The sequence below is a fragment of the Chenopodium quinoa genome, unplaced genomic scaffold (assembly GCF_001683475.1).
Source record: "Chenopodium quinoa cultivar QQ74 unplaced genomic scaffold, ASM168347v1, whole genome shotgun sequence".
Classification (NCBI taxonomy): Eukaryota; Viridiplantae; Streptophyta; class Magnoliopsida; order Caryophyllales; family Amaranthaceae; genus Chenopodium; species Chenopodium quinoa.
The window spans coordinates 256,086-328,174 of record NW_018743136.1 but is presented as its reverse complement, the minus strand read 5'-3'; the positions used below and the strand labels follow the sequence as shown (position 1 = coordinate 328,174).

Below are 72,089 nucleotides of genomic sequence, written 5' to 3'. Positions count from 1 at the left end.
AGGCACGAAAAGAGGAAAATAAGTTATGGTTTAGGGAAATGGGCTAGGAATTGGTTTTTTTAGAAATGTATTGGGATTGAATATGAATTTAAGCACTCCAAAAATTAAATACTCAACCCGACCAATAATGGCGATGAAAGGTTGTTCATCATCGAGTTTGGTTTTGGGGAGACATTTTTAGGTGTCTACACTCCCCGGCCCCCATCTTCGAAGCCAAAGCTGCGGCGGCCTCGGTTGCCACTCCCTGGGCTGCTTCGGCCTAGGCAGCGGCTGACTGGGTAGCAGCAGCCTCGGCAGCGACTGCCAGGGCTGCTGCAGCCTCAACGGGGGATGCCTGGAAAGTTCCGGCCTCGGCGGCGGCTGCCTGGGTTGTTCCGGCCTCGAATTAAGCTGCACTTTTTTTTGGGATTGTTTTAAGCCATTAATTTTTTTTTTCTTAACTCACTCGGTCGTTGAAGTTTCAGATTTCGCATAAAAGCTAAACTTCAAAGAGAAGGAGGGTGGAGAAGCCTAAAAGCATTGATCAACCTAACAAGAAGCTGAGTGAACAACGGTCCAAGAGTGAACAAGCGTCGAAGTTGCACTCTTCGAGAGCTTCACCCATGCAACCTACTCCACTTATTGAAGACATTGTTCTTCAATCGCTCTCTGTTAATTTGACCTTTCTTCACAATCGTGCTTGTCATTTGGTCGATCCCATTGAAGTTACACTTCCTAAGGCAATGTTCCATTATGATGAGGATGCAGTTGCATGGATTAACAAAGAAGATGTGAAGGAATTTCTACGTGGTGCAAAGCTTAAAATTTCCCTCATTCAAACATTCATGAGGTACTTCAATGCCCACATAATCTCTTATTTTTTCAAGTTATTCAAATTTGTGGTGATTATCCTTCATTTGATTAATTATTCAATATTCATGCACGCAGAGCACTACAGGAGCGCTTAACTGTAACTGATTCTCCTTGTAAAGTTGGGTGGCTATGCCCCGAGCAGTTATCCACTCCTAAAATCATAGGCAAACCCCGTGATGTGTTATATTATGTTGAACAGAGTATCAGGGAATTAGTGCGTGCGGGAGACAAGTTCATATTCGCCCCATGTTATAGAGAGTATGTCTAACCATGTCAAATTCAATCGTATGGCCTCATTATATGTTGACTCCTAAATATTAATTTTTTTGTCTATTGTGAACTTACGTAGGGAGCATTGGAGCCTCATGGTGATTTGTAATCAATAACACAATCTATCACCTTGATTCAGCTCGATCATCGAAGATGCGACTCATGAAGTCTATATTGCAAAAGTAAATATATATAGCTACCTAGTGATGGTTATTGCTAACTAATTTAGTAGTCAGACAACTAATCAAATTTGAATGTACTTTACTACAGTGTTATGAAGAAGCTACATTGTCGTGCTCCTCAAGGTCCAACATGGAAGTCATTGGTGTGCCTCAGTCGTATGCAACCAAAAATATCACAACTAAGCTAACTGCAAATAAACGTAGTTAGGGAAGTCGAGTTCGAATCCACAGGGAAAAAGGGACTAATAACTGGAAACCTAAGTGGAAATACTCTAGGACGGTAGTAACCTAAGTAACGAGGGGGGTTTTCACGAGCAATGATGATAAATGAACTAAGTAAGAACAACGAACGTAATGAATAGGTAATCAATGAGAAGAACGGTCTTGGTTATGCGAAATCCACTAATGAACATACAAATTGATCATAGAAGTCTCCTCAATCAAGCTCTATTGAACACCTTGTTGTAGAATTCCTAGATTCTAAATTCTCATAAATAGTTAGAAATAGCAAAGCGCTCCTTTCTAACCCTTTCCAATGCACAATTCAAGACAAGCGCTCTAAATTATCCACAAGAAGAAAATAAACGGAGAAATCAACAAGGATTGAATAAATTAACACAAGCGGTCTAATTTCTTCAATAATATTATTCCCTCTTCAAGTTATCAACCAAAAGCATGCATCAATAACCTAAAGTTGCTACTTTGGAAAGATTAATTAGATGCAAGCGAATCCAATAATTCTAACCTAGCAATTGATTAAAGCAAATCATGAAATTAATTCAAGGAACAATATATATTCAATAGATATTAAGAGAAGAAAGATCTCACAATTCGTAGCTAAAAGCTTCAATCTTTAACCAAGAATCCGGAAGATTAAGCTTCCATGGATTCTAATTCCAAAACAAAGAATTCTGAAAATTCCAAGAAAACCCTAGAAAGCTTTTTTTTCTCAAAACTTAATTCTCCTTTTCTAACTTCAAACTTAATTAAAACTAAGCTATTTATATGTTTCTATATTTTAATAACATAACACAATAATAATAATAAAACAATATCCAAAACACGAGCCAAAACAAAGCCAAATTGCTGAAAATTAACCAAAACAGCCCGAATTTCTGCCAGAGCCGCTGCCAGCTGCTCTGGACCCGCTGGCAGCTGCTCTGGCAGCCCCTCACTCTGGTATACCCGCTGCCAGCGGCTCTGGCCAGCTGCCAGCGGCCCTGGCAGCGGTTCCTGCTGTTTTTGCCTTCTTTCCTTGCTTCTTCTTCTTGCTTTGCTTCACCTTTTCCTCAAGCTTTCTTCCTTGCTCTTCCATGCTCCATCACAACTCTCAAATCACGAGCCAAGGTCCATCCTTCTTACATAACTCTTCATTGGTTCCCGAGCTCACTCACTCAGTTATACTCATAAATCCCGCCTTTTGCACATAAGTGAGATCACAGCCCAAAACTCACAAAAGCTAACAAAAGTACATATAAAGCATCAAAACACACCCTAAAATGCTTCTCTCAACCCATGATAAGAAGGCTTATCAAATTCCCCCATGCTTGAACCTTTACTCGCCCTCGAGTAAACTTAGAGAATAAAACACATCCTCCTCACTAAGGTTCAAAACAGAAGATGGTGGAATCAAACTAGCTCTATGCACTCAAACTCAACAAAACATCCTAGTACTTATCAACCAATCACAATCACACTCCCCCATACTTCACACTTTGAATCTCCCTTTTCTCTTATTTATCAATTCATCCCCAAAATCAACTTGGAACGATAAACGCATAGCCATGAGTATGAATATTCTCAACCGCCTAAAGAAATGAAATTTTTGATAAAATTGGGCAAACAAAAACTCAACTTAACCAAAAATCTCATAAAAACACTTCCACATTCAAGAGTGAAAACAAACAACTCATGCTCTCAAATTCCTAAGATGATCAACAAATTCCCCCAAAATCTCAACTATCTCCCAAAATCACTAAGATGAAACCTACCCCGACACCTCCTTATATCTCCTCCCCTTATGACACCGACTCCGGCAAATAGATGCGAAATTTCCTTGAAGAATCAAATTCATGAACATTTCTCTCTTTTTTCTCTCATTTTGCCTAGGAGCCCTTTCGGGTTTTCATCCTAGCCTCTCATCTTTTTCCAAATCTCACTACCTCACCCGCTCATTAGCCACTTTTTTGCTTAGGTCGCCCTTTCGGGTTTTCAACCTAACCGGGCCCCCATTTTTGCCTAAGCCGCCTTTTCAGGTTTTCGACTTAGAGGGCTTCTTTTTCTTTTTCTTTTCTCTTTTTTTTTTCAATTTTTCTTCTTTGTTTTTTTTTCTTTTTTTTCATTGAAACATAATTGAAATAGCTATACAAAACCATTAAATTAGGATAACTATACAAATTTCAAAAATATGCAAGAATTGCTTCCCCCCCTACTTGAATGAGACATTGTCCTCAATGCAAGAACAACAACAATAAAAACAAAAGTAAGGGAAAGGGAAGAAATAAGTACCACCTTAATGGGAAGGATTCCCGAAGTTGGAAGATACGGCATTATCAAGGATTTCAAAACTCTCGAGAAGAAAAATGAACTATGGGGACCCCAAGTGTTGCCCATGGGAAGATTATTCTAACCAAATGCATTTCTAATTACCGCATAAGGCATGACATAGTTCTTATTGTTAAAATTGAAAGAAATTCTTGACATCCCTTAGTCAAAGTGGAAAGGAATTCATCTATACCTCACATAAGTAGGTGCGCTCGTGCTCCATCACTTCGTCCAAACCAACCACTTGCAATGCCTCCAAATCGACGACTTTTGTGCATTGCACCATTCTTTTGGGCTGTTGAAGTTGAACCCATGTAGTCTTTTCTTTTGTAGTTAGACGAATGCCCATGAAGTCATTTGCTTGGGGAAAAGAGGGTGATACACCCTCCCTTGAAGTATCCCCTTGTTGTCTACCCCCTTGCAACCCTCGTAGGTGAAGAGGTTGCCTTCACTTGTTATGTCTTCCCATTGCACAAGAACGAATTGCACAAATCTCACCTCCTCTTTCAAAATACAATGAGCAACCCACCAAACCTCCAAACACCAAGGTTCACACAATTCCTCAAATTTCAAGTTTAGAATTTAGAAATTGAAACAATGTTAAGGTTTAATTGGACTTGAAATTGAGGGAAAAGAGGTTAGACGAGGGGTTTTTAAATTTCTGAATTTTGGATTGAAAATGGGGCAAATGGGTTGTTTTGGATAAAGAATACTTGCTAAGGGATAGAGGGAAGTGATTAATTGGGGTTTTGGATAAAGACTAGAATGAATTGGATTGTAGGATTGAAGAAAAAGGGGTTTAAAAGGGCAAAAATTCAGGTATGCAGGGAATGCCGCTGGTAGCGGCTTGGGGCCCGCTGCCAGCGTCTTAAGAAGGAATTTAGGGTGAATGTTGCTGGAAGACCCGCTGGCAGCGGCTGCTGCAAAAAAAATATTTTTTTATTTTTTTTTTTTTCTTTTTTTTTTCCTGAAGGACACCCGCTGGCAGCGGCACCAGACCCGCTGCCAGCGGCTGGGGCAGAACTTTGGGATTTTTTGGCTGCTTGGAGAGCCGCTGGTAGCGGCTACAGAGCAGCTGCCAACCCGCTACCAGCGGCTCCTGCAGGGGCTGCCTCCCAAAGCCTGTTTTTACCTGTTTTGCTCTATTTTTGCTCACAATACGTACTCCCAAAGCATCCTCCTACATAAATCCACCAAAAGCACTGGGTACATCAAAACAAAAACAATAAAAACTAAAATAAATGAAAACGGGGAAGAGTTTTCGGGTTGCCTCCCGATTAGCGCCTTTGTTTTACGTCGTTGGCTCGACACAACTCATGAAACTTCGTTAATCAATTGATGGCTCGTAGAGATCGATGTTCTCCAAATTCTCGACCTTGAACCCTTCGTAGTATGGTTTGAGCCTTTTTCCATTCACTTTGAACATGTTGTTGGTCTCTAAACTCCGAATTTCTACCGCTCCATGCGGATAGACCTTGTCAACTTGAATTGGACCCTTCCAACGGGAGCTCATCTTGTCATGCCACACCTTATTCTTTGCTTTGTGGTATACCTGGGATAATTTATTGCCCGGAAATGATGACGGGGTGGGTGTTGCCCCTAGTGGTATAGGTGGAAGCTTGGACTGTTCATTCAATTCCGCCACCTTCACCTGCACATTAGTAGGTATAGAAGAATCCAAGCAATCACCAGACACAACATTAGTAATAGGTGTGAGGAGCTCATCCCCATGATCAATGTTAGAAACATCATGCAATATTGGATCGACAACATTTATAGAATATAAAGAATGAGTATCAACATGATACTTTATGGTATCATAAATGTTATACACAATTGCTTTCCCATCAACCTCCATAGTCAAAGAACCGGTAGACACATCGATTTTTGTCTTAGCAGTCTTTAAGAAAGGTCTTCCTAACAGGATAGGGGCTGCTTGTTTGTCATGTTCCATGTCAAGGACGTAAAAGTCAGCAGGAAAGATCAATCCATCAACCTTAACAAGTACATCTTCTACTACCCCCTTAGGATATACATTGGACCTATCAGCTAACTGAATTACTACCCCAGTTTCATGCAAAGGCCCAAGTTCTAAAGATTTAAACAGGGAGTAGGGAATGACATTGATTGATGCACCTAGGTCCAACATGGCTCGGTGTAATGTGGTGTCTCCTATTGTAACAGGAATAGTAAACATACCAGGATCACCACATTTTTCTGGGAGTTTCTTTTGGAAAACTGCAGAAACATGAGCACTCACCTTCACTTTTTCTTTTCCTCCCAACCTGTGCTTTCTCTTGATCGTACACAGTTCCTTCATAAACTTAGCAAAACGAGGAACACTTTTAATCACATTCAAGAGGGGCATATTTACCTCACATTTGCTGAAAGTCTCATAAATATCCTTGTCTTTCTCATACCTTCGAGTATCTTGCAAGGCTTCTGGGAAAGGTGGCACAGGCTCATAAGAGGTAAAGGTTGGAGGATTCGCCTTAGTTTCTTGTTCTACTTCCTCCTCCTCAACTCCAATCAAGTCTTTAGCCTTCTTAGGTGCAACTACAGTTTCTTGCAACTTTTTGCCACTTCTCAATGTTATTGCATTAACTTGTTGCTTAGGGTTCAGCTCCGTTTGGGATGGAAGCTTTCCAGAGTCCTTAGCTTCAAGTCGGCTTACTGCACTTGAGATTTGACTGACTTGATTCTCCAGGTTTTGAATACTTGATCTGGTTTCTTGTTGAAACTGCATCATATTCTGCTGCATGGTAGAAACATTAGAAGTTAGTGATCTAATCATTTCTTCAGTTGACATATTACCTGAATTAGAGCTTTGGCCTTGAGGTGTTAGGAACGGTGCCCTATATTGCTGAAACTGTTGTTGACCTTGAGCATGCTGATGTTGTTGGTTTCCTTGGGAATTCCCATATCTCAAATTTGGATGATCTCTCCATCCTGGGTTGTAGGTATTTGAAAAGGGATCATATCTTCTTTGCGGACCTTGCCCTTGAAAACCTAAGGCGTTGGCCTGCTCATTCTGCTCCTCTTGTAATTGAGGACATGTATCAGTGGGATGTCCCATGGAGGTGCATAAACCACAAGCATTCAGTTGCTGTGGATTCCTTGAGTTCACCATGAACTCACGCATCATAGAAGTCAAATCAGCTACTTGACTCTCTAACTCAGTTGTATTCGAATTTGCTAAATTCACCCGGCGCGTGGGAGTTCTCTGACTGAATTGCCTAGAATTTTCTGCTAGCTCTGCAATCAACCTAGTTGCATCTCCTGGAGTCTTATTCACTAGCCCTCCACCACTTGCTGCATTCACCATCCTCAAGTCATCATCAGTTAGACCTCCATAGAAGTATAGGATGAGGTCTTGATCGGAATACCCATGGTAAGGACAGCTAGCACACAATCTCTTAAATCTCTCCCAATACTCATACAAGGATTCATCTTCCTTCTGATCCACATTGCTGATAGCTTTCTTAAGGCTTGCAGAAATAGTGGCTGGGTAGTACTTCTCAAGGAAACACTTCTTTAAATCTGCCCAAGTTGTTATGCTACCTGGGGGAAGATAGTAAAACCAATCCTTTGCTGCATCTTTGAGAGAAAAAGGAAATGCTCTCAACTGAATTTGTTCATCAGTCATCCCAATCGGTTTCATGCTAGTGCAAACCACATGAAATTCTGCCAGATGTTTATTCGGATCTTCGCCTTTCATGCCATGGAATGCCGGCAATAGATGAATTAGACCGGATTTGATCTCAACATTAGTACCTTCCTCCAACTGCTGGTATGCAATGCACAACGGTTGTTGGTTCAAGTTAGGGGCTGTAAGTTCTCTTAGAGTTCGATTGTCAGCCATCTCCTCTTCTTCTTGAATATTGAAGGAGTACGTTGATTCACTAGGGGTTGTTTTTGCCTCTTTTCGCAACCTGGAAATATTCCTTTCAATTTCTGGATCAAACTGCAAAACTTCTTTGTTAGCAGAACGGGTACTTATCATACCCTAGCGAACAAACAAAGAAAGATAGCTAAGAACAGTCCTAAAATAAATTCTACTAAGATAAACAATTAAAAAGTAACGCCTTAATTCCCCGGCAACGGCGCCAAAATTTGGTGTGCCTCAGTCGTATGCAACCAAAAATATCACAACTAAGCTAACTGCAAATAAACGTAGTTAGGGAAGTCGAGTTCGAATCCACAGGGAAAAAGGGACTAATAACTGGAAACCTAAGTGGAAATACTCTAGGACGGTAGTAACCTAAGTAACGAGGGGGGTTTTCACGAGCAATGATGATAAATGAACTAAGTAAGAACAACGAACGTAATGAATAGGTAATCAATGAGAAGAACGGTCTTTGTTATGCGAAATCCACTAATGAACATACAAATTGATCATAGAAGTCTCCTCAATCAAGCTCTATTGAACACCTTGTTGTAGAATTCCTAGATTCTAAATTCTCATAAATAGTTAGAAATAGCAAAGCGCTCCTTTCTAACCCTTTCCAATGCACAATTCAAGACAAGCGCTCTAAATTATCCACAAGAAGAAAATAAACGGAGAAATCAACAAGGATTGAATAAATTAACACAAGCGGTCTAATTTCTTCAATAATATTATTCCCTCTTCAAGTTATCAACCAAAAGCATGCATCAATAACCTAAAGTTGCTACTTTGGAAAGATTAATTAGATGCAAGCGAATCCAATAATTCTAACCTAGCAATTGATTAAAGCAAATCATGAAATTAATTCAAGGAACAATATATATTCAATAGATATTAAGAGAAGAAAGATCTCACAATTCGTAGCTAAAAGCTTCAATCTTTAACCAAGAATCCGGAAGATTAAGCTTCCATGGATTCTAATTCCAAAACAAAGAATTCTGAAAATTCCAAGAAAACCCTAGAAAGCTTTTTTTTCTCAAAACTTAATTCTCCTTTTCTAACTTCAAACTTAATTAAAACTAAGCTATTTATATGTTTCTATATTTTAATAACATAACACAATAATAATAATAAAACAATATCCAAAACACGAGCCAAAACAAAGCCAAATTGCTGAAAATTAACCAAAACAGCCCGAATTTCTGCCAGAGCCGCTGCCAGCTGCTCTGGACCCGCTGGCAGCTGCTCTGGCAGCCCCTCACTCTGGTATACCCGCTGCCAGCGGCTCTGGCCAGCTGCCAGCGGCCCTGGCAGCGGTTCCTGCTGTTTTTGCCTTCTTTCCTTGCTTCTTCTTCTTGCTTTGCTTCACCTTTTCCTCAAGCTTTCTTCCTTGCTCTTCCATGCTCCATCACAACTCTCAAATCACGAGCCAAGGTCCATCCTTCTTACATAACTCTTCATTGGTTCCCGAGCTCACTCACTCAGTTATACTCATAAATCCCGCCTTTTGCACATAAGTGAGATCACAGCCCAAAACTCACAAAAGCTAACAAAAGTACATATAAAGCATCAAAACACACCCTAAAATGCTTCTCTCAACCCATGATAAGAAGGCTTATCAGTCATCGATGGTAATTTACACGATATTGTGATTATCTTAAAAATCTGTTAGTAAATATTTGCTAATTTGCTTTGCATGTTTCACTGATGTGATTTGTTCGTCATATGCTAGTACGCACAACAAGAAAATGGACTAAATTGTGCTTTGTATGCGATGATATTCATGCTTGACATAGTGACTCATTTTGCGGACAGTCAATACCTTGATAAGGTAAGTCCTAAAACTTAATAAAATGCTCTTTTGATATTATTTCAAGCCTTAGACATCTAAAAGTAGAAAACATTGACATGTTATGAGTAAGAAATAGTTCATTTGATAAGAAAGGTAGAAAATGGGCTAAATAGAAGTCATATACGCCATATTTGGGCCATTTTTTGTTAATATGCTCTTTTGATGTGATTTCTAACCTTATACACCTAAAACTAGATGATATTGACATGTTATGAGAAAGAAATAGTTCATTTGATAAGAAAGGTTGGAAATGGGCTAAATAGAACTCATATAATCCATATTTGGGCCATTTTTTTTTTATTAATTTGCTCTTTTGATGTGATTTGTAACCTTATACACCTAAAACTAGGTAACATTGACATGTTATGAGAAAGAAATATTTCATTTGATAAGAAATGTAGGAAATGGACAAAGTACAAGTCATATAGGCCATATTTAGGCCATTTTGAGTAAAATACGTCTTAAACCTTAATAAAATGTTCTTTAATTCAATTTTAAGCCTTAGAATCCTAAAACTAGGTAACATTGACATGATATGAGAAAGAAATAGTTCATTTGATAAGAAAGGTAGAAAATGGGCTAAATAGAAGTCATATAGGCCATATTTGGGCCATTTTTTGTTAATATGCTCTTTTGATGTGATTTCTAACCTTATACACCTAAAACTAGATAATATTCACATGTTATGAGAAAGAAATAGATCATTTGAAAAGAAATTTAGAAAATGGGCTAAATAGAAGTCATGCATGTAGGCCATATTGGGGCAATTTTGGTAAATTGCTCTTTTGATTCAATTGTTTAGCCTATTTAATTAATTCTAACATAATTTTTCTGTATTTTAAGTTTTGCAAGGTACAAAAGGATGGCCCGTTGACAATCAAGGAACTTAATGAAGTTCGAGACATGTTGGCGTCTTTTATCACCTTTAACATGTAAATGTCACTTTTATTGTGAATTTATGTTTTGTTAACTTTTTAATTATATTATTATTCACTAATTACTTATTATCCTTTGTAATTGGGAATATTTATATCTATATATATATAACAATTTTTATTTATTTTATTGCATTTGGGAATATTTATATCTATATATGAATTATTATTTTTAATATTATTTGTATCTTATTATAACTATTAATAATATTAATATTAATATTATTATTATTGGTAATTATAATAATAATAATATTAATTTTGTTTGTTAATATTATTGCTGGAATTACAGGCCTGAAAACAGATTATTATTACTGAAATTACAGGGTTTTTTTTTTTATATATTATTGCAAAAAAAAGGAAAAAAAAATAATACAGTAAGCCAAAAATGATTTACCACCAAAATAATTTACGCGAGCATTTATTATTGGCACCGGTTAACCGATGGCCAAAAATATTAACCGGTGCCAAAACCTCTTTATACCACCGGTTTTGAACCGGTGGCAAATGTGGGAGGAATTGGCACCCCCCACATTTTCACCGGTTCGAACCGGTGGCATAACCGGGGTTTGAACCGGTGCCTTTCAACATTATTCTACTAGTGCATCAAGACTAAAGGCCAAGAATAGTAGAGGAAGGTAAGAGCGCTTGCCACTAAGAACTTTTTCATTTCTATGAGCTGCCCTACCTATACCGACACCAAAAGAGCAAGCTACGTTAGTATTGGTTCACTTGCTTTATTTGAATAGGAAAGATAGCTGAAACTAGCTGTTAGATTCTCGATAATCCCTTTATCCGGGCATCATTCCCTTTTAGATTAAACTGTCGAATCTGCCTTTGCATTGTTGGAGTAGCTTTGTGATTCTCTAAGTAAAATTGGAAGCTTGATGGGAGTGTACCCCTATATGCTGATGCTGCTTGCACATCTGAACAAAGTAAAGTCTCCTTTGCTAGGCCTTTAATCGAGATGGATGTTACTATGCCTTTGCCTGATCATATTTGGGTTGAAGATGTTCAAGGTAATGTGTTCAAGCATGATGTCCTTTATGATTGGAAGCCGAGTTACTGTCAGATTTGTAATATGCCTGGACATGACTGCAACAAAGTTGCTCCAACAGTTAGGAATCCACCTAAAGAAAAAGCTGTGCCTAAAACCAAAAAACGTGTGGGTTCCTAAACAGCATGTTGTAGTGACAAATGCTATTGTTTAACTCCACATTCAAAACATAGTCAAGCTAGGTTGGTTAAAAGAAATGTGTAAACATAACACCGTGATACCTCTAAGAAGTTACCTTAGTGATCTACGAAGATCAACCCAATGATCGATCACCACTTGGATTGTATGTGCATCCACTAAGTACTTTGGACTCTACAAACATATTTGGACCCTTATTTTTTAAAAGATTCATGTTGGCATCATGTGGAAATTTGCTAGGCATAAATAAAAAAAGGGGAAAAAAATTCTTGAAGAGTTACTTTTCGTATATAGAGAAATCGATATTTGATTCTACAAACAAATGCCAAGAATAAATCAAATTTTAATCAAGTAAGAACACATAGGTGCAAATTAAAACAAATAAAGTAATTTATTTGACAGTGAACGATTGAAAAAACCCTCTTAATTTAATTAAGGATGTTTCTACATTGGTCATCATTAAAATGACCATGAATAATATTCTTAAATCCTATTGGTTAATTTTTCTTTTTTTAATACATGGTGTAGGGAATATCTCAAACATTATCCAAAACTTGAACCCCACTATGATCATACATTTAAGCATGGTGGTGTCCAAAGCGAAGGAAGCTAGAGTAAAAAGAGTCGCCAACAGGTTTTAGAAACTTGTAAACCGTTCACAGGGTGAAGGTTACACCCCTTAACGATCCATGAGATTTTTAACTCCAATAGGTCTGGAACCAAGACTGGAAGTTCTAGGATGAAGGTAAAATCCAATCTAAAAGAGAAAGAACATGCCCAAAAAATAGGCCTCTACTTTATTCTTCTCGTATTCATGTGCGCTTTCTGACTAACATGCAATCAATAGGTTTACCCTAAACCTGTTTAATCTATGTTGGTTATATAATAATGCACAAATAAAACTATTATTGGTGATCACTTGAATTATAATCATATTAACCCTAAACAAGATTATTAATTATTTTATTAAGCGTGATTACAAGTACAAATTCCCTTTAAACATGCATAAAAGGTGTGATCTAGCAATAACAATAAATAATATATCAAGCAACATAATAATCATAATAATAATAATAATCATAATAATCATAATCAAAATAATCATGTTCATGTTAAAAATAAAACATAATAATAGCAAGATCCTAGGCATGATACTAACAAGATTAATAACAAATCCTAGCATGTCATTAAGCAATAAAAATCAAAGCTTTAGCCCTAACATGATACTAACATGATATAAGGAAAGAAAATAGGAAGCATCATAACAATCATACTTGATATTAGAAATTTTAGTTATTACCCTAAACATGATACTAGGAAGATCAAAACACCCTAACATGATACTAGGAATCAATAAAATAATATAAGCATGATTTCTATATCAAAATATCAATAAAGTAATTAAATTACTTACTTGGATGCCTCGTATCTCTTTCTAATAACAAAATACACACGTTAGTAACTTCAAGGAAAATATAAAACAAACAATTAAATTAAATAATTGAAATAGAAATTTGGGACAAAACCCTCAGAAATATCAAACCATTCACGTCTAGGGCGAAGGCAACTTCGAACTTGGCTAGGTGTGTCTAGTGCTAATGTATGAGGAATTGTATTTGTAAAATTCTAGGCTTAGAAAGAGAGAGAGAAAGAATAAGCTTTAGCTTAGAGAGAGAGAAGAATTAGAGAATTCTGGTTAAGAGTTGATGATTGAAAACGGAGGTCTAGGGACCCTATTTATAATAAAATAGTCCGGAATCAATAAAAACGGATCAAAGTTTGAAAAGGAATAAAACACGCCTCTGTTGCCAACAACAGGACCGGTCGCCAGACGACAAACCTGTCGTCCGGCGCTGCAAGACAGTTTTTGAGGATTTTGTTTTTATCATATCTTTTGATCAAGAAGTCCAAATAAGTCATATAATGTGTCGTTGGAAAGCTCTTGAAGTCTATTTTCCAAACCAATCAGAATCAGATTAAAATATTTAATAGATAAAAAGATATGACCAAAATAGTGGAAGGGTGTCTGTAGGGAATAATTTCAAGCCTTTAAAATCCCACTAGCTTGAACCCCACTGTGATCATACACTAAAGTACGGTGGCATCCAAAAGGGAAGAAGATAGAGCAAAAGAGTCTCCAACAAGTTTTTAAGGAACTTGTAAACCGTTCACGAGGTGAAGGTTACACCCCTTAACGATCCAAGAGATCGTCAACTCCATAAGGTCATGAACCAAATAAGGGTTCGGGGATGAAGGTACAAATCCAACCTAAAAGAGATTGAACCTGCCCTAATAATAGGCCTCTACTTTATTCTGCTCGTATTCATGTGCGCTTTTTGACTAACATGCAATCAATAGGATTAACCCTAAACCTGTTTAATCTATGTTGGTTGAATTTAATGCACAAATAAACTATTATTGGCGATCACTTGAATTTATAATCACAATTAACCCTAAACAAGATTATTAAATATCTTATTAAGCGTGATTGCAAGTACCAATTCCCTTTAAACATGCAATAAAAGGTGATCAAACAATAAAAAATAAAATAATCAAGCAACATAATAAATAAAAATCATTAATAATAATAATAATTATAAATATTAGGAAGAGTATAGGAAGCATCATACTTTTAATATTAAAGATACCCTAGACATGATACTAGGAATCAAAATAACAATCTAAGCATGATATCTACATCATAAATCAATTAATCTTTAAAGTACTTACTTGGATGCCTCGTACCTCTTTCTAATTACAAAATACACGCGTTAGTAACTTCAAGGAAAATAATAATCAAAACAATTAAATTAAATAATTGAAATAGAGATTTGGGACCAAACCCTCAGAAATTAAAACCTTTCACGTCTAGGGCGAAGGCAACTACGAATATGGCTAGGTGTTTCTAGATCTAATGAATGCGGAATTTTGTATGAAAACGCAAGGTAAGAAAAGAATGCTAAAGAATTAATGTTATTGAAAATTGATGAATGAAAGATGATGAATGAAAAGAATTAATGAATCGTCCTTGATGAATAACTTTTGTGAATGAAGAGAGTTGATTATTGGTGAAGATAGTTGGTGAAAACTTAAGAATAAAGAGAATTCGTGAACGATAGATGTAGATGATTATTGAAAACAGAGTTTTTGATACGATATTTATAGAGAAAATCATCCAAAAAAGATAATTTATCAAAACAGAGTCTGAAGACCACAAAACAACCTTGGCGCCAGCCCTGGCTCATTGGCGCCAGGACCAATGGCTAGCGCAAGGCCAATGGCTGGCGTCTGGCGCCAATCCTGGTTCCAGGCGCCAAGGCCTGGGGTTGGACGCCAAATTGGATTTCAACGCGTTTTCGAAAATCTGATAAATTTCCCGTACTGGAAGATAAAATAATATAATTTCAGTCGAAAATGCTATTTGATCTAATTAAAACTCTGAAGAGTCCTAATTGAATTAAGAATGATAAACCTTCTAGAATGTTCTAGAAGACTAAAACCATTCCTAATTACATTAGGAATGATAAATCATATTAGGCCCTCCCCTAGATCATTGGGCCGTACTTAAAGCTCAAACCGGGCCTAGTTTAGTAAATTAGCCATAACTTCCTCAATATTCATCGGAATTGGGCTTATAATATATCGTTGGAAAGGTCTTTGCAAGCCCCATCCAACTACACCACTATTGGACCCATATCATGGACCAACCAAACTGGATTGACTGTTTTCTTAAAATAAAGTTTTCAAAAACAGAGAGAAGAGAAAAGAAAAGAAATAAAAACTTTCCGCAACACTAGACCTTTCCACACTTTCGTTTCATTCGTTTATGATTCGACGTGAAATGTACTCATCAGTGGGTTTGGTTTTGGGGAGACACGAATGGGTGTCTACAGTGTCAGTTTTGGATAGAGTTTCGTATCTCATTCATATCTTTTTCGTTATAACTCGGAATTAATATTATAATATATCATTGGAAAGATAATTTCAAGATCTATTAAGAGGTACGATATATTCCATTTTGTACAAAACAAAGATTCTCAAAAGGAGTAGTTTTATTCAATTTCAAACTCTTTGAAACATAATTATCAATCCTAACTCCATTAGGATTTAAGAGAACCTTCTAGTGTATTCTAGAAGACTATAATCAATCCTAATAGCTTTAGGAATGATAATTAATAATAGACCATCCTCTAGATCATTGGGCCGTATATAAGAACCAAACCGGGCTCAGTTTAGTATTTTGGCCATAACTTCCTCATTATTCATCGGAATTGGGCTTATAATATATCGTTGGAAAGCTCTTTTCAAGCCCATCCAACTACACTATTATTGGACCCTTATCATGGACCAAACTAAACTTGAATTCCGTTTTTCATATATAGGGTAAGAAAAGAAATGTTTTCAAAAACAGAAAGAAGAGATATTTTAATAAAAACATCCTCATCACTAGACTTTTCACACTTTCACCTCGTTCGATAATCAAATGACATGAAAGGTATTCATCATTGGGTTTGATTTTGGGGAGACACAAATGGGTGTCTACACATGGTCAAACCACTTTTTATTTTTCTATTTTTAATTCTTTTTCTTTTTTCCGAATAATAATTTCTAATTTTTTTTAACTTTTTAATGAAACTGAAAAATAAGATTAAATTAAGAAAATTAAATTCAAATTATTATTCTTCAACGTTTTTTAAGGTTCTTCATCCACGCATGAAACTAACCACCAATTCATGATCTTTGTCCCTTGAATTCACTCACAAATAAACGGAGAATCAATATATATATGCCTAGATCACACATAATCAACAATCTTTTTTGTTTTAAAAAATCGGGGTTTGTGCGAATCAAAATTGTTTCTTAATCCTGGAATAATACATCTTAATTAGACAATCTCAATCAATGGATGCGAAATCGGTGATTATATGTAACCAAAAATCTTAAATTTTCATTTTTTTTTTATAATCTAGGTTTGTCAGGAAAATTTGGGAAAAATTCATGAAATATTTTCTTCAAAACCCTGTTTCATAAACAAAACGAGGATAAAATTTTAAATCTTGTTTTTGTAATAGGTGTTCACCAATATACTAACAGGACATTACCCGTTACAAACAGTTTTATTATTTATTCGTCTACGACCATAAAAAGTTTTGTAATTATATTGAATGCTATGATTATGACTTTTGTGATTATATTTATGTTCTCATCAAATAATTATCATTAGATTATCAATGCGAATTATGATGAAGACTTTAACATGCTTATTATCTCAAAAGATTATGACCATATACATCATATGTCATTACATTATGAAACGATATATGCTAAGTTTATGTCATGAAGTATTTATTTAGAAATGTCAAATGTGATTCAACTAATTAGATATCGAGTGAACAACGGTCTATGAATTATTCATTTAATCTGACACTAGCGTGATTTTTGAGAATTTTAAAAATAAGACTAATATTATTTTCCAAAAGAATAGCTAACCAACCAACCATCAATCTATCTATCTATATATATTATATTAAAACAAGGTACACTAGTTCCATGGCTGACATGTGTCCCTGTTTTAGTTTAGTTTAGGTTTTTTTTTTTTTAGTTAAAAAATATTTCGGTGTATATTTGTCAAATATCTTATTCATATATATTATCGCAAATTATAAAATATTTCTCATAACTATAAATCCTATAAAATCTTATTTTACTAAAGGAGTTCTATATAGTCTTGGTCAACTCTAAATATGTATAAATTTTTTGTCAAATAAATATAATATTTTTAACAAAAATTTATAGAGTGAAAAGCATTACTTTGTTTTTATAAAGAATCTCTATGAGCAATTTATATGATTTGATTTATGTAAATGATTTAATTTGTATATAATATTGATTTTTTTTTTTCCGTTTTTTCAAATAAATATTTGATAATGAGGAATATTTACAAGCTTGAAAAAGGAAGGTCTGATATATTATTTGGAAAATAACAAAGTCTTTATTATTTTCTCTATTACAAGATTTACCACATTTTTTTCCCCAAATATCTCTCATTTTATTAAAACAATACTTTTGAAGATTTTTTTTATTAAAACAATACTTTTGAAGATTTTTTTTATTAAAAAAATACACAACTTGCCGCTTAGCTTTCATGGAAGAATGTCATATTAAACACTATGTCTCCTAATTTTTAAAGAAAATGACGTGAAAATAATTTGCTTGCTTACATCATCCTCATAATCAAAGCATATGCATTATCCCATCCTTTTTTTCTTGCACAAAAAAAAAAATTAAATAGTGAAAACTATTTTATTACTTGAACTAAGCAATAGCAGAGCAATATCAAGACATTAATCATGCACTCTAAGCTACCATCACTAGCTAATCTTACTTTGTTTTAGATATTATTTTGGTGGTAATTTATTTTCTAATTCCATTGCATGTTCATATTTAAGCAATAATCTAATTTGAACGTTGTAGGGAATATTTCAAGCATTATCCCAAACTTGAGCCCCACTGTGATCATACACTTAAGCATGGTGGCGTCCAAAGGGAAGGAAGCTAGATCAAAAGAGTCGCCAACAAGTTTTAGGAACTTGTAAACCGTTCACATGGTGAAGGTTACACCCCTTAACGATCCAGGAGATCGTTAACTCCAATAGGTCTGGAACCATGACTGGAAGTTCTGGAATGAAGGTACAAATCCAACCTAAAAGAGATTAAACTTGCCCTAATAATAGGCCCTCCACTTTATTCTTCTTGTATTCATGTACGCTTTCTGACTAACATACAATCAATAGGTTTACCCTAAACCTACTTATCTATGTTGGTTGAATATTAATGCACAACAAAACTATTATTGGCGATCACTTGAATTATAATCATATTAACCCTAAACAAGATTATTAATTATCTTATTAAGCGTGATTACAAGTACAAATTCCCTTTAAACATGCGTAAAAGGTGTGATCAAGCAATAACAATAATAATATATCAAGCAACATAATAATCATCATAATAATTATAAAAATAATCATCATCAAAATAATAATAATCATAATAACAATAATAATTATAATAACAATAATAATCATAATAACAATAATAATCATGTTAAATCATAATAATAGCAAGATCCTAGCTAGGCATGATACTAACAAGATTAATAACAAACTCTAGCATGTCACTAAAACATAAAAATAAAAGCTTTAACCCTAACATGATATTAGGAAAAAAATAGGAAGCATCATAATAACATACTTGATGTTAGAAATATTAATTAACCCTAAACATGATACTAGGAAGCAACAAAACATCCTAACATGATACTAGGAATCAAAATAACAATCTAGGCATGACTTCTATACCAATATCAATTAAAAAATTAAAATACTTACTTGGATGTCTCGTACCTCTTTCTAACAACAAAATACACACGTTAGTGACTTCAAGAAAAATAATAAAATTAAACAATTAAATTAAATAATTGAAATAGAGATTTTGGACTAAACCCTCAGAAATATCAAACCTTTCACGTTTAGGGCGAAGGCAACTTCGAACTTGGCTAGGTGTGTCTAGTGCTAATGTATGAGGAATTGTGTTTGTAAAAGGCTAGGCTAGAAAGAGGGAGAGAGAGAGAATAAGCTTTAGCTTAGAGAGAGAAAAAAATTAGAGAATTCTGGTTATTGAAAACCGGAGGTCCAAGGATCCTATTTATAAGAAAATAGTCCGGAATCGATAGAAAAGAATCAGAGTTCGAAAAGGAATAAAACACTCTCCTGTCGCCAACGACAGGGCTCGTCGCCAGGCCATGAACTCGTTGCCAGGCGCTGCACTGCAGCGCCAAGCGACGAACCTGTCATTTGGCGATGCAGAAGGTTTTCAACGTGGAATCGACTTCTTGATAAAATCGAGTCGTAAAATCCGTGTTAGGGATAAAATCATATTTTCATATAAAACACTTCTTTTATTCCAAATAAAACTCATATACATAATTATCAATCCTAATCCTATTAGGATTTAAGAGAACCTTCTAGAAGATTCTAGAAGACTATAATCAATCCTTATAGCTTTAGGAATGATAATTTATAACAGGCCCTCCTCTAGATCATTGGAACGCATATAAGAACCAAATCGGGTCCAGTTTAGTATTTTGGCCATAACTTCCTCATTATTCATCAGAATTAGGCTTATAATATATCGTTGAAAATATCTTTTCGAACCTTATCCAACTAAACCATTATTGGACCCTTGTCATGGACCAAACTAAACTGGAATGACTATTTTCATAAAATAGAGCAGGTTTTCGAAAACAGAAAGATTTTTATAAAAACTAACCACAACATTAGACTTTTCACACTTTCACTTCATTCGATTATGATTCGACGCAAAAGGTATTCATCATTGGGTTTAGTTTTGGGGAGACACAAATGGGTGCTACGTACTTTAATTTGGTCTGATCTATCTAATAATAATGACTATACAAGGTGATATGCTTTATGCGCGTAGTACTTGAGAATTTCGTATGTTGTTTAACTTTATCAAAGATGTCTTAGCTTAGTGGTTGTATGATATTATCATAGTTTTGAATTCCCTCATTCCCGGTTGTAATTTGTGTAGTCATAGTGGCTTATAAAAAAAAGTTCTATAATATTATTTTTTCCCCTATCAATCTTTATTTTAAAAAGAAAATTAATAAATAAATTACGTAATAAGTCACAATATGCATATTGCACGATTTTTTTAAGTAAATGAGCTCTCCACTTTATACCATGTGTTGCAAATTTTAGGAGGTTGGACGAAATAATTTAGTTTTAAGGAATTTTTTATATTAGGAATGAAGTTTAATAAAATATTAAGAAGTTCAATAAATTAAATAGAGAAATATTTGGAAAAAAGTGGTAAATCTTGTAATAGAGGAAATAACGAAGACTTTATTATTTTCCATATGATATATTATACCATTCTTTTTTTTAAACTTGCAAAATATTCGAATTCATTTTTTGATGTGTGCTCATGGAAACACGTTAGAAAAATCATTTTTTTAAATATTTTTTTTAATTTTTTTTTTTATTTATATAAGATATAATAATGAGAAAAAGATCTCAAAATTTTTACTAAATTAGAATTTCTTTTCTTAGTACTCCCTCCGTTTTTAAATACTTGATCCACTTTTCTTTTTCGACCGTTTTTAAATACTTGTTCTATTTCCTTATTTGGAAAGTTTTACAATATTTAATTAATTTCTCTCACCAAGTGGATCCAACAATATTTATTCCATATTATCTCCACTACTTTTGGTTTTTTACAATATTTTATTTTTCCACCAACCCCACTACCTCTAATCCTCCTTATTTTATTACTTTCTCCAATTTCTCCTTAAACTCTGCGCATGGAGAAGTGGAGCAAGTATTTAAAAAAGGAGGGAGTATTTGATTACCCATAACTGATAGTTTGTAAAGTTTACTAATATACATATTTGTGATGTTTATACAATTTATTTGACAGTAAAATATTTAAATTTATTATTTACATACGACACGTTTCCTTTTTGAAAAAAAATGCATAATTAAATTATGTTGTCAAATAATTTCTATTATTTTTATTCGTTTAGTTATAAGGCCACACATGCTTTAACATAGATTGTTTAAGTATGTATTTGATGTAAATGTTAATTGTCAAATATATGAATTTTCATTAAACAATAATCGATCACAAAGTCGATATATATATTAATAATAAAATTAAAGTCCATAGTTATATTGTAGTATTTTTTATTATATTTTTACTATTAAGTAATTTTTTGTTGTTTAGATACCCAGGCCACGAGGACATGTGATGAAAATTGATCATCGAATCCCCTAAAAATAGGAGAGAAACTTTGACTAACTAAGCTGTTTTTTTAAGGGTACTAATAACTATTATTTTGTGTTAATGTATTATTTTTTTTATATATAAAAAATTGAAAGGTTTTGAAAAAATATATTTTTAATTCAAAGTTATTGATCAAATAAGGACTAAGGAGGTGATGAGACATTGCATGTATTATAAGTACTCTCTCCGTGTTTTAATAAGTTTTATAGTTTGACCAAACACGCATGTTGAGACACGACTTTTACCATTAATTTATCTAATTATATATTAGTAAAATTATAGAAAAATTGATATTAAGAAAGTATACATTATAACGAATCCAATAATGTATTATACAATTAACATTTGTTTTTTTATATACTAGTAAATTAATCGAGTCAAAACCATTATGTGCATAGTGAAAAAAGTCAAAATGTTACACTTATTAAAAACATGGAGGGAGTAGATATAAATATCTTAGAAATAACTTGCAGGGGAAAGGATTATACAAGCATAATAGGTGATAGGCGGGTGATTGTGTATTAATTGGGTATGATACCTTGGTGAATTAGGACAAAACTATTGTAATAGATGTTAGGTTAAACACACATTTTCATATGTGACTGACCACACAGGGTGGCCATGGTTTTTTGGTCAGGGGCTACTCGGTCGATCAGGGGCTACTCGGTCAATTAGACATAACTTGGTTAGGGGTTATTTAGCCCATTAGGTGTAACTTGGTCAGAGGCTACTCGGTCACTCAAGGATTAATCGATCGGTCGATTAGGGGTTACCGAGTTGGTCAAGGGCTATTCGATTGGTCAGGGGTTATTTTAGTGTGTGTCAGCTTGTCGCACGATGTGGCTGGTTGATGAGTGTCATTTATGACACTCATTTAGCTTTTTTTAGGATGATTTTTCATTACTTTTACATCTTTTTTATATCCTTTTCCTTAGTTTTACTTGTAATTTCTCCTTTTTGCATTTTCTCTAGTAACATATACTAAAAGACACACCATCAATGACATGTGTCATCTTCTGGTGTGTCTTTAGTTATTTTTCTTTTTTATTTAAAAAAATCTACAAGTATTATTTAAGGTTACAAATTATTTACAAAAATAATATTATGTTTCATACATATTCCATATTAGTAATTATTATATTTAAAATAAACAGATTTCACAAATCTTTCTAAAAAAATAAGCAACTATAAACCATAAATTATAGGAAAATTTGTCAAAAATAAGTCAACCTTTGTTTGATTAGCTCAAAATAAGTCCATCTTTTGATTAAAAAGAAATAAGCCAATCTTTATACAATATCTTCCCAAAAATGAGTCATAACTTATTAATTTAAGAGGTAACCGGTTGCTTAGGTTAAATATGCCACATGTAATAATATGATTGGCTCCTTTCAATATTTTAATTAAATTAAAAATTTTAATTATTTTTGTTAATTTTTCTTAAGAAAATTTCCATCCCCAACGGAGAACATTCCTCCCACTCCCTCGGTGCCGGCCACCGCCGATCATTCCCCACCCAACACCGATCCTTTCTCTCTCTCCACTCCCACTGTTGTCATTGCTCCTCCTCTCTTTTTTTTTGGAATTTCTGGTGGAGGCTTTTTCGGATAGGTGTAGACATCCATTTGTGTCTCCCAAAAACCAAACCTGGAAATGATACCTTTCACGTTGAATCATAATCGAATGAAGTGAAAGTGTGGAAAGTCTAGTGTTGCGGATAGTTTTAATTTCTTTTCTTTTCTCTCTGTTTTTGAAAACCTATTTTAAGAAAACAGCCAATCCAGTTTGGTTGGTCCATGATATGGGTCCAATAGTAGTGTATTTGGATAGGGTTTGAAAAGAGCTTTCCAACGATATATTATAAGCCCAATTCCGATGAATAATGAGGAAGTTATGGCCAAATTACTAAACTGGGCCCGGTTTAAACCTTATATGCGGCCCAATGATCTAGAGGAGGGCCTAATATGGATTTATCATTCTTAATGCAATTAGGAATGGTTTTAGTCTTCTAGATTCTTCTAGAAGGTTCTTTTCATTCCTAATTCAATTAGCATTGATAAATTGACTTTTGTTGACTTTTTAGAGTTTTAATCAGAATAAAAGAGTGTTTTTGAGGAAAATACGATTTTATCCTCCTGTACGGTTAAATTTTATCTGCTTTTAGAAAACGCGTCAAAAACTTGATTAGCGCCTAACGCCAGCATTAGCGTCTGGCGCTAACTCCGTTTTTTCACGTCAGAACTCTGGTTCGATTTTCTATCTTTTTGACTGATTTTCTCTATAAATAGCCTCCTAAAAACTCCGTTTTGAATCACCAATTCTCATCTACAATTATCAATTCCTTAGTTCTCTAATTCTTTTCTCTCTCTTTTCTAAACCACCCTTTTTACAAAATTCCGCATTCACAAGACCTAGATACACCTAGCATAATTCGAATTTGCCTTCGCCCTAGACGTGAAAGGTTTTAATTTCTGAGGGTTTGGTCCCAAATCTCTTTTTCAATTATTTAATTTAATTGTTTTGTTTATTATTTTCCTTGAAGTTACTAACACGTGTATTTTGTTATTAGAAAGAGATACGAGGCATCCAAGTAAGTGCTTTTAATTGATTTATTGATATTATGATATAGAAATCATGTTTAGGTTGTTATTATGATTCCTAGCGTCATGTTAGGGTATTTTGATCTTCCTAGTATCATGTTTAGGGTAATAACTAAAAAATCCTAATATCAAGTATGATTAAAAGTATGATGCTTCCTATTTTCTTTCCTAATGTTCATGTTAGTATCATGTTAGGGTTTAATATTTGATTTTTATTGCTTAGTGACATGCTAGGGTTTGTTATTAATCTTGTTAGTATCATGCCTATGGTCTTGCTATTATTACACTTTAACATAATTATGATTATTATTATTATCATTATGATTACCATTATTATTTATGATCATTATTATTATGTTGCTTGATATTTTATTGTTATTGCTTGATCACGCCTTTTATGCATGTTTAAAGGGAATTTGGTACTTGTAATCACGCTTAATAAGATAATTAATAATCTTGTTTAGGGTTAATTTGATTATAATTCAAGTGATCGCCAATAATAGTTTTGTTTGTACATTAAATTCAACCAACATAAATACACAGGTTTAGGATTAATCCTATTGATTGCATGTTAGTCAGAAAGCGCACATGAATACAATCAGAATAAAGTAGAGGCCTATTAGTAGGACATGTTCAATCTCTTTTAGGTTGGATTTGTACCTTCATCCCCGAACTACAAGTCTTGGTTCCAGACCTATTGGAGTTGACGATCTCCTCGATCGTTAAGGGGTGTAACCTTCACCTCGTGAACGGTTTACAAGTTCCTAAAACTTGTTGGCGACTCTTTTGCTCTATCTTTTTTCCCTTTGGACGCCACCATACTTAAGTGTATCTTAACAATGGGGTTCAAGCTAGGGGTAATGCTTGAAATATTCCCTACAGTTTTTTGGCGACTCCACTGGGGAGGATTTCTATTTTAATTCCTGAAATTTATTTCGGCAATGATTTAGAATGAGTGGATGAGATTCAAAAAGTCCTAAGTATTTCATGTGCGTAATTTTGATTAACATTATTGTCATATGCATAAAAAGATCTCATTGGAAAGACCATATGTAATGAGTTAAAACATAGGATTTTTACACGTAGGAAATTTAAGGAATATCTTTCACAACTAGGATCGAAAAAATGTTGTGCGAAACTGGAAAATTTTATCGAGCACAGAAAGCTGCTGAGGCATGTAGGAACTAGCGTCAGCGAACAAAGATTAGCGCCAACGTTTTGACGTTAGCACCAGACGACAACTTCTGTCGCCAGGCGCTAAAGCCAAAAAGTGGCGTTGGCCTCTGTTTGCTGGCGCCAAGTTCTTCCAATACCAAGCCAGAAATATGCGTTCTAATTTCGACCAGTTTTAGCACTGTTTGCTCGATCCTACTTCCTGATTGAGTTTTTCTCACTTTTCTGAAACCCATATGTGTTCTACATGTGGACATAACCCTCTAGAAATTCATGCTCCATCTACCTGATTGAACGCTCTGAGCAACAAAAGGTACATTTGAGAATGTTGAATTCACCAAACCATGGAAGCGAGTTTTTCTAAACTCGCGGTGTCCCATCCACTCGCGCCAACCCTTCACGGTTAGGCTTCCGCGCGGTGCATCCGGACAATTAACCATGGACTCTCTATTGACTAACCCATATCTCGAACTAGAGCCATGGTTAAGTTGCAAACTCATTGCATCATGATGTGTCTACTTGATTAATTGCGCATTATTGGCTGGGCATTCCCTATGTATTTTTCCTAACCGTTTGTTTGACTTGTGTTAAGATTAAATAAATTAATTCATGACTAAAAGAACTTTGCCTAATTAATTAATTAATTAATTAATTTGAGTAAATAAAGTATATTTTTTAATCAGAATTGACTTAGTACGACTTTAGGCATACCCCTGTAGAGTAATAATACTGAAAACAGTTTCAGATCGACGCTTCAGCAATGGCGCCAAAATTTGAACTGTAGCGCCACTCTGTGGAGTGTAGCGCCTGGCGACAATCCTGTTGTCCGGCGCTACACTGCAAAGAGAGGCGCCAGTACTGTCGTTTTAACGATAGTTTGGTTTATTGCTCGAGTCATCACCTTGTGTCTAATTAAACAGTTTGCTAATCAATTCGGTTAATTTTTACTAGTAATTATATCTTGCTAAGTCATTAATTGAGTCTAGGCACTAAGTCCCATGGTCTTACACAAAATTCAAAGCATGTCACTTACACTCACCACATAAAGCACACACTAATACACACTTTTGACCATGTCTAAGGGAGTCTTGTATGCGCATTTTTTTTTTGTCATTTTTTTTAGGGGGTAAGTCGGATATTAATCCTTCAATTAAATCAACTTGTTTAAACCCTATACTTAGTTGCCGAAAATATATACCTTATTTTTGCCAAAAATATGCACCTATTTTTTTTTTTTTTTTACTTTTCCTCTTGTAAACCGTAAAGTCAAGGTCAATTTGAGTCAAATAATTAAAAGAAAAAATGGTTTAATTTAAAGCGCGTGGTCAAGAAAGGAAGGGCGTTTAATCAAAGACAATCTTTTTGTACAAGTCCAACTTTTCGACAAATCCATCGCTCGTAAGAGGAAAGCTAGGACAATAATGGCAACTCAAGAAGAAGTCAATGAGCTCAGGAGCCAACTAGTTACCGTGACTGAGGCGTTAAAGGTTCTAACCCTCAAGATTGATGATCCTATGAAGCAACAACAAATGGAGCTCATGAAAGAGAGCTTGAGCAAGCTATCTAGTGACTACAAATTCCAAGGCATTAGTTCACAAGGGGTCTCGATGGACAAGGAACTTCTTCCGCATAAGTTCAATACCACTGACATCCCTAAATTCAAGGCAACAGATAATCCTTACCTTCACTTAAGGGCCTTTGAAATGATAATGAACATTAAGGGGATTGATAAGAAAGTCTTTCATTCCTTGTTTTCTTTATCTCTTGAAAACATTTGCCAGCAATGGTTCTTCTCCCTTAACAAAGATAAAACCTTTACTTGGGATGCTATTGTAAACTCTTTTATTAATAGATATAAGTGTAATATTCAAGTTGAAACCGATTATAGACAGCTCGAGGTGCTAAGACAAAAAGAGAATGAAGGATTTACTTCTTTCTTCAATAAGTGGAGGGAAACTTCCGCTAAAATGATTGAGGTGCCCACCGAAAAAGAGTTTGTGAGAATGTTTATCAAGAACTTACAAGAAAAGTTTTCAAAGCACTTAAAATATCAACACAACTTGAATACTTTCAAGGCCGTTTATGACATCGAAATCGAGATTGAAGACGACCTCGCAAAGCAAAAAGCTACTAACAATAGTAACCACGGTGGCTGGAAAGGAAAGAAGAACGACAATCCTTCTTCTTCCGAAAACGCCCACTCTAGTAACAATGTTATTACCTTTGATCTCAGTGAAGTTTTAGCCATGGATAACCAAGGATATAAGAAGCAACTAAGGAAAGACTTAACCCCCATTGGGATGAGCTACGATACTGCCTTCGATCGACTCCATGCTAAAGGACTCATTACTCCCAATGGACCTATTCAAGATCCCGCACCTGAAAAGAGATTTCCTAACTGGATCCCCAATGCACATAGCAAGTATCACCAAGGTAGGGGTCATCTTACCGAGAACTGTTGGAAGCTTAAAGAAGCTATCCAAGACTTAATCGACAATAACAAGCTACCATTGCCCCCTGTCAGTAAGAAGCCAAGTATTGATAATGCGCTTCTCGCTCACTCCTTGGCCATCTCTGATGAGGAAAACGAGGTTGATCCCTCATCTCTCATCAAACCTGTCAACGAAATCCATGCTATCGAAGAAGAGGAGGAGATCTTTTTCGACGCCATGGATAACCTTTTAGAATTAGCAAGTAAAGAGGACATACAATTGCTTACACTGTCTATGATGGAAGGATCACACTTGCTACGTGAAGCCCTCGAAGTTGTAAAAGAGCTTCAGAAGAAGTATGACGAGGTTCCACCCTCGAAAAATAAACCTAGGAAAGAGTTCACACCCATGGGAACGACTTATGATGCGAAACACTTTCCTTTACAAGTAATCGATAAACCCAAGAAGAGTAATAGACTCTACACTCCAATTGGGATCCCATATGCATAAATGTTCAAAATGCTCTCCGAGAGTGGCGAGATCAAACCTCTCGAACCAAGACCATTTGAATCATTAAAAAGGACAGATAGATTTTATTGTCAATATCATCAATCAGGGGGTCACACTATTGAAAACTGTTTTAAATTTAAGGATTTAATTCAGAAAATGATTGATGATAAGAAGCTAATCCAAGTTCCACAAGAAGAAGATGCAAATATTAATGGAGTTTGGGACAGCGACGAAGAAGACATTTATTTGAAAGACATTGTAGGACCTCCACCTTCGGTGTCATATGCCATGGATGACTTTTGTGTTGAAGAAGATTCATCAATAGACGTCCTCACAATATCCGGGAGAATGCAACCTCCTAATTCGACACAACCCATGCCAACCACATAGCAAGTTCCCATACCTATCATAGAAGATAATGACATTGTCAAACAGTTCAAGAAAACCAAGGTTGAAATGAACGTATGGAAGCTTCTGGCAACGTCTCGAGAACATAGGTTGGCCGTAATGAATGCCTTGGATAAGATAGAGATAGATTTTAACACCACTCCTGAGGGGTTGGCTAATTTCCTCACGAGTGATCTCCCTAGTCCTATCAACTTGATCACCTTTTCTCTTTTTAGAACTAAATTGGGTATGATTTAGTATCTTTTTATACAAGTTTACATGCATAATCAAGAAAATATAATCTGAATTAGTCTTGTATTTATACATCATAATTCTATTATATTATAAAACATTTCATTATAATATGCATATATATTTGTTACTCACTTTTTATCATACAAGTATATAACATGGACCCATTGTTTATTTTATTAGGTGGAAGTTATAATTAGGCAGCAAGAAAACAAGAAGCCCATTTTAAGCTTTTCCACGCAGCATCAACAAATTGGGTTGAAAACCCACTAACTCTAAAGTACTCCCAAAAGAAGAGAAGCGGCAGCAAGAGGAGAACAAAAAGAAAAACCCTTAAAAATATACCACTGTACTTTAGGAGACGAGGCAGCAGAGGAGTGGGATATATACGGACGAAGACGAGAAGACGGAGGAGGCAAACAGCAGCCCGAGATTAAGGACGGAGCCGCAGCACCTCGCGAGAGCCGTGACTAGACCGAGCTTGGAGCAGCATTATTTCTTCCCTTAATTTTATGCAATTGACTGGTTTTTGCTTGATTTGATATGTTTAATATTGACTCTTCATTGATTAGTTGTGTTCTCTTGATTTCCATGTCTAGGTTAGGGATGTAGTCCTTTATTTTCTATCAATGAATTGAATTATATTGTTTGGGCTTGATTTATATGAATGCAATTTGATAATCTTGTTTTAATTCATACTTTTAATGTGGCCAATTGATTGTATTGATTTATTAGCGGAAGTGAACTTTCAATACTAATTCGTGGGATTATCAAACGTCAAGTAGTATAATTTTAGGAATAGTTATATACTTAGGGTGGTCTTATTGAATTTTCTATTCTTAATGAGTTTATTTCAATTGTTGTGATTACGGAAGTAGACATGAGATTGATTTAAATATACGTTTTCTACCTTGGAAGAGGAGATAACATACTTTTGGTAATTTGATCATTGTTTAATTAGTTTAATTTCATTATAGAGAGTAATTGGCGAAACCCAAAACCTAGAACTACTTCTCATTCTTGTCTATCGTTTTATTAGTTTGCAACCTTAATCGTTTATAGTTTAGTACTACTTTTCCCATATTTTCGTCGTCAAATAATATTTTAATTTCTTAAATTGGTACTTAAGTAGACCTCCTTGTGGATACGATACCTTGCTCACCCTATATTTACTGTAATTGACCCGTACACTTACGGTAGATTTAGACCCGACCAGGGCGGGGGCCTAGTTGCTGCCGGTGGTGAAGTGGGAGGAGGGTTAGCGCGTTGTGGGTTGATATTGTGCTTGTTTGCTGCCTGTGGTGAAGTTAATGTTCCTTAGCCATTTAAGTTGATGCTTTGACCTTACTAACAATGGCAAATAAGAGTTAATGCCATGAATAATGCTTCTAGAGAAAGAAAGGAGGAGAGAGAATGAAATTGAAAAGGGTTAAATTGGGGTTAATTTGAAAATTAGAGAAAAATTGTGGAAAAAAAAACAAATTTTGGTGAAATTAATGAGTCAAGTGCCATGCACGTGACGGTCATGCCGGAATCCAGCGTTGACTTGCCTGAAAATCGGCCTTGGTCCCCCTCAACAAGTCAAATTGCCTTTTGTGATCCTTTTAAACAACTTTTTTCTTAATAGGTCATTCTTAACAAAAGAGACCACTTAAGTGGTCCTTTTGAACAAATTTTCCTAATATTTTATCATCCATAAATTAGACTTTATACGAATTAGACACGGAATAAGAAAAGTAATATGTATTCATATTCCTTTTTTGAGTGTTAAAAAGGAAATAAACAATATTGAAGAAACAAGAGGCGGGCAAGTTTGTCAAAAAAAAAAAAAAAAAAAAAAAAAAAAAAAAGGCTGGCAAGTGGTCACTGCACCATCAGAACATTCACTAGCTAGCTAGCTGGTTCATTAGTTCCTGCTTGCTCAGTATGGGTTCGCCAGTAATGAACGCGTCCTTGCCCTTGAGGTGATCTTATGTAACGTAGCCGCCTCTCCTTCGAAAGTATCTCTGCTAACCTACATTGGTCACATATATCACATGTCAAGTATTGCTCATATAAGCTTTACTTCTTTGGACATTTCTTATTTGCGAGTTCCTCATAATAAAAATGATCGAAATGTATGCAAACGATGTAAATTACTGACCTCTGGAGTATTTCTTCATTTGTATGTTGACTGGTTGGCTCACAGAAACCAGTGGCTAAATTAACCTTTGAAATTGGTTTTTTAAGCAATTCTTCACCAATGCTTACTAGATTGACCAAGTTTTCCTCCGTTGAAATATCAACCGATGCTAAATCTCCGGTTAATGTATCATCCTACATGCAATTCATATCAATTCCATACAACTTAAAAAAATAATAATGTAAGCAAATTTATGTATGTATAATTTCATTTATAGTTTAACAAAATCTTGCTCTTTTTAATACTTTAATTCTTCAATTCACAACTACATTAAAAAATCAAAATTTTTTACTTAAAACATGAGAGGTTAATATATTAAAATCTAAAATCATTGGAATTAAGAGTTTATAACAATTGATTAGAATCAGAGACAAACATACATGCATTATAAATCGACTTGAATTAGTTAGTTATATACGTACATTAATATACAATTACACATGTGATGTACGAATTCAATAAACGTAGATAGTAGTATAAGTCTAGCTCTCTTTTATCGTTTCCAAACGTAGCTACATTTCAAAAATGAAGATAAATGTAACAAGTAATTTTAAACCATTGACAATATGAGACATACATGCTTCTTCTACTTACTATTTATTGCAACACGCCAACACTTCATGTCTTTATTATCACTTCACGTTTATTAATGCATATATTCAATTACGTAAACCTCTAATAATAAACACGGATAAAAATCTTACGACTATATATATATCATAAAAGAGTACCAAAGTAGAATATGTGATTAAAGCAAAAATCAAACAGTTGCAACTAAATATAAACATTGGAAGTATATAGTACCTGGATTCTAATGTAATTTTTGTCACTATGAAGGGCCTTAAAAACAGTGGAAAGATGAAAATCCACCATATCAGCACTAGCTTGCATGAACACATCGATCAAAGGAGAGGATCCACCGCAGGTAAGCCACCCTAAGACACCCCAATTTGCTGCAGTTTCTGCATCATACTTCTCTTCACATTTGGTTGTTCCTGTACCTAAGGACAGTACTAGATATCTATGATAATCTGATGGTTTTATAGGAAAGAAATCCGGGCTTCCACTATGTATCTCATTAGATACTTCATTTATCGCGGCCAATGCCTAAAATATAAATTAAACAAAAATGATCGATAAATGTAGCCTTGACGATGGAGTAATACATATAGAAATTGTATGATAAATTACCGGATTGTTGGCAGCTACACCACCATCGATAAGGTTGAATTCTCGGACTTCTCCATTCGGTCCTTGGGTGTGGAAGTGATGGGGTGGGAGGTAAGTTGGTGCAGCTGAAGTTCCTATGCATATATCCGAGAGTAAGGCATCTAGACTTGGCGTCCTTTTTACCTGATCATCATTCGTATTGTATTAGTCACTTAGTTTCACACAATTTATAGATATTTGCATACAAATAATAATGTTACATGTATGTCTGTGCACCATATGTACCAGATAGGTATAACCAAGCATAGCTTGGTCTAATGGTCAAGTTTGTATCTCACAACCAAGAGGTTTTTGGTTGTGGGATCAAACCCCACTAGAGACACTTTGGAGGTGGGGATTCCCTTATCCTTTCTCCTCGCTTCCAAAGTATCTAATCCGCTAACTCGGGTCAAGAGGACCTGTGAGAGGTTCCGATCCGAATGTTACATGTATGTTTGTGCACCATATGTACTGGATAGGTATAACCAAGCACAGTTTTGTTTAGTGGTCGAGTTTATATCTCACAACCAAGAGGTTTTTGGTTGTGGGATCAAACCGCACTAGAGACACTTTGGAGGTGGGATTCCATTATCCTTTCCCCTCACTTCCATAGTGTTTAGCCCGCTAACCCGGGTCAGGAGGACCTGTGAGAGGTTCCGACCCGGTAGGACCCTTCTCCTTACCAACCACAAAAATAAAAAAATAATAAAAATGTACCCCCTCTCTCTCTCTCTCTCTCTCTCTCTCTCTCTCTCTCTCTCTCTCTCTCTCTCTCTCTCTCTCTCTCTCTCTCTCTCTCTCTCTCTCTCTCTCTCTCTCTCTCTCTCTCTCTCTCTCTCTCTCTCTCTCTCTCTCTCTCTCTATATATATATATATATATATATATATATATATATCTCCATCCATCCCTTAATTAGATTCTTAATTTTCTCTGTTATGTAATGAATAAATACTAGAAATAAGAATCTAATAAAAGGACAAAGGGAGTACCAGATAGGTATATAGTGTCTATTCATTTGGACTCAATAATAAGGTATGTCTCAATCAGAATCCTTATAATAGTGGGAGCAAATAACTAATTGTGCTATCAATATAATAATAATACTTAAGAGTTAGAGAGTTAATTTAGATTAGTATAAATTAGGTGGAGTAAACTGTAAACAAATTAATGGCTAGATATAATTTGATACCTCATAGCTGGAGAAGACAATCGGCTGCATTTGCTTAATGTCAAATGTTGGGACAACAATGTTAGTTAAAGTCTGATGTAGCTTTGTATTTCCCAACTTCTCCTTGGCAATTTCATGTAAATACTTCCCATCGTATTTGGGTCCTTCCAGCGACTTCATTATATCCCTTGCATGACCAAAGATAGACCTACAAAACATATATTGATCTAAAACTCATATATTTTGTATTTGTGCTGTTTATATTTTTGTATGTTCAAATTATTAATTTATATTTATTTTTATTTTTATGAGTTTGGTGCATGCAAACCAATTAAAAAAAAAACCCCTTTTTACTTAACAATCTATCTATCCTCTATAAAAATAATACAGAAGCTATAAATCTATAAGAATTAGATTTTCATACTCTGTATATACTTCTTTATTTATAATCATGACGAATTAATACCATTTGTTTGGGTCCAATTTAGTCAAAATTGGGCCTAAGCACTAAATGATCCAATTAAAAGCCCAAGGTCAAGGTTCAACTCTCCAATTGTGCAAAAGTCAAAGGTCAGCCCACAAAGCAAGCCAATTGGGCTAAGGCCCAACCTCTCCATGTATGATGAGGTATAAAAAGCCATCATATTGACACATTCACATATTCACGTTCATATTCATATTCTGATTCATATGCTCATTTATATATTCGGATATATTCCATAAAAGCCTCAAGCTACAAACTCTCTTGCATAGTGTCTTCCTTTTACACATTGTACTGACTTTAGCATCGGAGGGGCCTTCCTCGGCAACACCCCCGAGGCTAGTTTACGTGTGTTTACTGTGCAGGAAACCTTCGGCCCAACATAACTTGGACCGAATCCAGTCTTCTCCATTTCAGCGGACCTTCGGCAAGGTCCCATTGTTTTCACCCGAAACAATTTGGCGCCGTCTGTGGGGAAGACTTTCAAAAATCTTTAAGCCAAATTCCTAACCAAGATCATCTTGCAATTATCTTAGCAGCCATGGCTAAGAACCGCAAGAGCAAAAGCCTCCGTCAAGGAGCGGGCGAAAAGCCTAAAACCGGAACTCTCCCAAGGGTGCCGGCTCGGGGGGAGGATCATACAAGGAGGATTCCCTATCTCCCGTAATGCATGACTCTCAATATAGGCCGGACCACTCTCGGTCTAGCAGGGGTCAGTCTGATCATAGGACATATTCAGTGTCCCAAAGCCAACCGTCGGCTGCGCGGCCTCATTCCCACACTCGGCCGAGGACCCCTTTGTCGGGGCCCAGTTCGGAAGAGGTGGCAAGAGCGCTGGCAGTACTCATGGAGGCAATGAGGGCACAAAATATGCCACCGCCTCGTGATCGAACTCCTCCGCATACCCGGCATCAGCGGAGGAAGTTAGACCATGACGGTGGGAAGCTTCCTTCCTTCCGGGAACTGGAAGAGTGGGAGGAGGATTCTTGGAAAAATGAAAAACAGAGGAAAAAGAACCCTCAATTATTAAAAGGATCCTCATCCTCAAGACCAGAAGCGCATAAGAGCAGCAGCTCAGCTTCTCGGCCAGAATCTACTCACCGAGAACCTGAGACTGTTCGCAGAAGCGTCCTTGACCGACTCGGCGGCCAGGAACCGAGCGTGCGTAGTCGCCTCTCGTTCCCTGCAGCCGAGGCCCAGACTTCCCAGCCAGGGACGAAAACCACTCCTACCTCTCTAAGAGGGCGGAGCGCGGTCCCTTCGGCCAGGAACAAGGGCAAGGCCGTTATGCTACCCGCTAGTTCACCATTCGAGCAATGGATACTGGAAGAGCGCGTACCCACGGTTAAAATACCGTCGCATATCACATATGACGGGACCACGGATCCGAAGGACCACGTGGCCTCGTATGAGACTCATATGCATCTTTGCCCCAGATCCGAGGCGACTTGGTGCAAATATTTCCCAACCACTCTCAAGGGGGTCGCGCAAGCGTGGATCTCCAAGGGAGTAAGGCAAGGCTCCATAACAGGTTGGGATGATCTGTCCTCCAAGTTCAGGAGCAAGTTTTCCACGGCAAACCGCCGAGAGAAGACTACCGCAGAGCTCATGAGTCTGCAACAGGGGGAAACCGAAAGCCTCCGAGACTACCTGACCCGTTTCAGTAACGAGTCATCAAGCGTCTCCCAGCTGGACCAGGGGTTAGCTGTTTTTGCAATGCAGAATGGCCTTCAGCCAGGAAAGTTCCTAGACTTCATGGTCATGCATACCCCGCAGACCTTGGAGGAAGCTCTTAGTGCTTCGGATAAGTTCATCCGAGCCGAAGAATGGAATAAAGCAAAAACCCAACCTCAATCCGGGGGAGGGAAACAGAGGCAAATACCCTTGTCTGAAGGCCAAGGTCATAAGGCAAAGGGAAAATCAAAGGCTCCGGAGCCATCTTTGGCCAACGACCCAAAGAAGGACAGATTTGCCTCATACACAGGCAGATACGAGTCCTACACTCCGCTCTCTCTTCCACGCGCCAAAATTTACAGTGTGACGAAGGAAGAGCAGAGTTACCGAAAGCCGCGACCACTCCCAGAGTGGTATCAGCGAAAAAATAAAATCAGTGGTGTGAGTTCCACGAGTCTTCGGGCCACAACACTGAGGAGTGTATCCAACTGAAGGACCAGATAGAGGACATGGTCCGGAAGGGATATTTGAAAAAATACATCGCGGATCACCGCGAGAAAAAAGAATCCGAGAGGTCAGCAAAGGACCCTCGGCAGGACCTTGATTTCCCCCGGAAAAACAGTAAAAAGCCGGAGGGGAAATTCCCTCCGATCAATGTTATCTCGGGAGGAATATACTCGCGGAGGGAGCACAAGCGCCACCTTAGAGCTTTGACTCACCAGGTGAACAACGCTGACATTCAATCTCCCCAGTCGCCGGTGCCGAACATGACGTTCACAGCCGCCGACTGCCGGGGGATCACGTTCCCTCATGAGGATCCGTTGGTGATCATCGCCACGGTGGCCAACCACGACGTCAGTAAGGTCCTTGTTGACGGTGGCAGTGGAGCAAACATTCTGTTCCGAAAGGCCTACAATCAAATTAAGCTGAAGCCCAAGCACCTTACGCCGCTACCCTATCCGGTATCCGGGTTCAATGGGGCTTCAACTTATCCAGATGGGAAGGTGACACTTCCTATCACCATCGGTTGCGATGAGGCAGCCCGGAATGTCATGATTGAATTTTTGGTCATCGACGCTCCTTCAGTGTACAACGTGATTTTGGGGAGACCCATAATTCACGAGATCCAAGGGGTCGTCTCAACTTATCATCAGCTGATGATTTACGTCTCAGACGCCGGCTTCCCCGAAAGGATACAGGGCAACCAAAAGGACGCCCGAAGGTGCAACTACCTCAAGCCATCCAGTAGTCACCCAGATGACGACAAGGATGAGGAGGGGAAAGGAAAAGAAAGAGAGCCAAGCACAAAAAAGCCGAAAGGCCTAAGTGCTTCGGCCCAAGGATCCGTGCCCAGAGAAAAAGGGCCCGAAAGGGAAAAGGCTAGCTCTTCAGCTGAGCCGCAAGACTCAGAGAGCCAGCCGAAGAACACAAAGACTGGGACACCTGCTGACATTGGCAGCAGACCAGATTCTGAAGAGTCCAGTCCATCGGCAATGGACATGGACCAACAGACTGAAACAGTTGAGTTGGCCGAAGGAGATGCTGAGAAATGTGTAACAATCGGGATGGACCTTGATCCTAACACCCGTTGTGAACTTATTCAGCTCCTTCGGGATAACAGAGATGTGTTTGCTTTCTCGGCAGCTGATATGCCCGGGATAAGTTCAGACCTCATCTCCCATAAGCTTAATGTTGACCCAACGTGTCGACCAATTAAGCAAAAGAAGCGGAATTACTCCGCCAATAAGAACCGAGACATCGCAGCCGAAGTCAAAAAATTATTGGAGGCAGGATTCATTGAACCTTGCCAATATCCAGAATGGCTGGCAAATGTGGTGATGGTTCAGAAGCCCAATGGTACCTGGAGGATGTGCGTTGACTTCACGGACCTAAATAAGGCTTGTCCAAAGGATTTCTATCCCTTGCCGAGAATCGATCAGCTAGTCGATTCGACAAGTGGCCATGCCTTGCTTAGCTTCATGGACGCATTCTCGGGGTATCATCAGATCTTTATGCACCCCGACGATCGAGCCAAGACAGCATTCGTCACGAACGCTGGGGTATACAATTACAAAATGATGCCCTTCGGATTGAAAAATGCGGGAGCAACCTATCAAAGGCTGGTGGATCAAGTTTTCGCCGATCAAAAGGGCCGAAACATGGAAGTCTATGTTGACGATTCAATCGTCAAAAGCAAAAAAACTAGAGGACCATGTAAAGGACCTGGCTGAAACTTTCGCCACCTTGAGAAAGCATCAAATGAAGCTGAATCCGAAGAAGTGTGTCTTCGGCGTGAAGTCAGGGAAATTCCTGGGGTTCATGGTCAGCAAAAGGGGGATTGATGCCAATCCCTCTAAAGTCAAAGCGACGCTCGACCTTCCTGAGCCGAAAACGAAGCGGGATGTTCAGCGGCTCACCTGAAGAATGGCAGCCCTCTCGAGGTTCATTTCCAGAGCTTCGGATAAGGGGTTACCCTTCTTCAAAGCCCTGAAACTCCCGAAAACAAAAGAGCTTGTTTGGGAGGAAGAGCAAAAAGACGCCTTTCAACAGCTTCGGGAGCATCTGGCTCGACTCCCAACGCTGGCTAGCCCAGCTGAAGGAGAAACTTTATACCTATATGTGGCCGTTAGCCCGGCCACCATCAGCGCAGTATTGCTGAGGGAAGAGAGTAAGAGTCAACAACCGATCTATTTCGTGAGTCATACACTGACGGATGCCGAGACCCGCTATCCTCTACTCGAGAAAGTTGCTTTCGCGGTAGTAGTAGCTGCTCGGAAGCTGAGGCCCTATTTTGATTGCCATCAGATAGTGGTCTTAACTGATCAGCCGTTGGAAAAAGTTCTCGGCAAGGTTGAAAAATCCGGTAGGCTAGCCAAGTGGGCTTTTGAGCTCACCGAATTCAGCATCAGCTACCGTCCGAGGGCTGCCATTAAGGCTCAAGCCCTAGCGGATTTCTTGGCCGAATGCTCATACCAAGAAGCGCTGGACAGTGAAAAGAAAGTCTGGACCGTGTTTACGGATGGGTCTTCCACCGAAAACGGTTCGGGGGCAGGAGTAGTGATAACTTCTCCCGAAGGCAAATCCTTTGAGTATGCACTAAAATTTTCTTTTAAGGCCTCGAACAATGAAGCCGAATATGAGGCAGCAATCGCCGGCCTACAATTATGCATCTCCTTGGAAGCCGATCATGTCTGCTTAAAAACAGACTCTTAGCTAGTTGCATATCAGATCAGTGGCAGCTACGAGGCCAAAGAGCCCTCCATGATAGCTTATCTTGCCAAGATCAAATCAGTCATTGCAGAGCTGAAAACTTTTGAGGTTCAGCTGATCACAAGGGGTCAGAATACTCAAGCCGATGCACTCTCCAAACTTGCTAGTTCATCTTTTACCGAGCTGAACAGGTCTGTATATGTAGAAGTGCGTCGAGAGAGAAGTGTCGACGAAGCACCTGAAGTGTGCTGCGCTGACCCAGAGCCTAGTTGGATGGAACCCATCCTAGCTTTCAAGCTTCGGGGAGAAACTCCTGAGGATAAAGCTTTGGCCTCCAAGATGAAGAGAACCAGTTCTAGGTTCATTGTCTTCAGGGGGGAACTTCTGAAAAAGTCCTTCTCAGCCCCATTGCTGAAATGCGTGGGACCAACAGATGCAGATTATATCCTACGGGAGATTCACCTCGGCATCTGTGGGAACCACATTGGGGGAAGAACCTTAGCCCACAAGGCATTGAGGGCTGGATATTACTGGCCCACCATGATCGCAGATGCTAAGGAGCTGGTTCGGAAATGCGAAAAAATGTCAAAAATATGCTCCAGTTATCCATCAGCCAGCAAGGGATCTTCAGCCGATCCTTAATCCACTCCCATTTGCCCAATGGGGACTGGATATACTGGGACCATTTCCAGAGGCTGTGTACCAGAAAAAATGGCTGATAGTTGGTGTCGACTACTTCAGTAAATGGATCGAGGCCGAAGCAGCCTCGAACATTACAGAGCAAACTGTCAGAAAATTTATCTGGCAGAATATCATCACTCGCTTTGGCATCCCGAGAGTATTTGTCTTCGATCATGGGAGGCAATTTGATAACTTACCGCTGAAGCGATATACAGATCAGTTCGGCATCAAACTGGCATATTCAGCAGTATGCCACCCGCAAAGTAACGGACAAGCCGAAGCAGCAAATAAACAGATCTTAAATGCCCTCAAGAAGAGGGTGGAAGATCAAAAGTCCAAATGGCTGGAGGAGCTCCCTGGAACCCTTTGGTCCCTTCGGACAACTGAAAAAGAGGCAACGGGCCACTCACCTTTTGAACTGGTGTATGGTGCCGAAGCCGTCCTTCCAGTGGAAATTGGCTCTAAGAGCCTTCGAGTGCACCATTTCTCGGCTGAGAATGAGCGACTGATGTGGGAATCTCTTGATTTCCTCGACGAAGTAAGAGACTCAGCCCGAGATAAAATGGCCGCCTATAAGCAGAGAGTCAGCAAATTTTATAACCGAAGGGTCCATGCAAGGCCTCTCAAAATTGGAGATCTTGTCCTTCGGAATGCTGCTGCAGTTCAGAAAGGCCGAATCCATGGGAAACTCTCAGCTACATGGGAAGGACCTTATGAAATTTATGATGAGCTTCAGCCAGGGACATACCGACTTCGGCAGTTGGATGGAACTGAGTTGAAGAATCACTGGAACGCTGATGTACTGAAAAAATACCATGTGTAAACCCTTCGGGGCAGAACAATCTTTGTAAGTACATTTTGAACTAATGAAAGGCCTTGGAGCCGCCATTTATATAAATATTTACAACTTTTTATCCTTTCAAAATTTTCTTTGTTCTATCTACTCTTCAAGGGTTTTTTTATTCAGCCTCGTCTGAAACCTTCGCCTTCGGGTAACTGGGTTTCAGATTGCTGACAAAACTCGTCTTTTTAAAGAACACCGGTCTTTCAGCTGAAGTCAAACTTCAGTAAGACTTGTTCTCCAAAGACATGAGTCCATGGACAATTCTGGGATATTTCCTTAACTGAGCCTTGTATCCCAGAGAGCCATTATCCGAAACATTGCCTTAAGTTGGCCTTGTGTTTCGGATATCCATTTTTCAAAGATAGACAGAAAATCAAGGATAGAAGCAACAGTTGAAAATTTTTAAATCAGCCTCGTCTGAAACCTTCGCCTTCGGGTAACTGGGTTTCAGATGGCTGACGGAACTCGTCTTTTTAAAGAACACTGGTCTTTCAGCTGAAGTCAAACTTCAGTAAGACCCGTTCCCCAAAGACATTAGTCCATGGACAATTCTGGGATATTGCCTTAACTGAGCCTTGTATCCCAGAAAGCCATTATTCGAAACATTGCCTTCAGTTGGCCCTGTGTTTCGGATATGCGTCTTCTTTAAGAAAACTGGTCTTTCAGCTGAAGTCAAACTTCAGTAAGGCTTGTTCCAAAGAGGTTAGTCCATGGACAATTCTAGGATATTGCCTTAACTGAGCCTTGTATCCCAGAAAGCTAATATCCAAAGCATTGCCTTCAGTTGGCCCTGTGTTTCGGATATCCAACTTTCAGACAAAGTCAATCTTCAGTAAGACTTGTATCCCAGAAGCATTGCCTTCAGTTGGCCCTGTGTTTCAGATACCCATTTTGAAGAAGTGAAGAAATTGCTTATTCAGCTGAAGTCATACTTCAATTTCTGGGGGGGCAAGAAGCACTCAGTGCAAGCATGTTCGGCAGAATTGAAGAAAAGAAACAGTAAAGCATTCAAAAATAAAGCAACTGAAGAAAAGAGCATCAGATTAATATTTCATGCTCAAAAATTGAGCTACAAGTTCAATAATTCAGTATCGGCAGTCGCCCACAAGCGGAAAATAACAGCTGCCGAAATACGTACATAAGCAAAAAAAAATAAAACTGCTGTACGACAAGGCAAGCTGAAGCAAAAAACAAGGCAAAAAACTCAGAAAGCGGCAAGTCTAAAGTTAAGCACATGATGAACCGCAAGATTCTGAAGACGACTGCCCGAGTTCCTATGCTTCAGCCTGAGGATCAGACTGATCAGCGTTGAGCCCCATGGTGGCCTCAGCCCCAGCAGCAGAAGAAGCGGGCTTTGCACTCTGCCGAGCCTCCCTTTCCCTCTGCTCAGCTTCCAACTCCAGTCTCTCAGCTTCCTCTTCGGCTTCCTCAGCCTTAAGGATTTCAGCTTCGGCTGGAGTTGCATACTTCATATGAGGGTCTTCGGGATTCTGGACCCACTCAGCACATTTAGACCAGTCCAGCTTCGGCTCAGCATGAAGGCAGACTCTTCGGCATACTCGGAATCCGTTTCTGAAACCCATCTCATATTCCTCTTGGGTATAGACACGGACTTTGAGTAAAGCCTCAGCATCAGCCAGCTTCTTCTGGGTCTCCTCCAAGTCTTCCTTGGATTTCTTAAGCTCATCAGCGACCTTGGAGGAGGAACCTTTCAGCTCATTCAGCTCTTGCTGAATTTGGAAAGCCTTTGTCTGAGCTTGGGCCACTTCAACTTTCTGGATCAGCAGTTGATCCTCTTGGAATTTAGCTCTTTGGGCTTCAACAGCAACAGCAACCTCTGAGAGTTGGACATCTTTGGCCAGGAGCAGCTCTTCAGCAGCCATTCGGCTGGCTTCAAGAGCCTCTAGACGTTGCTGCACTTCAGCTTGTGCAGCAGTTCCTTCCTGAATTCGGCTCTCAACAGCAGCCTTGAATTTGGAGACGTCCACTCCCATATGCTCCTGGAGGAATTTTTCCCCTTCCATCAGTGGGGGAAAAACTTCCTTCTCCATAGCATCGCAGAAGGTTTTGAGGGCTTCAGCAGCTCTTTTCTCATACTCCTCAACCTCCTGCTGCTTCTCTTCAGCTGCTGCTTGCTTCAGCTTAGCAAGCTTTACTTCCTCTTCAGCCACCTTCTTGTCGTGCACAGCAGCGTCTACCCTATCTTGTAGGGTATCTATCAGCTCTACAGTGAGAGTCTGATTGTGCACGAACTGAAAACAGGAAGACAAAAATAAATAAAAAAAAATATATATATATATAAAGAGTTGAATTTCGGAGGAAATAAAGACAAGGAAAATTACCTGCATCATCAGCAGTTGGTTAGACCTGGCTGGGTCAGGAACTGATCTGCTGGATTCGCCCATCCCAGCAGTGGCCTTCAGCGACCAGATCCTTGCCCTGTCTACTTCGGACATGCCAGCAAAATTGCCGAAGTAGGCTGCAGCTCCTTCTCGGTTTTGACCCCATATGAGGTCCCAGATGTGGTCTGGGATTGGAATTCGGGGGCCGAGAAACCCATTTCTCCAGAATGCAGAGTCTGGAAAGAAGGGAAGGATGACGATGGAGCTTGGTTAGCTTTGGTTGTCTCAGCATCATCCTTCTCAGAGGAGTCAATTACTATGACCTCCTCTTCTTCAGGGGTGAGGACGAAAGCCTCAACCTCTCTTGCGATGTCTGCCGTGAAGCCCTCAGCACTGGACATCACGGCATCCTTATTTTCGTGCTCAGCAGCACTCTTCTTGATTTCTTCTTGGACCCCTCCCTTAGGTTCGGGAGTTCTCTGATCCACCTCCATCTCAGGAGGTGGCGGAGGGGTCTTTTGAGGTGATTGGGGTGGTGGCTGGGGAACCCTCGGCGATCCGTTGCCTTCCTCGGGTTCCCTTATTGCGACGCCGATGGTCATCGACCTCCGCTGAAAGTCATGAGGGCCGATGATGGCCATCCTTCGGCGCCTTTTCAGAAGGGGCTGCTCGTCCATATCTGAGTCTGAAGACTCTTGTATTTGGTCTTCGGGACGAACAGGAGCTTTTCCTTCTCTGTGTCTGTTACTCTCTTCAGACTGTAACAGACAGGGGGGAAGAAGAATGTGAGTAAAAAAAAAAAAAAAAAAGAAAAGAAAAAAGAAAAAGTTGTCTGAAAGCTCACCGAGGTCTTCAGCAAAGCCTCGTCTTCTTCAGCTGCTCTAGCTGCAGCTTCGGCTTCAGCAGCTTTGGAGGACCCTTCTCCTCCTTCGCAAGCTTCGAGTACCCGTGCAACCTCTTCGGCTGTGCGGGCAGCTTCAGCTTCTTCGTCCAGCAGCTGAAACCAAGGGTCTCTCTTCTTCCACCAAGGCTTCTGCCTCTGATACAGAGCAACAACCTCAATTTGGAAGTGGGAAGAGTCTAGATGAACTTCCCTATGCCTCGGCTCAGTGATAGACGGGGCCTGTTCAGTTACAACTTGCTCTCAGTTGACACCAAGACGAGCGTAGTTAATGCCAACGTTGGTCTCGTCCCGCTCTGAAAAAAGGAAAGGGGAAAGGTTAGCTCAGATAGATCGGCACAGCATAAAAAAGCAAAGCGAGAGAAGAAAAAGAGGTAGTTAAAAAGCCTCGGCCCCAGCCGAAGAATCTTACCATCCTTAAACTTTCGGCTGAGGCCAACAGCTGCTAGCATGTTCTCTTGGAAAACGTAATGCGTATCGGGGAGCCAAGTCTCCGGGATATGCTGCATTCGACCACTCCCCCCCCGGTTCGGCAGCTTGCCGAAGATATGTTGCTGATCCAGGTTCGGATCCGCCCCGTTATCTGCGGGGGGACCCAGACTTCCCATTTCGGGATCAGGCTCAGCTAGGTACCGGGGAGCGCTGAAGACGCAAGGGTGGCCCGGATCTGTGGGTGCCCTAACCCAAATCCATTGACCTCTCCAGTCCTTGTCTGAAGAGTCGTTTGGCCACATGGTCAGGTATTGGGGCCGGGACTCAATCCGGTACCACCCAGAACCATGGCTTCCGTGCCCACTTTGAATATTTGGCACTAGCCGATGGAGCTTTTTGAAGCAGTGCAGGTTCGGCACGTACTTGAAGAACTTGCAGACCCATAAGTATGTCATCACCCTTCGGATGCTGGTGGGGGTTAGCTGACATAGAGAGATGTTGTAATGGATCAGCAAGTCTCGGACGAATACGTCCAAAGGGAACCTCAGCCCGTACTGAAGCTGTCTCGTGTACACCCCCACATACCCCGGGGGTGGACGATGGATTCTATCGGATGCCGAGGGCATTCAGCACCAATACCCATCAGCTTCAAAAATGCCGTAATGCAACTCAATTTGCTCGGCAAATCGATATTGATCGGCGTTCTCTACCCACCATGAGTAGGGGCGGTTCTTTATCATGGCCGAAGCGACTTCGGCATTCTCCCATTCTGAAAACCCAGGGAGGATATCCCAAAGGACAGCGGGAACTTCATCATCCCGTCTAGAAGCGCTCGGCTCATCCGTTCTTTGAGGAGGAGCCGAGGAAAGGGGAGTCGCCCTAATCCCTTCAGCAGGGTCAGTCTCCGGCCTTTGACCATTCCAGGTCCCAATCCTGTTCCTAGGATCGGGAATCGGCCTTGCTCTTCTTGGAGCACGGGCTCTACCTCTAACTCCTCTTGCCATTGATTATTTCGAAGAGAAAAGTCGAAAGAAAAGGGGAAGGAGTTCGAATTCGAAGAAAAATAAACTGAAATCAAAGGAATTTACCTTAATCTGAAGCGAAAGTTGCCGATTTACGAGTTCGTAGTGGCAAGTCTCAGTTTCTAAGCTTAATGCTCGGGGAATTTGCGAAGTTTTGATGCGGGTTCTTGGTTTCTCTCTTGAGAATTCTGGGTTTGTGTTGGTGAATAAGTGAGGAGAATTACGCGCCTCTGTTTATATCTCCAGGTACGGGATACGAGGAGTCTGTGTTTTAATTTCTCTTAAATACCCACTAAGTAACCATTAAACACATGATCTTGCGATTAAACTGCCCATTATCCGTCCAACTTCCGCAATCATTAACCGTTGTTATCTCATTAATTACGGTTTAAATTCAAATTTTTGGATCAATTAAATCATTTACTTCCCTCCTTTTCTGAATTAAATCAAACCCGACCCGTCATCCTTCCAAATCGGGTCTGGGGGGCAAGTTGTTTGGGTCCAATTTAGTCAAAATTGGGCCTAAGCACTAAATGATCCAATTAAAAGCCCAAGGTCAAGGTTCAACTCTCCAATTGTGCAAAAGTCAAAGGTCAGCCCACAAAGCAAGCCAATTGGGCTAAGGCCCAACCTCTCCATGTATGATGAGGTATAAAAGCCATCATATTGACACATTCACATATTCACGTTCATATTCATATTCTGATTCATATGCTCAATTCGGATATATTCCATAAAAGCCTCAAGCTACAAACTCTCTTGCATAGTGTCTTCCTTTTACACATTGTACTGACTTTAGCATCGGAGGGGCCTTCCTCGGCAACACCCCCGAGGCTAGTTTACGTGTGTTTACTGTGCAGGAAACCTTCGGCCCAACATAACTTGGACCGAATCCAGTCTTCTCCATTTCAGCGGACCTTCGGCAAGGTCCCATTGTTTTCACCCGAAACACCATTAAAGTTTAAAATTTTTGTTAAAGCCTCTAGGTGATGACAATTTTCATACTACTATTGAATAATACACATATCTTTTTTATTGTTTTAGAAGTTTTGATCTAATCATTAGTGATAGATGCCTATATGAGGTACTTACCCAACTCGAGTATTCGTTCTATAATATTAAGGAAATGTTATACATAGCCCTTAGGGCTACATATAAGCATTAAATTCACACTTAAAATTCGTAAAAAGTTAAGAAATCATACAAATTTAAACACTAATTACACTGATTTACGAGTGTTTTTATCATGAATTCCTAATTTTATACAATTTCCAAGAGTGTATTTAATGTTTATATATATAGCACTACCCTAATATTAAATAAGAATTTAACTTCACAAAAATAATTATAAAATATTAAATATGATGTTTTAAAGTGTGAATACAAGCATTATAGTATCAAGTATATATTATAATGCTTGATATTATTTATTTATTTATTTTTTTAAAAGAAGGATACACACTTCTCTTGAGGGAAAATTCCAGGGCAATGGTCTAAGTAGAATTGCTTAATGTCTTTGGCAGCAAACAAAGGGCGGTTGTTTTCGTTTGGTGCTGCAAGCATGGCTGTCACTAGACCACCTGTGCTGGTTCCTGCCATCACGTCGAAGTAATCCGCTAGCCTCGCATCCTCTCCATCCAATTTCTACATCAAATCACTAATTAGCAAACCCTTGATTTCAATTTAAAACCTTAAATGATGAACTCTATTTTATAATTTGTCCCCACACTTACTTTTGTAAATTAGGTATCTAATTTTGTGTTTAGTTTGTATGGAGTATAATTTAGAGTATTAATCAAGAAATCGAAGCACATAATAGCATACCCAATGGTTGCCTTTCTGTTGTGGGCATGAGAAAAGAGAATATAAAATAATATTTAAATAATCAAATTTTATCAATTATGGAGAGAGAAAAGCCCTGACCAGGTCATGGTCTTGGCTATGACCTTAACCTTTGGCATAAGGTGGGCAAAGAATTACAGTTCGCCACTTGTCCTGTTATAATTGGCTGATAGTATATATATTTTTATATTCTTTTTAGTTATTTAGTACAAGCATGATAAAGAAAAAATTTATTACCAGGGCAAGTAGTGGGCAACCAATGAGAGTATATGGGCATAGATGAGTATTAGAATTGGGCATAAATGAGATGGAAGAGAGAGAAATGTATTAAATATTTGATGACTACCATTAGCTTGGCGACCAATGAAATAAAGAAAAAAAAATCAAAAGAATTCATCAATGGGCCCGCAGTAACATCATGCGTTCAAGATAAATGGGCGATTAGGTGGAAAAATTGGTTGTTTTGAAAAATAGTTAGTGCTAAAAATAACATTATAGGGGTAAAAACAACAATAATAGTGTATGTTTATTGAAAATTTTCCAGTACTCATTTGAAATATGATTATCATAATGTATTCATGATTATGTAGTTTATAATTGACATATTTTTTCTTAGTAGTTAATTATATTATTTTATTTTAAATATAAAATGTATTAGCAACAATTTTTTGATTTATCAAATTTTTAGTTTTATTTATGTAACTTTTATTTTTATTTTATAGTTTCTCGAAAAATATATATTTTATGTTGGATTAAAAATTTCAAAAAATATATTAGCATTGTAGATATAATAAGAAGACTAATTATGACTATTTTATTAGGTGAAAAAATGAACCAATTATATTGTATATCAATAAAATAATATGGTAGTCATTTTTCAAACGAATACTGGTAAAAATTCAAGTAACAAGTATGTAATGGTAGATATTATTCACAGGGGTGTAATTTAATTGGGCTCGATTGAATTTTTCCATATTCAAGTCTAATCCATATTGATAAGCCCCTATATATAGTGTATTTAATGAATTTTATTGTAAGAAGGCTTATTACAATTTAAAAATATAATGAGTACCAATCAATAATCTCAAAATACAATAAAAGAAACAAAGAGGTTATTTTCTTAGCATCAAATATATGGAGTCTAGGTGGTTAAACATAATACAATAACCTAGCTTGAAGTAAGAATTGGTACAAACTAACTTTACCTGAAGCTGATCTTCTAAGAAGGCTAGAATGGTTCCCGGAATCAGCCCTCGGACTCCGCCTCCATCGATGCTAAGAATAGTAACTAAGTTACCGTAAGTTGGAGCTTGTAGAAGCGAACTAGCTCTTTCCATGGCTAGCTAGCTACCTATCAAGACTACGTACGTGCTTAAAAAACAGCGTCTTGTGCTTAGTCTATATATATTAGATGGATTGGAGGAAGAAATTAGTGAATCATTTGTGTGAGTATAAATGTATGATTAACGAAGGTGTACGTACTAGGCTAAATAATAGCATTACCCATAATTTATAGCCTAAATAATTAAATTCAACCGTACTGAAAATGAAACATTATTTTGACGTGGTAAAACATACCAATAATATAGGCGTATTGATTACAATATATATTTATACGTTACATTGTTGTTAGTATTTTGTCAGATCAATAAATGGAGATATAATGATTAAATCAGTCATTGGTTGAAGAAATGCAAATTGTTGTCAATTGGATAGATATATTATTTCCACATAGGTAAGAAAATAGACATGTCTATCATCTTTAACATCTTGTCCTTTTCTATACTAGCAAGGCAGCTATCTTAGCACTTGAATGTAAATTCTTTGCAAAATGTAATTAGACTAGGTATGACTATACTTTGTGAGTGACGATCTTTAGTTTATGTTACTTCGACTGGGGTATTTGATTTAGTTTTAATCCTCATACTTTTTAAAAAAAAAATTACTATATAAAGGTGGCAAATAGATCATCAGTAAAGGTGGCAAATTCAATAAATTTGTGTATTACAACCTCAGTTTTTTTTTTTTTTTTTTTTTTTTTTTTTTTTTTTTTTTTTTTTTTTTTTTTTTTTTTTTTTTAAGTTGATAAGGAGAAGGGCCTAAGTTAGCGGGCTAGGTACTTTGAAAACAAGGGAGAAGGGTAAGGAAATTCTCACCTTAAAGTGCCTTTAGTGGTGATTGAACCTCTAATCTCAAATTTAGAAGGTATAACCCTTTCCGCTAGATCAAGCTTAGCTTGGTATTACAAGCTCAGTTGTTGCTATATTATAAAGTGCTAACTTCAAAAGTATACTACGTATGTATTAGGATTACTAGTACAAGTACTGAATGTCAACCCCACATCATAAATTCATAACTAATGCATTGTCGACCATGGCGGCTTAATTATATACGATTAACGATGTATGTAGCACCTAATGACTTCACCCACGTATGCTTCAACGTTCAACGTTTTTAGGAACTTCAAGATCCATATTTGATTCTCATTAATTCCATTTGTTCATATTATTGTATTTACATGCTCATCACGTACTTAGTCATATTACGTACATAAATTGGCCGATGAGACCAGCTAAGTGCAACTGTGCAAGCTGCCTGAGAGGCCCATCGACCAGCTTCAATTTGATACTTTTTAATTTAAGTTTACGTGCTGCAATTTTCATTTTATTTTTGTTAATGAATCATCTCAATCACTAATACTATCTCCGTTTCATAAAATCTGCAACAAGGAGGCATTCACATTTCCCAAGGCAAAATTTGGTAAAAGTGTATTAGCAAAAGTAAGGGCAGGTTATTAAGGGTTAAAAAAAATTAGGATGCTATGATAAAGCCACCACGGACATCCAGAACCTCTGCCCCCACCAAGCCATAACTTCCTCATTATTCATCGGAATTGGGCTTATAATATATCGTTTGAAATGTCTTTTCAATCCCCATTCAACACATCATTATTGGACCCTTATCGTGGACCAAACTAAACTAGAATGCACGTTTTTCAAAAATAAGGTAAGAAAAGAAATATTTCCAAAAATAGAAAGAAGAGATATTTTAATAAAAACATCCTCATCACTAGACTTTTCACACTTTCGCTTTGTTCGATAATCAAATGACATGAAAGATATTCATCACTGGGTTTGGTTTTGGGGAGACACATTTGGGTGTCTACAGGCCGTAATAAAAATGCATTCATATTTACTTACATAATTGATCATGTCAAGGGGATCTCCTATGCTCATCGTTATCCATGTAGAGCTAGACTTCGAGGCTTGATCCCTACATTGTTAAGCTACCTAGCCTAAGAGTCACCGTCTTTTGACTCTTCTCAAAATACTTTTCCACTGTTAGCCCTTGCGGCCTAACCTTAGTGTCACTTTCACACACTGCATAGATACATGACCAAATAGTACTTCCCTTAGGAACCCTTTGTCATGAAATCTTAACACAACGCTGAAGCATACTTTGTCATAACAAAATCACTCATCACTCATCATTGCATCACAAAGTATGAAGTGCTTAGCCTTCGCACCTAAGTCACCTAAATACTTTAATTATCAAGCCAACTAGGATAGTCTAAGATGTTACAATCCTTGTACTATGAGAGACAACATTAACGGATTAAGCTCATTCAACAAGCACCTTCAAAAAATCCGCTTCTTTCTTTTTTTCGCGTCTTTCTTTTTTGGGAGAAAGTCGGTACCCTCCACAAAAATGACGGAAACGGAAATTTTTTGCTTTTTTTCATTATCGAGTCGCACGATCACATTACAATGCTCACACGAGTCATGTCATGTTATTGCATCGAGTTAAGTCTACACACACATGAGTCACATGAAGCGAGTCGTCATACCTTGAGTAATGTCAAGTCAAGGAGTCAAGTAACACTAAGTCTTAGGTCAACCCTAAAGAAAGATGAGAAAAGTCTTATAGTCCAAAATATAAGTGCAGGTACATTCCAAAGCGCAAACGAGTAAGAATATTCTCGGATTTTTTCAAAAAATTGCGAATATGACCACATGAGATTCCTCCAAGATAAGAGGAGTTTGAGAAAAATTATATGGATCAGTAAATTAAAGATGAAGAGCTTTAATTTACAAAAGATTTGAGTGGATTTGGTTGAAAGGGGACGACCAAGTTCAAAGTTCGAAGCGAAACCGAGCAACTAACAGCAGCAGCAAGGGAAAAATAGGGAAGACCTGACTCCAGCGCCAGACAACAAGGCTATCGCCTGGTGGCAGAAGAAAAGCGCGACGCCAGATAGTTTCAGCGAGCGCTGGTGCGGCGACACAATGCGTGGCCGCCATATTATATTATGCGGACCAAGTGCAGCAATTTTCGGGTTCCTGAGTACGCCAGTTAGCCCCTATAAGCAATTTGACATGATTGAGTAGTCGGCTTGATTACAAGCGCAATAAGTGATCGGCCTGACAAAAGATCGTCTCACTTAGTTTAAAGCGCCTAAACATTGGCTCATAGCAAAGACACCGACATAATGGTTCACAAGCAGTAAAAGCACCGACATAATAGCTCACAGGTAGTAAAAAGCACCGACGTAATGGTTCACACACAGCGAAAATGCGCCGACGTATTGGCAGCGCGGAAATTACAGCAAAAAATTGCAACAGCAAAGTTCAAGCGAGCTTTAAAGATTGACAAGCGTTGGTCTTCGGTAATTTTATTTGGAACATTATCGTAAAAACTGAGGATGACTTCAAGCGAAGTTATATTCGATAGCGTTCCCTAGGATGTGGAAGGTTGTCAGAAAGCTGAGGATGGTTTCAAGAGAAGTTATCTTCGACGACGTTCGCTAAGATTGTGGAGGTTGTCATCAAGATTTGAGAAGATAGCACGAGATGGGCGGTCTTCGACAGCATTCACTAAGATTGTGGAGGTTGTCACCAAGATTTGAGAAGATAGCACGAGATGGGCGGTCTTCGACGGCATTCGCTAAGATTATGGAGGTTGTCACCAAGATTTGAGAAAATAGCCCGAGATGGGCGGTCTTCGACGACATTTGCTAAGATTTTGGAGTTTGTCACCAAGATTTGAGAAGAGCGGTTTGTGATGAGGCGGTCTTCGACGACTTTTGCTATGATTGGGAAGGTTATCACTATGATTCAAGAAAAAGGATCGATATGTAGCATCATTGATCGACGACGTTCCCTAGATTTTGGAGGGTTGTCACAAACAACTAGAGGTGATTTCAAGAGAATTTATCTTCGATGGCATTCCCTAGCTTGTGAAAGGTTGTCACAACAACAATGCAAATCGGTTACTATTAGAGACGTGTGCTCGATGGTGCAAGATACGCGTTTCTTAACTCTTTTATCTGTTTTAACTAACACTAGTTTGCAGGTATTGGCGTTACAAGAATGATTTAAGATCGCAGAACGTTCTGAATCAGTCTCCGTCCCTATCGCTACTTTGACTTTTGTTTTCGAAACATGCATTTCTCCAAACTCAGTCAAAGTGGGGGCTTCTGTAGACACCCAAATGTGTCTCCCGAAAACCAAACCCAGGGATGAATACCTTTCATGTCATTGATTATCGAACGAGGTGAAAGTGTGAAAATTCTAGTGATGAGGATGTTTTTATCAAAATATCTCTTCTTTCTGTTTTTAAAAATATTTCTTTTCTTACCCTATTTTTGAAAAATGTGCATTCTTGTTTAGTTTGGTCCATGATATGGGTCCAATAATAGTGTAGTTGGATGGGGTTGAAAAGATCTTTCCAACGATATATTATAAGCCCAATTCCGATGAATAATGAGGAAGTTATGGCCAAAATACTAAACTGGACCCGGTTTGGTTCTTACAAGCGGCCCAATGATCTAGAGGAGGGCCTATTATTAATTATCATTCCTAAAGCTATTAGGATTGATTATAGTATTCTAGAATACTCTAGAAGGTTCTCTTAAATCCTAATGGAGTTAGGATTGATAATTATGTTTCAAAGAGTTTGAAATTGAATAAAACTACTCTTTTTAAGAATCCTTGTTTTGTACAAGATGGAATATGTTCAGATTTTATTTTCGTGCCTCATGATCTTTATATAAATCTTATATGGTTGGATAGATATTGAAATTATCTTTCCAATGATATATTATAATATTAATTTCGAGCTATAACGAAAAAGATATGAATGGAATACGAAACTCTATTCAAAATTGACACCGTACTACTATTTCGGATATATCTTTTTACCTAAAAAATATTTTAATCTGATTTTAATTGGGTTGAAAAGTAGACTTCAAGAGATTTCCAACGAAATATTTTATGCCTTATTTGAACTTCTGGATCAAAAGATATGATAAAAACAAAATCCGCAAAAACTATTGTCCATCGAGTTTTATTTCGATTCGAATTCAGATTCTTTTACTTATTTTTCGACTCTCCTTTTTCCTATAAATAGAGGTCATATCTCCCCTTTTTCAATAATCAACTCTCATAAAGAATTTCTTTATTCTCTCCCTCTTTCTAGCCTAGTATTTTACAAACACAACTCCTCATACATTAGCACTAGACACACCTAGCCAAGTTCGAAGTTGCTTCGCCCTAGACGTGAAAGGTTTGATATTTCTGAGGGTTTGGTCCCAAATCTCTATTTCAATCATTTAATTTAATTGGTTTGATTTATTATTTTCCTTGAAGTTACTAACGTGTGTATTTTGTTATTAGAAAGAGGTACGAGGCATCCAAGTACTTTAATTGTTTAAATTGATATTATTGATATTATAGAAATCATGTTTAGATTGCTATTTTGATTCCTAGTATCATGTTAGGATGATTTTCTTAGTATGATGTTTAGGGTAAAAAATAAGTTCCTAATATCAATTATGATTTCTATGATGCTTCTTATTTTCTTTTCTAATGTCATGTTAGTATCATGTTAGGGTTAAAGCTTTGATTTTTAATGTTTAGTGACATGCTAGGGTTTGTTATTAATCTTGTTAGTATCATGCCTAGGATCTTTCTATTATTATGCTTTAACATGATTATGTTAATTATGATTATTATGATTATAATTGTTATGATGATGATTCATGGTTATTTTTATAATTGTGATAATGGTTATTATTATGATTATTGTTATTATTATGTTGCTTGATAAATATTTATTGTTATTGCTTGATCACACCTTTTATGCATCTTTAAAGAGAATTTATATTTGTAATCATGCTTAATAAGATAATTAATAATCTTGTTTAGGGTTAATATGATTATAGTTCAAGTGATCGCCAATAATAGATTTATTTGTGCATTAATGACAGGGTAAAGTCGTATCCCCTAATAAAAAATAATTACCTAAGTCCTCTAACTAAAGTAGATAGGGAAGTAGGGTGAACTCCACAGGTAAACAAGTCTTTCTATTCCTAATTAATTATTATAGTCTAAATTATCTAAGTAACCAATATTTTTGTGAATAAAATCTAAACTACGGAGAATAAGGTCGAAAGGAATAAAGTAGGGAGAAAATCAAATATTAGAAGGCCTAGGGCATAGGTTCACTAATAAACAATATTCCAGGGCAAATCATAATAAGCAATCATCAAGCATTGGTTAATCAGATTATAAAGGGCTTTCGCTACGTATTATAATCACAGAGTTAACTTACTGGTATTAAATCTCATCTGTCGAATCTCGACTTAACCATTTATAAATTAATCCGCCTATTGAAACTAAGCCTAAACATCAATTCTCTTATGTCGAATCTCGAATTAATATTGCTAAACTCATACAATTAAATCTGGCCAAACCTAATTGCATAGCATTAAATCAATCAATAGGAAATCAACCAAGCATTAATAATTAACAATCACAAAATTACCCCTTCATATCATTTATTAGATCCCCATAAACCCTAGAAATAAAACTACTCACACATCATCATAACTAAATTAATCAAATAAATCAATAAAAGCATAAACAAAGAAGTAAGTAAAATAGCTGAAATTAAAAGAGAAGAAATTGTTACCAAAAAGAAATATGGAATTAATGGAAATAATTAAGAACAAAAGTTGAGAGAGAATTTAAGAGAGAGAAATATTCTAAGTAGAGAGAGAAAGTCTAAGAAAGAAGGTAATCAAAATTCCGTACAAAAATCCTACTTAAACGTTTTCTAAAAAAAAATTTAGACTAAACTAATCAGGTACTATAAAAACGCGCGCCCGGTCGGGTGAAGGGCTGCCCGATCAGGCTCGCCTTTGTCTTTGCGTCCCTTCTCCGCAGCATCGCCCGATCGTGCTAGATGCTCGCACGATCGGGCGCGCTATGAGCCACGCACAGCACTAGCAGCGCCGAGCCTGATCGTGCTAGAGGTTTCCCGATTGGGCCCTTGCTTCACTTTGAGGCTCGGACTTCGATTGGGCTTGATTTCTCGGTCCAATCCGGATTTCCTCTTCGGGTCTTGAATACTCGGTCCAAATACCTCGGGATCCCAATTATCAAGCCCTTAATCACCGGCTCGATGACTCTAACCGGCCTTGGGCTTCAAAGATGGTCATGCACTTCTAATTCCCGTAGTCGCTCCATGAAAAAACCCGAGAAAATGCTCCAAAGGCGCAATTTCCTACAAAACTCAACAAAGACTACGAAAACACTAGAAAATAATAAAAGTGGCTCGAAAGAGCCGAAAACACTACTAATTATGACCAAGGGACGGGGGTAAATTACTATATAAAATGGATACATCAAACTCCCCCAAGCCAAACCTTTGCTTGTCCCTAAGCAAAGAGCTCATCAATGAACATATAAAACATACTTCACCCCAATAATCAAATCAAGTACCAACGATTCAAGGTAAATCTAATGAACACGCTTCAACATCAACCAAATCTTATTCATCTAATCACCCTTCCTCCCCAACAATTGTCAAGAAGAGCAAACCACAAGAGCATATAGAATTCAAGACTAGTGCTCACACACTCAACTCTCATTTATGTGGCGAGTAGAAGATGTACTCGATCGCTCTCCAACCAACCCCTTTAATGTGAACAATGCCCTCCCAACTCATACTCTCGTGTGTATAAGAACAATGAACGGTCAACCTACTAGTCGACTTGAAATATGCCAAGTCATAACTTGCATTGATAAACAACACTTTCACATTTACATAACTTCTATGCACAAGGTCGGAAGGTCTTTAAAGCTTGTAATGTAAGGCTAGGGTAAAGGGTAGAATAAATTTGGGATTATGTGAGAGAAAAGCTATGCATTAAGGGAGCCAAATCCTAATAAAACCATGATCAAAACAAGTGATGATCATACCACTAGGTGAAAAAAGGCATTTGGCAGCGGTTCAAACCCGGTCTAAGGCACCGGTTTGAACCGCTGCCTATGTGAGGGGTGCCAAAAAGGGGGCCAAAAAGGCACCGGTTCAAACCGGTGCAAATTGGCACCGGTTAACCGGTGCCAAAAACCCCCCAATAATCAATTTTTTTTTAAAATTAAATAAACTAGAATTAAATGAGAATACCAAATATGAATCGAACATCACAATCAATATAATTCAATCTATTCAATATATATATATGATCAAAAAAATTACAGTATAGATCAATAAAAAAATTACAGTATATAAATCAAAATAAAAAAATTACAACATATAAATAAATAAATAAAATTACAATATAAATCACAAAAAAAAATTACAACTTTACAATATACTTGTATCTTGATTCTTCAATTTAAGATCTAAATCCATATACCTGCACCAATTAAAACAACCAAAATGAATCGATTAACATGATTTAGCTGCAAAAAAAATAAAAAATAAAAACCCCAAAAAATCGGAAAAAAAAGAAAAGAAAATCAGTTTAAAACCTAGAAAAAAACCCAGAACATCAAAATCAAAAAATAAAAATATATAAAAAAAACTCAGAAAAAAAACCGATTAAAATTAAAATTGAAAATCAGAAGAAAAAAAACCCAGAGAATAAAAAAATTTCGAGCGAAAAAACCCAGAAATTAAAAAAAATCGAATTAAAATAAGTTTAAAAATCGATTAACCAAACCAGAAAATTGAAAATCACTTTAAAAACAAATTAAAATCGATTAAAATAAAACAAAATTCGAAAATCAATTAAAAACTCAGAAAATAAAAAATAAATCGAATTAAAATCAAGAAATAATACCCTAACCTTGCTCATGCATGTGTTCGTGGTGGATTAAACCAAAAAAAATTCGAAGAAACCCTTAAAAAATTTCGAAGACACTGATAAAATCAATTAAACCCAAAATTAACTTCGAACAAACCCAAATCAACTTGTATTAACCAGAAATAATCAATTTCGAACAAATCCATAAAAAAAACACCCAAAAACGCATGCATTAACCCAAAATCGATTATTGTAGCCGAAAATTAACTCATAAATCAAAAACAAAATCAAAAACGAAACAAAAACAATCGAAATCGAAAAAAAACCCAGAAATAGAAAAAAAAAAAAATCAAGATTGAAATAAAAAAAATTAACCCAGAATAACCCACAAATCAAAAACACCCAGAAATCAAAATAGTTGAAATCGAAAGAAAAATTGAAATTGAAAGAAAAATCAAAAGCCCAGAAAAAAATTGAAATCTTAAACAAAAAAAAAACCGAGAAATCGATAAAAAAAAATGCAATCAAATTTGATGGAAAGAAGGGTTTGAAAGAGAACGAGAAAGGGATTGAAAGAAGGGATTGAAAGAGAACGAGATTGAAAGAGGAGATGAGAATGAGAGGAGATGAAAGAGAAAGGGATGAGAGAGAAAGGATGAGCGGCGGACATAGAGAGTTTTTTGTGAGTGAATTAGCTTTAGGGTTTGAGACTTACCTTATATATAAATGGAATAAAAAAAAAGCCGGTTTTTTTTTTTAAAAGGAATGGCACCGGTTCAAACCGGTGCCTTTTTGTTTTTTGGCACCCGTTCAGGCTGAACCGGTGCCTTTTCTCTTTTGGTAAAAACCCGCCCAATTCTAGACCGGTTTTGGGCACCGGTTTAGGCTGAACCGGTGCTATGTGGGGGGTGCCTAATGCTTTTTTTCTACTAGTGTACATCTCCATCAACATAACTAACTCCAACAACAACCACAAAATACAACTCTAATCATCATAAACAATCCCAACACTTACAATAATCACTCATAAAAAAATATGATAATGTAGAACTTTGAGTGAAAAACAAACTTTGAACTCATTCTTTTTTTTTCCTTTTTCAACTTGAATTTTTTTTTCTTTTTTTTTCTTTGAACAACCTTCCAATAGAACATTTGAACATTAAAATTTTTTCTTTTGCTCTTTTTTTTCTTTTTAACTCATATTGGAAATTTCAACTTTGAAACACAACATTAATATTTTCAAATAAAAAATCAAAGAACAAATACTCTTCTTTTATTCCCACATTGTGCAAATAATATGCACACCACAACTCCCTCGCCTCACCAACTAATAGCTCCCCCAAACCAAGCTTGGGACTAGTAACCAATGGGGCTCATATAGGCTTGTAATGTGGCTAAATAAACAATAAAAGGACACAAGCAACAACATGGGTAACAAGAAGGGAACAAATGTATCTAAATACTCTGAAGGCTACCTAAAAGAATGAACGCCTTCGTCCTCCTCATGTGCATAATATTAAGTCATGAAACACTACTCATAGTTGCAAATCAATACTCAAATTCATTGACATACCAGGAATTATGGAACTATCACACATTTCCTAACCAAATCAACTAGTCAAGCACTATATTCACAAATAGTTGGCAAAATTGACTCATGTTTAGTAATCCAAGAAATTAAACTTCAAATCATGACCAACAAATCCACAACGCTCATTATCAATAACCAAGAATCAAAACAAATTTTCTCAAGTATGGGGCACATGGAAGCATGATTTACAATTCATTGGAACGTATTTTTGAATTTTTTATTTTTGAATTTTTCATATATAAGAAAGCAATAAAAACTACACTAGGAAAGCAATAAAAACTATACTAGAAAGCAAATAAAAAGAGAAAAGGAAGAGAATTACCAAGCGAAAGAACACCCCCCCAAGCCAAATCAAGCAATGTCCTCATTGACTTGGGAGTGTAGCCTACTCCTCATCCTCATCCATCCTCGAATAGCCCCCTCCGTGGCTAGAACCGGCTCCTCCATGGCTAGAGCCACCACCTCCGTAACCCGAACCACCTGCAAAGTAGTTAGGGTCCACATTCCCCCAAGCCCACCAAAAGGTAAATCGGTCCCATAACCATTGACCGATGAGTAGTCGACATAGGTACCGTAGGCACTTGGGTTCGTATATCCACCTTGCGGATATTGGAACCAATTGGGAGCAAGTGAATCGGGGGGAATAGCCCCCCGACGGGCATAATCATCATACATGGGGTATAAGCCCCTCCCTAAGTTCGTCTCTCGACAAGGATTTGCCTCCAGAAGGTGACAAACATTATGCCATTAAATCTCACAGTGGTTTGCAAAAGAATGAACGTCCCTATGACTCTTGTAGACAATGGATCAACCATTAATGTCTGTCCACTTAGAACTATGAGAATGTTAGGCATAAGGGATGAAGACCTAACCCCGTCAACGCAAGGAATAAGAGCCTATGACAACACTTGTTGTCAAGCTCTTGGTAAAATTACTATGAATATAACAGCGGGAGCGATAGAACACGCTACTACGTTCCAAGTAGTAGATATTAAAGCTTCGTTCAATCTATTGTTGGGAAGCCCTTGGCTTCATGACCTAAAGGTTGTCCCCTCATCTCTCCACCAACAAGTAAAGGCTATAGTTGGAGGAATTCCCATTATGATAGATGCTTCACCTATGAGAATTAAAGCTAAAGAGAATCCAATAATTAATGTGGAGCACGATGAAGACGATGAAGAATTGTGGGGTTTTAATGAAGAGGCCTCCTTAATCGAGGAGGATGAAATGACCCCTCTCTGCCACGACCCCCACTCCAATATGATCGTGAACGCTATTCTGAAGAAGCAAGGACATTTTCCTAGGATGACCCTAGGAAAGAAGAAATGAATAGAAAAACCGCTGGAATCACCTGGCCTCCCTAAATTAGACACTTTCGGACTTGGTTTCGAACCGACTCGGAAAGATCTCCAGCGAGCCCAGGAAAAGTCAAAGGCACGTAGGGACGCTCGCATCCAAAAGAAAGCAATCCCAATGGATTAATATCCTCTTACCTTTAATGGACAATTTATAAAAGAAGGAGAGGACTATCCATGCTATGAATTTCCCAAACCATTTGTCGTAAATGGCATAAGGCAACAGGGATTCGAAATTTTCTTAGATTGCTACTTCATAGACGGAATCCCAACTCCTTCCCATAAGGAGAAAGCACCCCCATGCTTTGAATTTAATGTCATGGGATTACTATTTGGGCGAGAAAAGGATGAGCCAACATACAAATGGGATAACTCCTCGCTCATTCAGACAGTCCTACAAAGCGAAAGCTACGATCCCTCGAAGCTAATCACTCCAGCAGAAGGATCATTACAAGGGTGGCGCAAGACCGTCAAGGTGACTACTCTAAGTGGAAGGAAGATATCCATCACAACGGGGCAAGGACCGATGTTCGAAGAGTCGTCTGAGTTAGAGTCTCTCCCTATAGAGTCATCTAAGTCCTTAGTTATAGCACCTCCTCCTTCCATCTCTTCCCCTAGGACAGTTAGTGATCAAATCCCTGAGGACATATCCATCTTTGATGTAATGATCTCAGAGTTTAATAATATGGCTTCTTCTCCCTACTCCTGGTGTTCTTCTTTAACCCAAGATGATGAGCATTTCTTGACTAACAATGAAAAAGAAAAAGAACTTATTAAAGCAATGGAAACACTTGAAAAGAAAACACCGATAATTTTAGAAACTGAGACGGTTAATATCTCAAATGATTCAACTAATAAAAGAGAAGTTAAAATCGGACTAACACTTAATGAACAAGAAAGAACCGATTTAATTAACTTACTTAAAGAATTCATCGATGTATTCGCTTGGTCATACGAAGATATGCCAGGCATTAATAGAGAAATAGCTCAACACACCATACCACTAATTCCAGGAATGAAACCTATAAAACAAAAATTACGTCGAATGAAACCCGACGTAGCTCTTAAAATAAAAGAGGAAGTTCAAAAACAAATAACTGCAGGTTTCATCAAGGTATCCAAATACCCCGAATGGGTCGCCAACGTCGTCCCAGTTTTAAAAAAGGATGGAAGGGTAAGAATGTGTGTCGACTATTGAGATCTAACAAAAGGCAAGTCCAACCTTTACCACACATTGATATTCTGGTGGATAACACAACAAATCATGCACTTCTCTCGTTCATGGATGGATACGCGGGCTATAATCAGATTCTCATGGCGGAAGAAGACATGGAGAAAACAACCTTCATAACACCATGGGGTACTTACTGTTACACGGTGATGCCATTCGGGTTGAAAAACACGGGTGCTTCTTACCAATGGGCAGCGACTGCCTTGCTCCATGACATGATGCATAAAGAAGTAGAAGTATATGTGGACGATATGATTGTGAAATCAAAAGATCGCCCAGGCCATCAAGTAGCCTTAAGAAAATTCTTCGAAAGGCTAAGAAAATACAACATGAGGTTGAATCCATCTAAGTGTGCTTTTGGAGTCACCTCCAGCAAGCTTCTAGGTTATGTCATAAGCTCTAGAGGAATAGAGACAGACCCAACCAAGATCAAAGCAATCATGTCAATTCCACCGCCAAAAACCGAGAAGCAAATTCGAGGATTTATTGGCCGGTTGCAATACATAAGCAGGTTCATATCAAAATTGTCGACAATATGTGAACCAATCTTTTAAAAGCTTAAAAATAATGTACCAGTGATATGGGATGACGAGTGTCAAAAAGCCTTTGGAAAGATCAAAGCCTATCTCGCACATCCTCCCGTTTTAGCAACAACACTTCCGGGAATACCTCTTAGGCTGTATTTAACAGTTACCAAAGAGACAATAGGAGCCATGCTAGCGCAAGAAGTAGAAGGCAAAGAAAATGCGATCTACTATCTAAGCAAGAAGATGCTCGAGTATGAAGCACGCTATACACCACTAGAGAAATTGTCACTACAACAAATTGACCTTTGTGCCACGAGTAAAATCGTGGCACAAGTTTAAAATTCTCGTGGCAATGTAGTGTAGCCACGGGAATTTTGAAATTTACTCCCGTGACACAAGAGGCTGTGGCTAGGAAATTTGCCACGGGAAAATTGATGTCGTGACAAATTTTGATTTTTATGCCACGGGTATGTACGTGGAAAACAAATTCACTTGCCACGAATATTAATGTGGCTAACAAGTTCTTCGCCACAAATTCTACCGTGGCTAATAAACTTGGTTGTCACAAACATTACCGTGACCAGTAATCTTCTTTGCCACAAATATTACCGTGGCTAATAAACTTTGTCGCCGCAATATACCGTACCTAATTTATTTGTTTGCCACAAATAATACCGTGGAAAATAAATCCATTGCCACATTGCTACAGTGACAAATAATATCTCTTGACACTAATGATTATCGTAGCTACCAATTTCAATAGGCATAAGCTTTAATTTGTTGCAGCATTATCTATGATATAAGCATAACTGAATATTACAGATGGAGTTTTCCTCAAATATGTCATATTTGTCATTGCTGAAATAGATACATAACATTAAAAAAAATCATATTAATGTCTTGGAATCCCGTACATTCAAACATACTTGAGTTTGATATCCATACATACAAACATACTATAAATCAATTGTCTCATCACTAGCTCACTCTTACCAAAAAAAAAAAAAAAAGGAAAGAGAATATGTCTGTGCTCCGCTCCTTGTTACCTACAATAAATAAATAGATAAATGATCAAGTTAATATAAGCCAATCGTAATGAATATAAGCCAATCGTAATGAATGTGAGTTTTAGGAAGGCTATAAACCAATCGTAAGAGGTCAAGATTCTTTAGCTTTAAAAAATGTAACAATTGTATTGAATATAAGATAAAATGTATAATGCATAACCGGTGAAGATAGCATTACTTACTTCATTCCTTTGAACCTTGACATCCTGAATCATCAGAATCACTTCCTGCTCTAAGAAAATCCAGAAGTTGACTAAACTTCTTCTCCCAAACTGCATTATTATCAGCAATTTTTCTGTCCACATCATTCTTAACAGCTTCCGCCTCTTTTTTGGCTTGTTCAACTTCTAATTTAGCCTGTTATGCTTCTATTCTAGCATTTTCAGCTTCTTTTCTTGCATCTTCAATTGCTTGATCTGCTTTCTTTTTAACTTCATTCACCTCTTGAGTAAGATCAATTCGAGAGGTTTTTACTTTAAAATGTTGCGTAATACTTCTACCAGGTCCATATGCTTTCAAATACCCATGTGTATCTTTGCCAAGCACATCCTGAATAATTTGCTCATCTGTTTTCTCATTAAGACCTTGCTCTCTTTGTTCCTTTAATTTGTTTATCTCATCCTATGAATAAACAATATTAAGTTAGAAGATAAGATGGTAAATGTTAAATGGAAAATAACAAACATAAAACTTATAAACTTACTACTGCATGAGTGTTATTTGCCAAATTGATTGCATTCACAGCCTTCTCAGATTTTCTTGTACGAGTTGCAACCAATACATCAACTCGAGAACACTTCCCGCCATTCTTCTTCCTCTACAAACATTACAGAGTTTTTAGAATCAAATTACACTCCTAATTATTGTACGTTTGCATATTTTGAATAAGTGCGAGAATTACTTCGTAAAATTTTAGTGGTTTGGAAGCTAATGACATTTAGTTATGTCCAATAGAATTTAATTTTCCATGTGTTCAGAATTCAGCTAATAAAAAAAATAAAAAATACAAAATAAAAAAATAAAACAGAAAATTATAATTAGGTGTGTGCAGGAAAGGGGCGTGAGTGGTGTGCAGGAATGCTAGGGAAGGGGGGCGTGGGTGGTGACATGGTGTGCAAGAATGCCAGGGAAGAGGGGCGTGGGTGGTGACGTGGTGTGCAGGAATGCTAGGGCGAGGGGGGCTAGTGTTCAAGCAGGAAGGTAAGTGGTAGGAGGGAGTGGGGGTTGTTGTGTATGAAAGGACTAGGTTGGTGTGTAGGAAATCCAGGAAAGGGAGGCTGGTGTGCAAGTAGGGAGGGGATGCAGGTATGTGCAGGCAGGTGGCACCTGGCAGGAGGGGGTCGGGGCAGGTGTGCAGGCAGGGAGGGGGCTGGTATGCAGGAAGGGAGGGGGCTAGTGTGCAGGCAGGGCTTGTGTGCAGGTCATAGAAAATGCAGCAACAGCAGGGAGCACTCTCCACCCACAACAACCTGCAACACTAACCACTTACAGCTGCAACAGATGCTTGTCTCATTAGTTTATTTAGTGTAGCCTTTTGAGCTCTTTGGAAAATGATAGAATGTAGTAAAGGTAGTAATTAAGGCTTGATGTGACATCATAGAGTATGGTAGTCCTATATATGGCAAGAATCAAAAGTTAAAATTAGAAAGAGTAGTTGTTACATACTATTTCTTGTCTAGTGCGACCGAAGCTTTTAGTGCCATTATAGTGAGGCATCTTCTGATGTGCCCTACTTTCACTTGCTTTTTTGCTCTTCTCCTAGAATAAAAAGGATTTAATCAATAATATACGTTAATTATATAAGAATAAAGATATACTATATGTGTATTTTACCATAACCGCCTCTTCACTCCAATAGTCAAACAAGAACTTCCATTCCACTTTAGTCAGATGACTAGGCTTATTTTTCAGACATTCTTCTTTTATTTTAAAGTTTTTATTATTAAAGTACTTTGATTTCAATTTGCTCCTAGCACCTCTGAATAAACGTTGTGCATGTTTCATAACACACTCCCGCCTATTTTCAGTGTCATCAAATGACCACTTCTCCTGCAAAAGACAAAGATAAATTAATTATTGCTCATACATCAAGTTAACAATGTTTCATTGTTAATAATAGAAAGAAAAACCCCATAAACATATTTATTATGATAACATATTACCGTGATGCAAGCCCACAAATGGTCTAATGTTTCAGATTTATAATCGTCCCAACATTTAACTTGTACCGAACATATAGCTTTATTTCGAACTTGTTGACCCAAGAAGAAAGAAAATAATAAAGCATTATCACCAATAGCAACACCATCATCGTCAAACTCCACATTCAGTTTTTCCCCAGGAGGTAACAGGGTAAGCTTTCTACAATATACCGTTCCTCTTTTTTTTAGCAGCACCTGTATCAAGCATAAGCTCACTGGGTAGTGAATTGACATGACTTGAAGCATATTGTCATATATTTATGTTTTAAGGCATAATAAAGTCAAACCTGATGAAATGTTAAGGTCCTCATTCTCTGGTACAATCATGAGTTCCTTGTCGTTCAATGGTTCAGTATCCAAAGATGCATCTTCAAGTTCAAGTTGTTGACCAATCTGTCGTCCTTCCTCGTCATAGCCCCCCTCAGCGGTGTTATTATTCTCCCTTGTTTCTCCAATTTCTTCATCGTTTTCTGTTTACATGTATAGAATAAAAACAAGTCTTTACTGAAGTGATAAGAAAGGATTGGTTTTGATTGTTGCTAAAACTCTCTAAGTGATGATATTGAATCTATAGCATCCACAAACTTTCCCATGAGTCTAGATAATTGAAATTTTACTAATTCATCACAAAACCTATAACTGATTTATTAACTGATTTATTGTTTGCTTTAATAAAAATACAGATATGTGTAATGGAATGGGTCAACGGGGATGAGGTATACGAAACTATAGTGCAAGCTTCGGGGGATAATGTGGGTGTTGGTTTGGATTTTTTGGAGGATTTAGAGGCTATTTTAGAGGTCATAGAGGCTGCCAATGCTGCCACGGACACCACAGGGGCTGCTGCGTCTGCTAGGAACAGTGCAGTCCACAGCTAGCTTGCGGTGGACAGCACTGACCGCAGCCAGCCTGCGGGTGCTCCTGCCAGCAGCTCTGCTGATCACATTTGGTATCATTGTTGAATAATAAGGGTTGCAATTTTTTTCAATATGCGCGAAATTCATAATCTGATTTTGTTCAATGTAACCAAAAATCACCTATCTAGTTCACTCATATTACATGAAATATACTCAAAAATAAAAATAAAATAAAATTGAAAACTTAGATGGTTAAATGGTTGGTGTTATGATCTAGCTGAAGGTTTGGCAGCCCGCTTTTTGACATGTATAATGAATCAACCAAGACCAAGGCCACCTATCTTGCATACATACCCAGGCGCAAACAACAACAACAAATGGGCACAAGCACACCAAGCAACCCAGAAGACAGACACCAACAACAAACAGCAGCAGGGGACAACTAATCAGAGCAGAACCACTTTTCAGAAGCTCTATTTTGGCATTTGGGAAAGAAGACAAATGTAATAGCTATTAGCAATTAAGGCTAGTCACATGTGTTATGTTGTAAGAGAGTTAAATAGCAAGAAACTTGGAGAAAGAAGGACATTCAGAAAACTTGTAGACACCCATTTGTGTCTCCCCAAAACCAAACCCGATGATGAGTACCTTTCACGTCGAATCATAATCGAATGAAGTGAAAGTGTGGAAAGTTTAGTGTTGCGGATAGTTTTAATTTCTTTTCTTTTATCTCTGTTTTTCAAAACCTATTTTAAGAAAACAGCTAATCCAGTTTGGTTGGTCTATGATATGGGTCCAATAGTAGTGTAGTTGGATAGGATTTTAAAAGAGCTTTCCAACGATATATTATAAGCCCAATTCCGATGAATATTGAGGAAGTTATGACCAAATTACTAAACTGGGCCCTGTTTGAACCTTAAATGCGGCCCAATGATCCAGGGGAGGGCCTAATATGGATTCATCATTCCTAATGTAATTAGGAATGGTTTTAGTCTTCTAGATTCTTGTAGAAGGTTCTTTTCGTTCCTAATTCAATTAGCATTGATAAATTGACTTTTGTTAGCTTTTTAAAGTTTTAATCAGAATAAAAGAGTAATTTTGAGGAAAATACGATTTTATCCTCCTGTACGGTTAAATTTTTTCTGACTTTAGAAAACGCGTCAAAAACTTGATTAGCGCCTGGCGCTAAGCTTGGCGTTTGGCGCTAGCATTAGCATCTGGCGCTAACTCCGTTTTTTCACGTCAGAACTCTAGTTCGGTTTTCTATCTTTTTGGCTGTTTTTCTCTATAAATAGCCTCCTAAAAACTCCGTTTTGAATCACCAATTCTCATCTACAATTATCAATTCCTTAATTCTCTAATTCCTTTCTCTCTCTTTTCTAAACCACGCTTTTTACAAAATTCCGCATTCACAAGACCTAGACACACCTAGCATAATTCGAAGTTGCCTTCGCCCTAGACGTGAAAGGTTTTAATTTCTGAGGGTTTTGTCCCAAATCTCTTTTTCAATAATTTAATTTACTTGTTTTGTTTATTATTTTCCTTGAAGTTACTAACGCGTGTATTTTGTTATTAGAAAGAGATACGAGGCATCCAAGTAAGTGCTTTTAATTGATTTGTTGATATTATGATATAGAAATTATGCTTAGGTTGTTATTATGATTCCTAGCGTCATGTTAGGGTATTTTGATCTTCCTAGTATCATGTTTAGGGTAATAACTAAAAAATCCTAATATCAAGTATGATTAAAAGTATGATGCTTCCTGTAGGGAATAATTTCAAGCTTTAATCCCACTAGCTTGAACCCCACTGTGATCATACACTAAAGTACGGTGGCGTCCAAAAGGGAAGAAGATAGAGCAAAAGAGTCGCCAACAAGTTTTAGGAACTTGTAAACCGTTCACGAGGTGAAGGTTACACCCCTTAACGATCCAAGAGATCGTCAACTCCATAAGGTCTAGAACCAAATAAGGTTTCGGGGATGAAGGTACAAATCCAACCTAAAAGAGATTGAACCTGCCCTAATAATAGGCCTCTACTTTATTCTGATCATATTCATGTGCGCTTTTTGACTAACATGCAATCAATAGGTTTAACCCTAAACCTGTTTAACTATGTTGGTTGAGTTTAATGCACAAATAAACTATTATTGGCGATCACTTGAATTATAATCACATTAACCCTAACAAGATTATTAATTATCTTATTAAGCGTGATTACAAGTATCAAATTCCCTTTAAACATGCATAAAGGCGTGATCAAGCAACAAAGAATAAATATCAAGCAACATAATCAATAATAATCATGAATAATAATAATAATCATAATAATATCATAATAATAATAATAATAATAATAATAATAATAATAATAATAATAATAATAATAATAATAATATTCATAATCATCATAAATTATAACAATTATAATCATAATCATGTTCATGATAATATTAAAGCATAATAATAGCAAGATCCTAGGCATGATACTAACAAGATTAATGACAAACCCTAGCATGTCTCTAAGCAATAAAAATCAAATCTTTAACTCTAACATGATACTAGCAATCATAAATATTAGGAAGAATATAGGAAGCATCGCAGGAATCATATTTAATATTAAAATTACCCTAGACATGATACTAGGAATATCATAAGAACAATGTAAACATGATCTCTACATCACAATATCAATTAAAACCATTAAAGCACTTACTTTGATGCCTCGTACCTCTTTCTAATTACAAAATACACACGTTAGTAAATTCAAGGAAAACAATAAATCAAACAATTAAATTAAATAATTGAAATAGAGATTTGGGACCAAACCCTCAAAAATTAAAACCTTTCACGTTTAGGGCGAAGGCAACTTCGAATATGGCTAGGTGTTTTTAGATCTTGTGAATGCAAAATTTTGTATGTAAAAAAAGCAAGTTTAGAAAGAGAGAAAAAGAGTGAATAATCAAGAAAATCTTGATGAGAGTTGGTGAGAATTGGTGATTGCGAATGAAAACTGATTGTAGGTGAATGATGGATGTAGATGATAATTGATGAATGAAAACGGAGTTTTTAATACGATATTTATAAAGAAAATCAGCCAAAAAGATAAATTAAACAAAACAGAGTCTGACGCATAAACACAGAGCTGTCGCCACCCTTGGCTAACTGGCGCCAGACGCCAACACTAGCGCCAGGCGCCAATGGCTAGCGCCAGGCGCCAGGCCTGGTTCCAGGCGCCAAGGCCTGGGGACAGACGCCAAGCTTAAATTTAACACGTTTTCAAAAATCAGATAAGTTTGCCGTACTGGAGGATAAAATCATATAATTTCCTCGAAAATGCTATTTGATTTTAATTAAAACTCTGAAAAGTCAAAAGTCAATTTATCAATGCTAATTGAATTAGGAATAAAAAGAACTTTCTAGAAAATTCTAGAAGACTAAAACCATTCCTAATTACATTAGGAATGATAAATCATATTAGGCCCTCCCCAAGATCATTGGGCCGCATATAAAGATCAAACCGGGCCCAGTTTAGTAAATTGAGCATAACTTCCTCAATATTCATCGGAATTGGACTTATAATATATCGTTGAAAAGGTCTTTGCAAGCCCCATCCAACTACACTACTATTGTACCCATATCATGGACCAACCAAATTGTATTGGCTGTTTTCTTAAAATAAGTTTTCAAAAACAGAGAGAAGAGAAAAGAATTAAAACTTTCCGCAAACACTAGACTTTCCACACTTTCGCTTCATTCGATTATGATTCGACGTGAAAGGTACTCATCACTGGGTTTGGTTTTGGGGAGACACATTTGGGTGTCTACACTTCCTATTTTCTTTCCTAATGTTCATGTTAGTGTCATGTTAGGGTTTAATATTTGATTTTTATTGCTTAGTGACTAGGGCTGAGCAAAATTATCCGAAAACCCGAAAATCCGAACCGTAACCGAACCGAAAATTAGGGTACCCGTTCTGATAACCATAACGGTTCGGGTACCCGATCCGATAATTTTTTATCGGGTACGGTTATCGGGTATCATTTTAAAATTAACGGTTACCCGATCCGTTCCGATAAGCAATTTTTTCTTTTTTTTCGTACTTAAATCTAATTATTCAAAATGTAAACGATTATTTTACTTCGTAATCACTTCATAATTTAAATGATTAGTAATTATTAGTAATTTGGTCATGATCATGTGGTGTTATTGCTAATTAGTGTCGAATGATATCATAATAACTATATTATAAAGTCTAAATTTTTATTATTAGATATCATATTGGGTACCCGATAACCGAACCGAAAATCCGGGTACCCGAAGTTTGGGTACCCGAACTTATTGGTTCGGGTAATGGATATCATTTTTAGTGTTATTGGTTATCGGGTACCCGAACCGATAGTGTTAACGGTGCGGGTACCCGTCCCATGCTCACCCCTATTAGTGACATGCTAGGGTTTGTTATTAATCTTGTTAGTATCATGCCTAGGGTTTTGCTATTATTATGCTTTAACATGATTATGATTATTATTATAATCGTTATGATTACCATTATTATTTATGATTATTATTATTATGTTGCTTGATATTTTATTGTTATTACTTGATCACGCCTTTTATGCATGTTTAAAGGGAATATGGTACTTGTAATCACGCTTAATAAGATAATTAATAATCTTGTTTAGGGTTAATTTGATTATAATTCAAGTGATCGCCAATAATAGTTTTGTTTGTACATTAACTTCAACCAACATAGATACGCAGGTTTATGATTAATCCTATTGATTGCATGTTAGTCAGAAAGCGCACATGAATACGATCAGAATAAAGTAGAGGCCTATTATTAGGGCAGGTTCAATCTCTTTTAGGTTGGATTTGTACCTTCATCCCCGAACTACCAGTATTGGTTTCAGACCTATTGGAGTTGACGATCTCCTGGATCGTTAAGGGGTGTAACCTTCACTTCGTGAACGGTTTACAAGTTCCTAAAACTTGTGGCGACTCTTTTGCTCTATCTTAAGTGTATGATCACAGTGGGGTTCAAGCTAGGGGTAATGCATGAAATATTCCCTACAATAGGTGTTGGGTATTTCGAGGTGGATCGCAGATGGGGTGAGTTTCGGTAGTTATGGTTGAGTTTTGGGGTAGAAAGGATGATATATTGGTGGTAAGAGTGGAGATTCAAGATGGGTTGGTGGTTTGAGGTGGGTTTCGGTGTGAGACACCGAGGGTTTGGGTTAGTTTTGTCTGACAAAGGTTGACGCTTAGGGAGGGGGAAGAGCACGGGGTCATGTGAGGAGGAAGGAGGTCACTGGTGTTTGAGGATGGTAAGAGAAATGGGTCATGGTCGAGGAGGGATGAGTGACAACATGGGAGGGTAGAGAAACAAAGGGATTGGGGTGGCGAGCATGGTAGGGTGTGCGGCTGGTCAGCAAGTCAGCAGTGGGATGTTTTTTTTTAGTTTTTATTAATTAATTAAAATAAATAATTTTAAATTAAAAAAGGGAAAAAATGACTTGTTTAATAGGTTTTAGGTCATTTGGCCTGCTTAAAGAAAACACCGCTTAAAAATGAACTTATTCTTAGTTAATCAAAATGTTAACTTATTTTGAGCTAATCAGGTAAGTGTTAGCTTATTTTTGACAGATTGAAAAAAGATTGCTTGAATTTTTTGCCAAATTTTGTTCTATTTTTGTATTAGATGTTACAATTACAAATGCATGTACCAAATCAAATCAACCTATCATATACTTTAATTATTCCTCTACTAATTTAATCATGATTATAATATTTATCAATCAATAAAGTATAACTATATATAACTATAAATCACCGTGCATGGCATGGGTTCTAACCTAGTAATATATATATGGGTAACTTGAGAATTGACGTCTAAATGCCCTTTAATATTTGACAAATGATTGACCGGCAAAGGTGATCTTATGCTACATACAATCTTGCAATATACCAATTTAAATAATCACAACTTCAATAAATCGAGTTATTATTGTTAATTACTTATCCTCATAAATTGTATTCCATTTATATTGACATTATCCTAATAAAGTGGTTTAGTGATCCTAAATTAGGTTCATATAAAAGTTATATAAATTAATCTGTTTTCAAACATTAAAAAAAATTTAAAATTAAATCAACTATAAAACTAAAGCAACTATTTATAATTGATATTTAGATTAATAATGGCAAATGTTCAATTTAAGATCAATATATACAAAATATTT

At 37.3% G+C, this 72,089-nt stretch overlaps 3 protein-coding genes across 3 annotated transcripts; all 3 read right to left on the bottom strand.

The window, feature by feature from the left end:
- Nucleotides 1–5,175: 5,175 nt before the first annotated feature.
- Nucleotides 5,176–7,173, bottom strand: LOC110732072. The gene is made up of 2 exons (XM_021911984.1): nt 6,223–7,173; nt 5,176–6,075 (listed from the first exon to the last, which is right to left on the bottom strand). The coding sequence occupies exons 1-2, from the start codon at nt 7,171–7,173 to the stop codon at nt 5,176–5,178; spliced, it is 1,851 nt and encodes a 616-aa protein (XP_021767676.1).
- A 23,492-nt stretch (nt 7,174–30,665) lies between these two features.
- LOC110732040 (patatin-like protein 2) lies at nt 30,666–48,411 on the bottom strand. The gene is made up of 7 exons (XM_021911952.1): nt 48,132–48,411; nt 46,547–46,728; nt 33,519–33,705; nt 32,311–32,472; nt 31,924–32,226; nt 31,081–31,253; nt 30,666–30,951 (listed from the first exon to the last, which is right to left on the bottom strand). Exons 1-7 carry the CDS (start codon nt 48,261–48,263, stop codon nt 30,828–30,830), a joined length of 1,263 nt encoding a protein of 420 aa, XP_021767644.1. The 5' UTR covers nt 48,264–48,411; the 3' UTR covers nt 30,666–30,827.
- Nucleotides 48,412–62,847: 14,436 nt separating this feature from the next.
- LOC110732015 lies at nt 62,848–64,646 on the bottom strand. The gene is made up of 4 exons (XM_021911934.1): nt 64,624–64,646; nt 64,456–64,548; nt 63,494–63,607; nt 62,848–63,411 (listed from the first exon to the last, which is right to left on the bottom strand). Exons 1-4 carry the CDS (start codon nt 64,624–64,626, stop codon nt 63,151–63,153), a joined length of 471 nt encoding a protein of 156 aa, XP_021767626.1. The 5' UTR covers nt 64,627–64,646; the 3' UTR covers nt 62,848–63,150.
- Between the last annotated feature and the right edge of the window lie 7,443 nt (nt 64,647–72,089).

Coding starts and splice junctions, on each gene's coding strand:
- LOC110732015 (XM_021911934.1), bottom strand. Junction 63,608..64,455: donor GTCGCACTAGACAAGAAATA/GTATGTAACAAC, acceptor TAATGTTTGTAG/AGGAAGAAGAATGGCGGGAA. Junction 63,412..63,493: donor CAAATAACACTCATGCAGTA/GTAAGTTTATAA, acceptor GTTTATTCATAG/GATGAGATAAACAAATTAAA.
- LOC110732040 (XM_021911952.1), bottom strand. CDS start 48,263: ATGGAAAGAGCTAGTTCGCTTCTACAAGCTCCAACTTACGGTAACTTA. Junction 32,227..32,310: donor GTGTAGCTGCCAACAATCCG/GTAATTTATCAT, acceptor TTTATATTTTAG/GCATTGGCCGCGATAAATGA. Junction 30,952..31,080: donor AATGAAGAAATACTCCAGAG/GTCAGTAATTTA, acceptor TGACCAATGTAG/GTTAGCAGAGATACTTTCGA.
- LOC110732072 (XM_021911984.1), bottom strand. CDS start 7,173: ATGGTGAATGCAGCAAGTGGTGGAGGGCTAGTGAATAAGACTCCAGGA. Junction 6,076..6,222: donor AGACTTTCAGCAAATGTGAG/GTAAATATGCCC, acceptor GTTTTCCAAAAG/AAACTCCCAGAAAAATGTGG.